We start from the raw sequence: 72,089 nt of genomic DNA on the forward strand, positions 1-72,089 counted from the left end.
GCGCTTCCACGCGTCACCAGTGGCGTCCAACCACAATGAACCCGTCGTTGCAGTTCCAAATGTTGCAGGGGGGAGAGAGAGAGCACGTGTTCTGGAATGCTCGGAACTTTTCAGAGCTCGAGTCGTTGGATGCAGCACTTCTGAAAAGCTCCAAGCTGAGGCCGCCAGCAGCGTTTGCATCCAGTTTTCCCCATCGGCTGGACTGGAATTTGTGACAGGGGGCCATCCTTCCAGCTGAATCTCTGCTGGCTGGGAAGGTGAATTAGGGGCAGCGATAGGAAGCTGTTCCTGCTTTGTCCCTCAAGGGCGTTGAAATATACTCGGAGTCGATAGTGGATTTCATGCTCTTTATTCAGCTCATAGTGGTGAGGAGGAATGAAAGTCCCCCCAAAGTATCTGCTTTATATACATTATTTACACAATGGCCTCACATGATTGGCTAATTCCGGAATTCTCCTGTAGGCCAATCAGGTTGTGGATTCACTTCCATCTGGAGCTGGATTGGGTGGCTCCTGCAGACCAATCATACTGCTGCATTGTTCTAGGACCAATCGGGCTGCTGCATTTTGGATCCTATTGTTCTAGGACCAATCAGACTGCTGCATTCTGAATCTTATTGTTTTAGGACCAATCAGACTGCTGCATTTTGGATCCTATTGTTCTAGGACCAATCAGACTGCTGCATTTTGGATCCTATTCAACTCAGTACATAACAGGCGTTTTTGAGTGTGGGCAGCTCAATAAAGTCAATCAAAGGGAACATTGCAAACCCAAGATCTGCTGGGATGAGCAAGTAAGGAGCCAGCGGATCTCTGACTCAAGTTGCTCATTTGCTCGTTTATTTTTTTATGGCATTTATAGGGACTCAATCATCATTTAATCCTCACCACAGCCCTGTGAGGTAGGCACAGCCGGGCTATGCTGACCTATGCCCTACAGCCAGGCAAAGCTGCAGATATATATGTTGTGATTTTATGTTGTGAACTGCCCTGACATCTACAGGTATAGGGTGTTATACAATTTTAATAATAAATTCATAAATGAAATGTGCCAGTTTAGCACCTTAGTCAGGGCTCAGATGGCTGAACCAAGAGCAAAAGAATCTAGCACCAGTGTAAGACCTGATCACCAAAGAAGAAGAAAGACAAAGGTGTGTGTGAAGTAGTGGGATACCCTTGTAAAGCTAAGTATATACTGCAGCATTTTGTTGCAGGCTCCCACTACTTCACATACACCTTTTTCTTTCTTCTTCTTTGGTGATCACTCGTAGCCAAGTAAGATTGTCTTCCATAAACACAGTTTTAACAGTGTCTGTAAGTGACTGTGGAGGCCAATTCTGGATCCACACGGTGTCGGTGCTTATACAGTGGTACCTCGGGTTACATACGCTTCAGGTTACAGACGCTTCAGGTTACAGACTCCACTAACCCTGAAATAGTACCTCGGGTTAAGAACTTTGCTTCAGGATGAGAACAGAAATCGTGCTCCGGCGGCGCAAGGGCAGCAGGAGGCCCCATTAGCTAAAGTGGTGCTTCAGGTTAAGAACAGTTTCAGGTTAAGAACGGACCTCCGGAACGAATTAAGTACTTAACCCGAGGTACCACTGTACTACATTTTTTTAGATTTACATTGAGAGAGTCTTTTAACCTCTTTTGTTGACCACCAGATCATCAGGCATCCGCACAACATGACAAGTCCAAGATGTTGATGTTGAAGAATCATTGCTTTGACATTGCTTAGTTCACCTGTCTTCCCAAGTGATGTGTATCCAATGCCTCAAGATGTCTTTCACCCAGGTATCTCCAATACAACAGACATGGCTTTCATCCTCACTACAACATTGTAAGGCAGTTTAGACTCAGGGATAGTGACTTGCCCAATGGAAATTTTCAGTGACATTTCAAATTGTCCAACCAGAGCCTTGTGTGTGTGTGTGTGTGTGTGTGTGTGTGTGTGTGTGTGTGTTTGTGTGTCAAGTTAAAAAGATGAATTGATGCCTTTCTTCTCAGTGCAATACAATTTTCAACATAGAAGCATTGCACCCTACAAAACGTCCAAAAATAAATGATGGCCTGTGTGTTCATATTCACAGTGAGCTAGATAACTATTTCTAGCTCCTGATAGGTATCTCTTGCAAACACATGACATTCAGGAAGTTCAGAAACATTCTGAACTGTCAGTCTTTCCTTTGTCTCATGAACATACTGTTGTCATTAGATGAGCAGGGCCAAATAATCTGGTCACATGGAATTGCTCCAAGACACATACCATGGCTTTATGAGACCATTGTGATTCATGGACAGTTTGGCAATTATTAATGCAGCCTGTAGTTCTATTAATAATTATTTTTTTCTGCTACAGTCTTTAGCAGATGTGATAATTCAGTGGTAAGGTTGCTTCCAGAATCCCGCTATTTTGCAGGTGGGATTGAGTTGCTGACTGGCAAACCCAGCTTGTGCAACTTAAGTGGATTTGGTACACAACAAACCAGCTTCCCCACTCCGCCAAAAAAGTATTACAATAAGAAAAGTGGCTGGAAAATGCACTGGAAAGTGTGATGTGATTGATGATTGCTTTGTATGATGTTGTATATAGTCTGCATGCAACAAAGAAGAACGAATGTTCAATAAACAACCAACATCATCTAATCACCCTGAAAACTTTGTGCTAACAAATCAGGTTGCATGGTCAATGAACAGATTGTCTCTGGATGCAACCTACATGAATTGTGGTGTGATCGATACAGCCTGGGCAAAATAGTTGTTGGAAATTGGCCTTCAGAAAGAGTTAAAATTGCAACACTGGTTGGAAGATGTAGGGACACCAGTGTGTACCATAAGCTTCAGTCTATAAATTTCAGTCTTTCGACATCAGGTCTGGAGTCAGATCAAACCATGTCTATCCAAGCTGTGCACTAGAGATGGACAAATCTGTCAATATCCATTTCTCTTGGTTTCTTGCTTTTCCACTCTTTAGTTCTCCACTTTTCTGCATCACTTTGCAATTTTCATTTAAGTCCTCATGAAAATTTGTCAACTTTTTAATGTCAATTTATCCTAAGATACATATTTTATGTGCCACTTTGCCTGATGTACACATTTTTGTAAGCAATTTCCTCTCAATAAGAATGCATTATATATTTTTCACTAACGTACGCATCTCAATTGAATTACAAAGGTAAAAGGTAAAGGTCCCCTAGACGGCTAAGTCCAGTCAAAGGCGACTATGGGGTTGCAGCACTCATCTCACTTTCAGGCCGAGGGAGCTGGCGTTTGTCCACAGTCAGGTTTCCGGGTCATGTGGCCAGCATGACTAAACCGCTTCTGGAGCAACAGAACACCGTGAGGGAAACCAGAGTGCACAGAAACACCGTTTACCTTCCCGCTGCAGTGGTACCTGTTTATCTACTTGCACTGGCATGTTTTCAAACTTCCAGGTTGGCAGAAGCTGGGACAGAGCAATGGGAGCTCACCCCATCACACTGAGTCAAACCGCCGACCTTCTGATTGGCAGGCCCAAGAGTTACAAAGGGTATATGTGCTTTGCATACTTTTTCAGAAATAAACCTACAGCACAAGCAAAAATTAACCAGAAATGTTATTTGATTTGATTTGATCGCCCTTAAAAACTAAGGGGAAAATACAGGCTGTGGTTGAAATATATATCAATTATAACTGGACACAAAGAATGTTACTTGAGCGTAACTAGCTTTGCGCTATGTCTTCCCTTGCTGTGTCTTCCCTTGTTGCAAAACAAATAGGCAAGGGAAGACACAGTGCAAGGCTAGTAGCAAGACAAGTCTTCTCTCCGCGGGCTGGAATTAATGGGGCAATGATCATATATATATATATATATATATATATATATATATATATATATATATGTTCTCATTTTGAACTGCTAACTGAATGGTTCAAGTCATTAAATTGAAATTCCTCTACTTCGAGTGTAGTGTAATTGAAACAAGTCTGGTTTTGTAACCAGCAGGTGGCGCATTTTCTTCAAGATTCTTGCTGTTGTGGCACTTTTTAAAAAAAAAACATTCTCCATCCTTCAAGAAAACTCTTATTCAAGTACAAGTCTGTACACGACGTGTATCTTAAAGTAACCTCGAGAGTCTGACCTTGAACTGCGAAGAGCAGATAATTCTTGCTTGGAGATTAAATGTTCTGCCAGCTGCTTAACTTCCCCCATAAGACTTGGGCATTGCATCACATTTGGTATTTCTGATCACCGAAGGTCAGGAGGCAGAGGCAACCTCTGTTGGATGACCTTTATATGCACTACTCCAAGTATAAGGGACTATATTAAGAGATGACTTCCTCTATGCTTTTCCAGGTTTCAGCTGGAGTCTTAGCATTATATCTGTGATTGTGTCAATGTGCATTTATTTTTACAACTTCAAAAGAAGTCTATCTTTAGTGTCTTGCAAAAACAGGAAGTCTAAGGTGTGTTTAGTAAGTGAACCCAATAATTGTCGTTCGTTTGACGTGTATCACTTTGAGCTCTTGACCCGGAAGTGAAACCTCCATAACCTTTCATGCTGCATTGTGGCTGGCTTCCATTGCTGGCATCCTGGGGACCTGTCAGTCTGAGGGTTAGGACATTGACTCAAGGCTTATATGACAAATGGGAAGGAGAAGAAGCTATAGATATCTTTCGGAGTTCAAGTACTTTGCGAAATATGCAGTCACAGGTTGTACTGAAATGCTAGCCTTTGCAGAAGCCGGAAACATTCCTTTTAGGAATTATAACAAATGACATCCCCAAAGACATGAAGAGAATCTTTTTAGATGCAACAGCCGCCGCAAGGTTATTGATTGCAAAAAATTGGAAATCAGAAGAAGTACCAACATTGAAAGATTGGCAACATACATTTTTTGAAATGATTGCATTAGCAAAAATGATGGCAACAATTAGAATGCAATCTAATCAAAATCTCAAACAGGAATGGAAATGTGTAGAAGAATACATGACCAAAAGATGCTCCAACAAGAATCTATTGATATGTATAGGCTGATTTCACAAAGTTAAGTTAAGCTAAGGAGATATATAAGATTGAATGTTTAATTATTAAGATACAAAAATACAATCTCAATAATAAAGTTACAAAATGGAGGGAAGACACAGGGCAAGAAATAAGAAATGGATAAACGTTGGTACATAATGAAATGTGAAAATGTGAATTTACGAATATAATGTATATGTATCATTATGTAAAAATTTCATATATGTATTGCAACATAATAAATAAATAAATAAATAAAATTAAAAAAAAATGAAATGCTAGCCTTTGCTAAATGAAGCAAGTGTGGGTGGGTGTGAGTGTGGGAGGGTGTTGAGTCTGTGCAGTCCTTCACCATAACAAATATCTGACAATTCTGCTGCATCTGACAAGATGCATCAGGGCTGATATCCAACTAAGATTTCAAAGACTAAGGTTGGATGTCACCCTTGGAATTTTGATTTAAGGCACCAGGCATTGTTCTCCTGCTGCCTTGTAAGTGGCCTGAGTGAAAGACAACCTGCAGACTGCTCTTATGCCTTTAATACTCAAGTGGGGAATCCGTGGTCCTCTACATATTTCTGTGGTCCTCTCATCATCCCTAACCACTGGCTGTGCTGACTGGGGCTGATGGGGATTAGAATCCAGCAACATCGGGAGGGCTACTGGTTCTCTATCTCTTCTTTAGCTGATGAGCAGGACATGAGAGAAAAATGAGTGAAGCCTTCCACCTAGACATGCATTCAATCAAATCAAATGGATGTGATTTCCACATAATGGCCACAATCTGGGGATCTGTATATAGCAGATCTACATGTCCTCTGGGTTGTTCCAGCCATTTCCTTGAGGGCACTCACCTCTACTGAATCATCCAATCATTGCTACGTTTTCTTTCTGACTTCAACTTTCCCCAGAGTCGTTGAGGAGGAAATGACAGTTGGGTACACTTCTACGTGTGTGAGAGAAGGAAGGTGAGTCACAACATCCAGTTTAGGATCAAAGTATAAGAACCGGAAGGTTAAAATGTGAATAATCATTCTGTTGAGACTGGAAAAAATATGTTCACAATTGTCACTTCCAGATGAGTGACTGGGCTCATGTCCCTTATCTAGAACCCAATTGCAAGTCCCACCCTAGCTCGCTTTTACAAAATCTTCTAGGAGGAACCCAATTGCAAGTCCCACCCTAGCTCGCTTTTACAAAATCTTCTAGGAGGAACACTTTGTTCATATTTTCCCACATTATTACCTTGTTTTATTCATATCCATGAAGTATGAACAGGATATATGGATACATCATGCCCAGCTGCCAATCATTGCCTAAGCAGAATGCTTAGAAAGATTCTTCATTTATTTATTACTAGTAGGGAGTTTTTGACACTGCCCTGTAATGCTTAGAAATCAAATATATGTTGTTATTTTTAATTAGATAGTATTAGATAGTCACATTTTAGTCCACCATCTTAATCCAAAAAGGTGCCTTGCATTCAAATATCAACAAAGACTGCCTCACACATCCCAGGAAACCTTGTGCAGTATTTGGCAATGATATATCAAAAGGTGACCAAACTTATGCCAAAAAAGGGCAAAATCATGCAAGTCATGTTTTGTTCCACCATCTTGAATCAAAATGGTGCCTGGTGTCAAAACACCAGCAGACACTGCCATCCCGACCTCTGGAAGCCTCATGCTGAGTTTGAGGACAATATCTCAAGAAATGGCTGAACCTGTGCCAAAAAATGGGCACAGTCATACCAAAGTGAGTCCACCATCTTGATTCAAAATGGCACCCGGCACCCAAACATTGATGTTGACCACCACCACAAAAACCTTTGGAACCCTTGTGCTGAGTTTGGTAATATCATGTGAGGTGGACAAAATTATTGCCCCCCCAAAAAATGGTCAAAGTCACATTTAAGTCCACCATTTTGACTCAAAATAGAGACAGGTGTCCAAACATTGATGAAGGCTGCCACTCCCTTCTTAGGAACCTTCTTGCTGAGTTTGGCAATGGTATTTTGAGAGGTGGTTGAACCTATGCCCCAAAATAGGAGAAGTCAAACCAAAGTGATATTTTGGTCCACCATCTTGGTTGACAGAGGCAGTTGGTGGCCCAACATCAACAAAAATTGCCAGCCCCATGGCAGAAACCTTTTTGATGAGTTTGGCAATGATATCTCACAAGGTTTCAGGACACCGGGAGAACAAACAAACAGGCAGACCACTTTCCAAAATACATAGTTGATGTGTGTATCCCACCCCTCATCTAAGATGAGATGGGAAGCCTTTGACCCTACAGACGTGGCTGGACTACAGCTGCCAGCATCCCTGACCATTGGTAAGGTTGGCTGGTGCCAGTGGAGGTTGGACTACAGCTATACCCAGGGAGCCACTGATACCTGATGCGGGTGGCACTGTGGTCTTGGGCTTGCCGATTGGTTGGCGGTTCAAATCCCTGTGACAGAGTGAGCTCCCATTGCTCTGTCCCAGCTCCTGCCAACCTAGCAGTTTGAAAGCACACCGGTGCAAGTAGATAAATACGTACCACTTCGGCGGGAAGGCAAACGGTGTTTCCGTGCACTCTGGCTTCCGTCACGGTGTCCCATTGAGCCAGAAGCGGTTTAGTCATGCTGACCCGGAAAGCTGTCTATGGACAAACGCCGGCTCCCTCGGTCTGAAAGCGAGATGAGCGCTGCACCCCATAGTCGCCTTTGACTGGACTTAACAGTCCAGGAGTCTTTTCCCTTTTTGCCTTTTTTAGGTTTTTCACAGCTATTGGATTAACCTGGCTGAGTGTTTTTAGAGCTTGAATTTATCCTTGCAACAATCAGAAGGGTTGTAGTACAATTCTGGACATGTCTACACAGAAGTAAGCCTCTCTGAGCCCTGTGAGACTTAGTCCTAAGCAGCTGTGTAGAATTGCACTCCAGGTTTTGATGCCAGATCACACTTCTAACTAATACGATTTTGAAGTCTTACTAATCCTTTAAGCTACAGTATGAAGGTGCTAAGGATTCACTGGCTTGTGTTTATACGGGGAAACTGTGAACAAGTGGCTAACCACATCTACACTAAATTGGGAGTGGGGGACAGGTACTAGATCAGAGGATTACAGAACCAGGCTACAGTTTTGAACGCCTTATCCACTAATGGTTCCTATGCCTTTTAAAGCTATTTGGTAAGCCCAGTCTGTTCCATCACAGCTCAGCAGTGATGAGAGACATTGTGCTGGTCAGATTTCTTCCTGCCTAGCAACTCTGAGTGGCAAAGGAGTCCCAAACTGGGCCAACCATAACCCAGGTTTAAATGTTTTGTTGTTGATGAGAATGATATTGTATACCTGAAGGAGTGTCTCCACCCCCAGTGTCCAGCTCCAAGGGCCTTCTAGTGGTTCCCTCATAGTGAGGGGGCCTCACCTCTTACAGGGAACCGGACAGAGGGCCTTTTTTGGTAGCTGTGTCCACCCCATGGAACGTCCTCCCAGCAGATGTCAAACAATAAACAGCTATGTGATTTTTAAAAGACATCTGAAGGCAGCCCTGTGGGAGGTCCAGAGGGTGGCAACCACGAAAATGGGCCTTCTCTACAGTGGCTCCATGTCTGTGGGATGCTCTCCCCAGAGAAATTCGCCTGGCACCTTCATTACACACCTTTAAGTGCCAGACAAAAACGTTCCTTTTCAACCAGGCCTTTGGTTGATCTGTTTGACATCCTATACCTTTTAAAATGTGGCTCTTTTCCGGGGGGGCTGTGTTATTAAGTTGTTTTTATTCTGGTTTTATATTTTGTGATATTTTCTGTGAACCTCCCTGAAACCTCCGGGTGTACGGCGGTAAAGTAAAGGTAAAGGGACCCCTGACCGTTAGGTCCAGTCGTGGCTGACTCTGGGGTTGTGGTGCTCATCTCGCTTTATTGGCTGAGGGAGCCGGCGTACAGCTTCTGGGTCATGTGGCCAGCATGACTAAGCCTCTTCTGACGAACCAGAGCAGCTCACGGAAATGCCGTTTACCTTCCCGCTGGAGTGGTACCTATTTATCTACTTGTATTTTGACGTGCTTTCAAACTGCTAGGTTGGCAGGACCAGGGACTGAGCAACGGGAGCTCACCCCATCACAGGGATTCAAACCACCAACCTTCTGATCGGCAAGTCCTAGGCTCTGTGGTTTAACCCACAGCGCCACCCGTATCCCTACGTAGGGCAGTATATAAACTAATAACAACAACAACAACATTGTATTGTGCTTTTACCATTTTTTGCTGTGAGCCGTCCAGAGTAGCTGGGGCAACCCAGTTCTATGAGCAGCATATAAATAATAAATTGTTGTCATTGTCATTGTCTTTCCTTACAATATCGAATTTTCCTTATTTATTTATTTATTTATTTATTTATTTTATAAAATATTTATTGAAATTTTACAAAAACAGATTTACAGAATACAAAAACAAAAAAACAAAAAAACCATAAGGAAAGAAAAAGATAAAAAAGGAAACATACAAAAACACATAAAAAAGAGAAAAAAAATAAAAATACAAAGTACAAAAAACGAATAGATACAAAAGTTAAAAACAAATCCATTTTTTGTAACTTTAAACTCATTAGCTTGTTTCCTTGACTTCCTCACACCTCCCCTTTTTGTATTCCCATTTAAATAATCAAATCAGCAAATCCTTACCCTCTTTCGTTTATCTTAACTCTATATCTTAACATATTATAACTCTATATTTTCATCCATTATCAACTCATTTTTGCATATTCTCATTAACTTTGTTGCTAATGCCTCTTATTTTCAATCCAACATCATTTTTAACATTCATTAATTTTACAGTGTTTCTGAAGATAGTCTTTAAATTTCTTCCAATCTTCTTCCACCAACTCTTCTCCCAGGTCTCGGATTCTGCCAGTCATTTCCGCTAATTCCATATAGTCCATCACCTTCATCTGCCACTCTTCCAGGGTGGGTAAATCTTGTGTCTTCCAATACTTTGCAATGAGTATTCTTGCTGCTGTTGTTGCATACATGAAGAAAGCGAATTTTCCTTATTTAGTTCTTAACTACCTTTCATCAAAAGGTCCCAGGACAGTGTATAAAAGCATGAATAAAATTAACTCACACAATATATAAATTTCAAAGTTAAAGTTCAAAACCGACAAATAGTCATTAAAAATGCAATAAGACAAGAATTTAAAACCCAAATGGTAATTCCAAAAAATCATTTGCCTGGGCAAGTGAAGGCAATCAAAGCCAATGAGTGATGTATGTGAACACCTGAACCTGGGCTACTGGTTTGTTGTTGATGATGTTTTGCTAGGAAGGGCAAGATCTCAAGGTGAGAATATTGTGATGAGCTAAAAAGTAGTGCTTCAAACTCTAGATGGTTATGCTAGACAGTTTTGCTATGAGGAGTGAGACAGTCCTCAATCATGGTGAAGTGTGCATTTGCAAGGTGGCGTGTCAGCCCCACTTCTCCATCCTTAATTTAATAATAATAAATTAAATTAAATTGAACATAATTTCATTCAATTTATTACATGCCCTTCACCATCAGATCCCAGGGCAGGTTGCAACAATTTAAAATTAAATATTAAGAATTATCAAAACAAATTACAACCACAGGAACAGGTCCTGAAAACATAATATGCAGGTGTCAAATGCTAGACTAATCAGATTGGCACTGGGGTTGCAAAGACTCCAATTCTCTCTGAAAATATTTTGCAAACCACCTGTACCCTCATTTCAGCAGGTAGCCTGACTTAAGAGTAATTCTCAGTTCAGGACATTTCCCCCCACATTAATTTTATTTAAAGTTTTCAACATATAATGCAGTAAAAACCAAACCAGTCTAAAGAGAAATAATTTAAAGAAATACAGCACACAAAAAAGAAAAAGAAAAGAAAAGAAATATAACTAGTGCAATTATATCTTAATCTTCAATCCACATACAGAGAAGCGTACAGTGGTACCTCAGGTTAAGAACTTAATTCATTCCAGAAGTCCGATCTTAACCTGAAACTGTTCTTAACCTGAAGCACCACTTTAGCTAATGGGGCCTCCTGCTGCCACCGAGCCGCCAGAGCACAATTTCTGTTCTCATCCTGAAGCAAAGTTCTTAAACCGAGGTACTATTTATGGGTTAGTGGAGTTTGTAACCTGAAGTGTCCGTAACCTGAAGTGTATGTAACCCGAGGTACCACTGTATCCCCTCCCAGCTCTCACCTGGGAGCTTAGTTCACAACATTTAGATGACCACTCAAGTTCACAGAAAGATATTTCCAATATGCGTTAATGGTGGTTGCTCTCAACTCTTCCAAGGCAGCAATCCCACTGATCTCCTTCAAAAGAATAAGTCGTTGGACGCTGTTATCTGTTTGGATGCTTAATTACCAGAGTGAAAGACAAGTTTGACCTTGCTGTGTGTGGGGTAGTCTAAACCACTAAGCCTCTTGGGCTTGCTGATCGGAAGGTTGTTGGTTCGAATCCCCATGATGGGGTGAGCCCCTGTCACTCTGTCCCAGCTCCTGCCAGCCTAGCAGTTTGAAAGCATGCCAGTGCAAGTAGATAAATAGGTAGAGCTGCGGCGGAAAGGTAAAAGGCGCTTCCGTGCGCTCTGGCACTCATCACGGTCCTCCGTTGCGCCAGAAGCAGTTTAGTCATGCTGACCACATGACCTGAAAAGCTGTCTGTAGACAAACACCAGCTCCCTCGGCCTGAAAAGCGAGATGAGCACTGCAACCCCATAGTCGCCTTTGACTGGACTGAACCATCCAGGGGTCCTTTATCTCTTTTACCTTTACAATGCTCTGTGCCATTCAAGAATGTTAAAGCTGATGAACAAATTGGTGCAAGTCAAAGGAAGAAGTCCATCTAGATAGTACAGTGGCATGTCAGGTTAAGAACTTAATTCGTTCTGGAGGTCCGTTCTTAACCTGAAACTGTTCTTAACCTGAAGCACCACTTCCGCTAATGGGGCCTCCTGCTGCTGCCGCGCCGCCGGAGCACATTTTCTGTTCTCATCCTGAAGCAAAGTTCTTAACCCGAGGTACTATTTCTGGGTTAGCGGAGTCTGTAACGTGAAGCGTATGTAACCTGAAGCGTATGTAACCCGAGGTACCACTGTATATACCATCAGAGTCCACAACCTATGGCAAGTATAGCCAGTACTTCTGGGAAATTGGGGAAAACATTTCACTGAATTTCTCCCATTGGAGAAGTTCCCCAACAGTTACTTGGTGTGGGTCTTGACATTACCAGTATCGTAGCTTCTTCTTTTTTACCTAAACAGCTTGCATTATGCATAACATACTACAGGGATGTCTCAAGTGCAAAAACTGGAGCACTGGTATAAACATGCTCCCGGTAATCTAGCCCCCCATTGGAGATGGCTCATGATGTTTTGCACCAGCTAAAGCTTCTAGGCGTAAACAAACAAACCCCTGTGTTGCAAAATATGACTCAGCAATATCAAAAGCAACACAATGGCCAGAAACAATTACAGCATTTAAAACTTTATGGAATAATGCAAAACATCAAAACTATCAAACTGAAGTCTCTGAAAGTCCTTGAATAAGTCACAGTGCCAGACTTTGCCCGGCAGACTTGTAAAGCTTTGTATAATCGGCAAATGTCCAATTCTGACGTCCAACTACATAATCGCATGAGTATTTTTCATTCTCATGTATATTACAGTGGTACCTCGGGTTACAGATGCTTCAGGTTACATACGCTTCAGGTTACAGACTCCACTAACCCAGAAATAGTACCTCAGGTTAAGAACTTTGCTTCAGGATGAGAACAGAAATTGTGCTCCGGCAGCGCGGCGGCAGCAGGAGGCCCCATTAGCTAAAGTGGTGCTTCAGGTTAAGAACAGTTTCAGGTTAAGAACGGACCTCCAGAACGAATTAAGTTCTTAACTTAGCCTCTTTTCTCAGCAATAAACCCTAAGAGTTTCAGTAGATATTGCTATAGCTGATGTCTCATAGAATCACAGAATTGGAAGGGAACCGTGCAATGAAAGGAATCTCAACTGAAGCATCCATGACAGATGGCCATCCAACCTCTGCTTAAAAACTTCTAATGAAGAAGAATCCACAACCTCCTGAGTGAGTCCGTTCTACTGTTGAACATATTATGGTCCATCAGGGCAAATGAGGCACTGCTCCATCAACCTCAATCTGCCTTCAGAGAGCCCCCACCTGCCTGTCTGGCTACATACAACCAGCCCAAGAGGGCAACACTGCCTGGCAGCTTCCTCCTCAGTCTTAATGTACCCCTTGTAGAACTCAGCAGGGTGGAAGGTAGAGGCTAAATTGCTTTGGTTCTGCCTACCACTGACTGCTTCCATTTAATGTTGATCACCCTGCCTTCCGTCCTACCAATCTCAGTGAGTTCCAACTACCACCAAGCCCTAGTACAATTCTTGTCACATGCAACTAGTGGGCATGGACAGGGAAGTGTGGCTCTAGTCGCGCATGCGCACACACAGAGTGGAGAGTCCATTTGGTGCATCCAAATTGCCTTGAATACAGGATTCCTACAGATGAATGATGTATTCAAAGCTGGACCATCAAGAAAGCTGATCGCTGAAGAATTGATGCTTTTGAATTATGGTGCTGGAGGAGACTCTTGAGAGTCCCATGGACCGCAAGAAGATCAAACCTATCCATTCTTAAGCAAATCAGCCCTGAGTGCTCACTGGAAGGACAGATCGTGAAGCTGAGACTCCAATACTTTGACCACCTCATGAGAAGAGAAGACTCCCTGGAAAAGACCCTGATGCTGGGAAAGATGGAGGGCACAAGGAGAAGGGGACGACAGAGGATGAGATGGTTGGACAGTGTTCTCGAAGCTACCAGCATGAGTTTAACCAAACTGTGGGAGACAGTGGAAAACAGGAGTGCCTGGCGTGCTCTGGTCCATGGGTCATGAAGAGTTGGACACGACTAAACAACTAAACAACAACATTACTATTACTCGTAGTATTCATACTTGCAACAGCTGTACGTGTGGATATCGGCTTCTGCACATGGCTCTCTTTTCCTGGATCAGGGTATGTGGATTTAGTTTAAGATATTTAGGCTACTATCCTAGAGCTGCTTACCTGGGAGTAAGGCCCACTGAACTCAATGGGACTTGTTTCTGAGCTCTGTTGGGCCCATTTTTAAACCCCGCTGAAAATCAGAGAGATGGTGCTTGAATGATCCATGCATTGAATTCAATGGGATCTTTTTTATTTTTTTAAAAAAGTTTAATTGTGCATTTGATTGCAGCCCTTGCTGTTTGGAAAAGCTGGTATTTGACCAGAGGAGCCACTGAGTCGTTACAATCCATCATGTAAATGACTGTTCAGGGACATCTAAATCCTCAGATTATTTGACTGCTGTACAGGATGCACCAAAGGGGGCTGGAGGAAAGAGACCCAAATCTGCAGGCGAAACAGCTGCAGCCATATAAAACAGCTCATGCATATTCACGCTTATGCACAGCAGTCCGATAACTTGGTCATTTTGATCTCAAATACCCCTGAGATACCCCATTCACATTATGGATGAGTTACTGGCAAGTGATGGGTTTCAGATTTTTATAGAAGCATTAAAAAGTTATCTTTTGCAGACTCACGTTGATTCAGGGAGGGGAGCTCTAGATTCCAAGCAGGCTGTTCAGTTTTTGTCCATTAGTAATTTTTTTCTCCTCTGTGGCTCCTCTTTTTCATATCTCAGGACGAATCTATAAAGCAGAGTGCTGTAAAATAAATGCCACAGCCTTTCTCCAAAGCCCTGCACTGAATTCCTTTTGTTTCACTCTTCTTGTAAAATAAAATTCGATAGATGGCTTCCACTTTCAAATGAAAGAACGAAAGAAAGCTGGAAGGAAGAGTCCTGGGATCTAACAGCAGCCACTAACCCTCACCTAGAGAGAGAGAAATCGGGAGAGAAAAGAAATACTTTTGCACAGCTGACTTCTGTATAAAAGCACGCAGTGAAGACTGCCTTCTACCAGTGATTTCTGATCAGCATTGTTAGTCTGTTGCAGCAGAAAAGAAGTACTGTGGCATCTTAAAGACACATTTGGTATGACATAAGCTTTAATGTCTTATATGTCACAATAAATGTGTTGGTCTTTAAGGTGTCCCAAGACTCTGTGTCCTTCTCTCTCTCTCTCTCTCTCTCTCTCTCTCTCTAATAAAAAATGGTACCCTGGGTTTTGAGGAGGAAAATTAAAATTAAAAAATGGTACCCTAGGTTTCAAGGATGAAACATTTCTCTAAGAACCCTAACTTTAAAGATGATGATGTTGTGAACATCAGTTCCTGTCTGGCCATTTCGTTTTTGTTTTTTTGTTCTTTTGGAGCGAAATAAACAAGCCCCGCCCCCCTTAGGAAAAAGTATCGTTTTCGCAAATATGTCGCGAGTTGTTTGTTGTTGTTTTTCCCCTAGCTTTCCCCGGGAAAGTGTCAGTTGAAACCCGGGACGGTGAGGACGAGACTGGGTGGACGTCATTTCAGATGGATCAGGCGCGTTTTCTGAGCGCGCTGAGAGGACCGCCAGCTGGGAAAGGAAGAGAGGCGTTGGGGAGGAGGATGGTGAAACGCTTGTCCAGATGGAAACGGGCCAGATCCAGAGATCTGGGGTGGACGGGTTTACAGCAAGCCTGTTGCCCTCTGGGCACCTTAAATGTGTCGACGGCCGCCGGCGCTCGCTGGACCCGCCGCGGGAGATGAACAGTGCGCGCATCTGCAACTCTCGCCTTCCTTCGTTTCCTTACTGGGAGAAGTCATTTCCTCCTGGCTCCAGTCCTAGCACCCACTTCCTCAGGCGTAACCCTCCACAACTCACCGTGCCCCAGTCCCAACTGCCGTGACCTCCCTTTGACCAGCGCAGTTTGCGCGGAATGTGCGCTCTGGTGCCCAGAGCATAAGAACCAATTCCTAGGGGCCGAGATCACTTTGCCCTCCCCCAGAAAAATATTTGAGGGATCCAGCCCCGCCGCCCTCACCCCCGGTTGACGGGCATTGCCATTCAAATGTGTGCCGTGTCGTGTGATCAATTATGCGGGGTGGGGCTTGACCCCCATCAATATTCAATATTCACCCCGGGTCCAAAGTCTGGAAGGCTAACCACTAAAGAGGGGCGTAGTGGATATGGCGCATTACTGATGCTGTTGGACTCCCATCAGCCCCAGCCAGGGGTCAAGGAGATGGGGGTTGTAGTAGTCCAACGATATCTGGAGCGCCCCCCTCCCCATTAACGTATCTAAAGACCATTATGTAGGCAACCAATCGACTTGAGGTCAAGCTATGCCCTTGGCCACGGAATGTCCTCTTCTGTGACCAATGTTGTTGTTGTTTAGTCATGTCCGACTCTTCGTGACCCCATGGACCAGAGCACGCCAGGCACTCCTGTCTTCCACTGCCTCCCACAGTTTGGTCAAACTCATGCTGGTAGCTTTGAGAACACTATCCAACCATGTCGTCCCCTTCTCCTTGTGCCCTCCATCTTTTCCAACATCAGGGTCTTTTCCAGCGAGTCTTCTCTTCTCATGAGGTGGCCAAAGTATTGGAGCCTCAGCTTCAATATCTGCCCTTCCAGTGAGCACTCAGGGCTGATTTTCCTTCAGAATGGATAGGTTTGACCTTCTTACGGTCCATGGGACTCTCAAGAGTCTCCTCCAGCACCATAATTCAAAAGCATCAATTCTTCGGCGATCAGCCTTCTTTATGATCCAGCTCTCACGTCCATCCATCACTACTGGGAAAACCATAGCTTTAACTATGTGGCTCTTTGTCGGCAAGGTGAGGTCTCTGCTTTTTAGGATGCTGTCTAGGTTTGTCATTGCTTTCCTCCCAAGAAGCAGGCGTCTTTTAATTTCGTGACTGCTGTCACCATCTGCAGTGATCTGTGACCAATACGATCCTATGAACCTTCTCTAGCATTTGGTTTTCATGGATGTCCCATCCAGTGATACTGAAGCATCCGCCAGACACACACGCCCTGCAAAACACTCTCTCTCTCTCTCTCTCTCTCTCTCTCTCTCTCTCTCTCTCTCTCTCTGTGTGTGTGTGTGTGTGTGTGTGTGTGTCCTGAGAACAACGTTTCCTCCAGCTCCGATCTCTCCACCGCGAATGGATGTTTTCCTAGTCAGACCTGGAGATTCCGGTGTTGAACCTGTGACCATAGAAAGTAGACGCTCTACCCATGGTCCTTCTTCAAAGGCTCCTGTGTCCCACAGTGTTTAACACACTGCGCAGAGGCTCTACGTGAGGAGCAAGATGACGGAATGAGGACTAGTTACTCCTTATTGCACATCAATCCTTTAAAAATAATAAAAATAAATAAATCGCGCAATAAGCATAAGGTGCAGGAAGCGCTGGAAGGGTGAATCTTTCATTCCGCTTCCGTACAATAAGGAAATGATACAGTTTTTCGTCGTCCGCTTTATTGGAGGTCACCTAATGAAAGGGTTCAGCCACTAGAAGTCCCGCTCCTCGCCACTTCTCTAGAGGTCGACTCTTTGCTCTGGTCGTGATCGGAGGTCATACGCAGTGGGAGAGAGCGGACGACGACAAATCGTATCATTTCCTTATTGTACGGAAGCGGAATGAAAGATTCACCCTTCCAGCGCTTCCTGCACCTTATGCTTAAGTTTGATAACATTGTGGGACAAGGGGGCCAACTCCTAGAGACTCCTCGGCCCCCCAATAAAATATTTGAGCCTCTCCTCAAGTTGATGGGCACTATTCAAATAGTGTGCATGTGCCACATCATGTGATCAATTATGCCGGACGGAGCTTGCCTGCCCCCCCCCCATATTGTTGGCACCCCTGCAGTGGGCTTCCTCCCCCCTCCCCTTTTTAAGAAAGCCAAACCAGCAACATCTATGGGGCCGGTTGCAGCGGTCTTTTAATTCCCCTTTGAATAAAACAAATAAAACGGCACTCCGATCCTGCCCTTTGTTTGCTTATCAATATTCGATGGGGATTGCAACAGATTCCCTGCCCCCCCCCAAAAAATGGGGATTTATTCGGGGAGTCGCTTAACACTTTGCGCACGTCTACTCAGAAGCAAGCCCCGCTGTGTTTAATGAGGCTTACTCCCAGGTGTAAGTGGCAACACAGCAGTTAAAATCGGTGGCGCGCTCTGAACGCCGAAGGCAATGTGTGCTCGGATCCAGGATGAGCAAGGAAGAATAGCTCTCCAGGGAGAGCGAAAGGAGGGCAGGAAGCGAGCTTTCATCGCGAGGCAGAGAACCTCGTTAAAAATACTCGCACGCACAGCGAAGCGCGCTTCCTGCAGCAGCGCCCGGAATGCGACCGGCGGAGGCTCAAATCTGGATTTCAGTGCCCACGTTCAATGCCCGGTCAGTTTCTGAACCCGATCGCGTGCTCTTGTCTGACGCCCTTGCCCGGGTCTCCCTTTCCCATCAGCAAGCAGCGAAAGCAAATTGACCCTTAGAGTGGTCTGGGCTGGTCCTCCAGGTGTATCAGTGTGACAGTTATTCTAGGTGTGTGTGAGAGAGAGAAAGAAAGTCAGGTCCTTTATTCATAGCAGTAACCAGAGGAGGAATGACCACTGGGAGGAGGAATGACCACTGGGAGCAGCGCAGAGAGAAGAAACTTGACGCCTTCATCTGCCCCAGCTGCGACAAAACATGTCTCTCCTATATCGGTTGCTACAGCCACAGCAGGCGCTGTAACCTTCCAACCGCTTGACTTCACCCACAAAGGTGCACTCCTCCATGGGGCTCCCAAAACAGACAGGTGCCAACAACAATATAGTCAATATGTATAGCCAATTAGGTTAATCCGAGGCAATGATTATTGCTAATTGTAGACAGATAAATCAGCATGGTGCTGATAACACCAAGGTTGCAGGTTCGATCCCCAAATGCGACAGTTGCATATTCCCAGATGATGCTTCCAACACTAGATAGATTAGATAGATAGATAGATAGATAGATAGATAGATAGATAGATAGATAGATATTATGACGGGGTTCATATGAGGACTACACAGTTAGTTACTGAAGTGGGAGTAAATCGATCTTTCTACTTCACTCCCTCCGGATTCCTGGCACCGTAAACTACGATTTTCAGACCTGCCTTAATCCCTTATTGACCCTGATCTTCTCCCGCCGTTCTAAAAAGGGGTTACACAGCTCAGGTTTTCCGTTTGACTCCGGATATATGGGTTACGGGGAGGGGAAATTCTACATTGTTCAGCTGCGACTGCATAAATCTTTTGGGGAAGGGACTATCTGTGGACGCTGTGTAGTTCAGTGCGATTTCCTTTATCAGCAAACATGCTTTGGATAGCCCTGCGTAAGTGGCACTAGGATTTGAAGTGAATCGGCTGCTGTCCTGCGCACACAAGGATGTTGTAGGCATCACTAAACGGGGCTCGTTCTGGAGTATTTTAGGATCAGGCTGCGAGCACCTCACAAACAAAGCCGCAGACTGCTTAAACAGAAATAATTCAGTTTTCAACATGCAGACCTCTGCTCCACAATTCTGCTAAGTCCGTGATCTGAGCAGATTTATGGCCGAAATAAATTGATCCAGAACTGAGGTCAATCAACTTCCTAATAAATAGGGTCAATTGAAATACAAAGGAATCGGGTGTCTCCCCTGAAAACAGCGACTCATGTTTAGTTAGATAAATACTAGATAGATGGGACACAACGGGACCATCTTAGCTGGGGTCCTGATACGTCTCTGTTGGTTACTATTTTACAGCGTAATCCTAACTATGTCTACTTAGAAGGATGTCCTATTGAAGTCAATGGAGCTTACTCCCAAGTAAGTGGGGTTACCTGCGCAACCGGGTAGCAAGCAACATTGAACTCAGGGGGATTAACTTTAGAGTAGGGTTGTGCTAGCAATCCGTAAATCGGCTGAAACCCGTGTCAGCCCGAGGAACGTGTGAACCATTTTAGACCTTAGAAGCTCTCCTCTCGCCTGTGTGTACAGAAACAGATATCGCTGCTTTTCCACAGGAGAGGCTTCACAGTTCCACTCGCACAGACTCTTTTGGGACGATTCTTATTGACTTCCAAATTTGTAGCGCTTACTATCATTGAAAACTTTTGGGAACTGAGGAGCCCGGATCGGAAGGGGTTAAACAGCAACACAGAGGTCACTATTAAGCTTAAACGACGCGCTTTGAAGTCCCGCTGGTGTCGATGGGGCAGTGCTTAGCTCTTGCCCTGACAGCTGAATAAGAAAACGTGGTTAGGATTGCTTTGCGCACTTAGGATCGCGCGTGCCCAGTTTTCAGGACAGGGGCGCGCGCGGATGCCATCCATACACACTCGTCCCCATTGCAAACCGTGGCAAAACATATATATATCTCCCGTTGACTTCCGTGTTTCTGATTTTGCCCGCAGAGGATCAAAGCTCATTTGGATCGCTTCCTGCGCTCGAGTTAATATGGCCCCGGATTATCCCCGCCTGTCGCTTGAAATAGTTAGATTTTTAAGGGGGAAATTTTCCACTCCGGTATTCTTAATTAATAGCTTTATTGATTTAATCATCATCATCTCGTTCTCCAAGGATGCAATCTAACGCACACTTAGATGGGAATAAATCTCACTTAAATCCGTGGCACTTATTTCTGAGTCGATTTACAGAGATCGTTCTGCATGTTTCCTGACATTTTAGGAAGCGGATGCCTTTTCTTTAAAAGTTTTTATGAGACTCTTTAAATCCGACTCTTCTTTCCTAATCGGGTACAGATCCTCGCTGGGGGGAAAGCAAGGATAGTCTCTCCACGTTTTAGTGGGATTAAAAAAAAAATCCGTTCGCGGTGTTCAAGGGAGAGAGGAAAAGAGGGGCTGTCACCTTTCTGCCTTGAGCGAGCGCGGATTTATTAATAGACGTGAACAGAACAAGGGAGGTAATAAAAACCAAAACTGAACACGCGGGAGAATTGGAGGTTTCTGGAGCGATTATTCAATCAGGAGATAGTAAGCAGGCGGCGTGTCTAAACCTCCCCGCTTCGCTTCGCTTTCAAGCCTCTCCGCCGCGAGACTATTCCAAATATTTCTGTTTTAAACAAACATCGCTGTGCTCCGAGGGAGCTTTGAGCCAGAGGGAAACTCAGCTCAGTTTTTAAAGACTCAATTCCCCGCCGCAATCCGTTTTACAGCATGCCGGGTTAATTCTCTTCCACCACTTCAGTTATAAACTGGGATAAGGAAGCCGGCCATCTGAAATGGAACCAAAACCGCTTTCTGGATTCAAACCGGTTTCCCTCTTGTTGCTTCTCTGAACAACTCCCTTCTTTTCTTCCATTCACTTGGGAAGTAAAATCACCTTCAAATGCACAATGGCTCCAGGTAGGTGCGATTAGGATCGGGATGCGTTATCTATCAACTTAAGTTCAAAGACACCTCCAGTCATAAACGCATTCAGGTAACAGCGCTAACCTGGGCATGTTTACGCAAAAATAAGTCCCCTTCTCTTCAATGGGGTCTACCCCAGACACTCTGCAAATATATACTTTTCGACTCGGAAGTAAATTCCATTGGTTCCATGGATACTAACCCCGCTTATCTAGGGGTAAGCCCCACTGAATGCAATAGGATTTTCTTCTGAGTAGACCTTTCCGGTGGCATTGACTTACATGTAGTTTTAAACGCGCTTACTAAGAAGATAACACGTTCTTTCCAAGTAAAACTGTTTAGAGGGTCAGTGCTCGGAATTTCAGACTTCCCGGGGAGTAAATCACTCCAGAAATTAGCTTAATGACACATAATGTCAGCGTTCTTTTATTTTCACTAGATTGTGGGACCACGCTATAAATCAAAGGCAGGAAGGAATTAGACAGCACCCATGGATCTAAGGTGTCTTTTGTTGTACAGGAGTATTTGGTTGAAATAAAACGCGTTCCTTATTAGTGTGTTTGGAAGAGCAAAGGAAGAAAGCGTGGGACATCCAGAGGTCAGCAGGTGAGAGGAACGCCACATTGCTTTGTGGTTAACCTTCCTTTAAAAAAATAAAAAAAATTGTTTAATTCCATTTTCCTTTTTTTTTTTTTTGACCAGGTGTAGAGTTCAAGGGTTTTTCAAATTCCATGTTTATTTTTAAGTGGGAGGGAAAATAGGGAGAGAAAAAGCTTTGCACTGGGAGCGCAGCGCGCGATCCAATTCAGCATATGGGAACTTTGAAGCGCGCGCGCTTTCGCGCTCCCCCGGCGAAATCATAGCGATGCTTCGAACCGGATAGTGACCCAAATCTGTGCAAACGTGTCGAACGCTTAAAGACCCACCACCACCAATGACCGCTACTAACAGCGGGCCGCGTTGCTTGTTGCGAAGAACAAGCGTTTGTGCTGCTGCTTTGATTTTGGTTTTGCCGAAGTCACGGGAACCGCAGAAGCGTTCCGACGATCACTAGCTGCTCTCGGGGAGCTTTGGTGTCTCCTCCCGTCGCTGTTGGTTCCCGTCGAGGTTCGCTTGTTTGATTTTCTTACCCACTTCCTACGACAGTGACCCGCTAGCCTTCTTGCTTAACAGAAGCGATGAGCCCGATTCTGCGCCTCCTTTTCTGGAGGTAAGTGCCGCGGAATTAAGCGGCGCTTGCCTCGAAGGAGCAGCCGGGAGCCCCAGCTCGGAAAAAAGAAAACCTCAATTTGCTCCTTGGGAACTGACTGCCAAGTTAACAGGGCAAGTGGACCGGGACATCAGCTGGCTCTCTGAGCGCTCCGATTAAGGTGCGCTCCTGTCACTGCGCAAGGAGGAGCAGCCGCGCAATTCTTCCAGTCCTCGCGCCTCGCTTCTGTTCCTCTGACCCCGTCGGTGCCTTTGGAATCAGCCCAGCGCCCCCGCTTGTAAAATGGGCAATTTGAAGCGGTTCTCAAACGGTGGCAGGCACTAGATGACGCTAAGCAGGATCTGCCGGGGCTGAAACCCCAGCTGGTCTTATCGGGACGGATCTGTCTTCACCTCCCTATTAGTTGAGAGACGCTACCTTGTTCGCAAAGGCCGTTTTGCCCTCTGCAGACGCCGAGCTAAATCGAGGCGAAAACCGGGAGCGCGGGGAGGAGGTTCACCGTTCTCCACCCCCCACGCCCGGCTGCCGGGCTTCGCCTGGATTGCCTGAAGCCTTTGCGAGTGTGGACTGAAGCCCAAACCACCGTTTTAGGAATCTGAGGTGGGTAGCTTGATTCACAGGATAGTCAGTTTTCCGAACCGGGCTTGAAATCTATTGATTCTACCCAGAGAGGCAGGGATCTGTTGTGCCCACGCAGACCAGAAGATGCAGGTCGGCGATCCAGGATCAACTCCTGATCAGAATGAGCTCCGACGGTGGGGGTCATTATTATGGGGTGGAATGGGAAGTAAAGATGCCCTCTGGAATGGGATCTGCGGGGAAGAGGAAAGGGTGGGTCCTGAATGCCAGCTAGGATCCGGGGCTACTATGGATGACCCTCTAGGAGATGTGGATCCACCGGATTCCACAGGAGATCTGTAAGTGTGAGGGGGTTTTTTAAAAGCTTACTCCACAAGCATCAGTCGATTTCTGGAGCGGAGACTGGATAAATACCGCACATATCCAGTTTACTCCAAAGTAGTCCGGTTCAAATCGAGAATACAGAAGCACGGAATCTCTGGTGTTTTCACACACACACACACACACACACACCCCAACCAACCAAGCAGTGGATCCTGCTAAGCTTGAGCGCAGCCGCGATCCGTTGGTGAAAGCTCCGCCAAAGCTCTGAGCCTAAGATGGCAGATGGGAGCGACCACTCTCTCCATTCCCGGGAGATCACTTAAGAGCTTAGCGCCCTAGTTGTCTCCCAGACTCGGCTGCCCTGGGGCTCCTCTTGACTCTCTGCCAAGGCTTGTTCGAGGTGCGAGCGTGGTGTGGGGGCAGCGAGGGATGCCACTGGAGCGAAGGCGGAGCGCGTTGGTTGCTCCGTATCCGGGAGCCGAGCGGCCGAAGTAAGAGTTTCCCAGTTAGAAACTTTCCCCCCATTCCAGTGCGCATGCCCAGGGGTGGGGAAGGCGAGGGGGGGCGGGGGAGAGGGGGTTGAAATAAGGAGGCGGCCGAGGGAAGGGATCCGCTCAGTCGGCGTTCGCCTTGCTCCAAGGCGCTTTTGCCTGCAGCCCTTCCAAGCCAGCCGAAAGAAAGAGCGCGGCGCAGAGAAGCTCTCCGCTACCTGGTGCGCTCCTCCGCTCCGCTCGCTCGCTCGCCTCTCCGCCCCTTCCACCGGATCTGCCGCGGGCCAGCGGGAGAGCAGGCGAGCCGAGGGCCTGGCCCGGCGCGGGCAGCACCACTTTGCCCAACTTTGAAGCTGTGCAGTTTCGCCCACGGAGGATCTTGAACCATCTGCCGGCGGTGGAGCGGCGGAGATCGGGATTAGGTAAATATTTAGATTTCCCTGGCACTTCCACCGCCCCCCCCCAAAAAAACCCCTCTTCTCTGGCTGGGTGTCCCGTGCCCTCATTCTCCGGTCGCTTCACGAGATTCAGGTCCTGTTGTGAAGTTCGCGGAGTTCAGTTAGGCCGTCTGGTTCCGCCCCCCAGATAAACTCTTAGCTACCAAGATGCTGGGATCTTCTTGCAGACGCAGAGCACGGTCTGCCTACTTCGGCGCCAGCTGCTAAGCGGTCCGACTAAGGCAGGCGTCCCAGCAGTTAGCAGCCCACCCTGCAGTTCCTATGCCCCTTCTTCCCCTTGGCAGAATTGGTCCTCTCTAACCCCACAAGGCTGCAATCCTAAACCTGGCGGGAAGTTAGCCTCGTTGCGTTCAGAGATAGGAGTTTGTTCCTGAACTATCCACGCTTCTAGGGCGAACTGGGCAATAAAAGTCCCACGGGGCGACGGATGTCACCAGGATGCGATCCTAAACATGTGGATTAAGTGCAAGCGAGTCCCGCCTAGGCGATCGGGCTTGTTATCCGAGTTAGGCGCTCAGACAAGGGCCACGAGGCGACCCGAGTCCTCGTCCTCATCCTAAACGCGCCATATTATCAGAAGTTCCTCCCGTTGCTTCCAGGAGGAACTTACGTCTGCTGAGCCTGGCATACTTTTTGTTTTTTTAAGACCCCGATCCTTAACGTGTTTCCTCAGAAGGCAGGTCGGGAATTCGTCCTTCCAGATCTGTTTCTAGGATCGCAGTGCCAATGCGCTTAAGGGTCGGGCTGCTGATTTTACTAAACCCTGGCAGTTCCACGCGCACCAGAGACCGGTATGTTTTTGCTACCAAGCGTAATTATGCGTGGGTGGGTACGATTTTGTGTGTGTGTTTGCGCGATCACTCGCTCGCGCCTGCTATTCATAGCCCACTGAGGACTATAGCAAAACAACAACAACAAACCATCGTCTTTGGGCGTGATATGGAATGTACCTACTTGCCTGCGCATAGGTGGGGGGGGGGGGAAATGGTTGGGTCCTAAGCAGATAGCATATTTGGAAACGAGTTCAGCCGAAATCAAGGGGGCATACTTCCAAAAGGAATTTAGGACTGGTGTATATATGTGAGAGTACACAGAGATTTCTGAGCCGTTGGATAGTACAAGGGGGAATTTCTATATCCTTCGCTTTGCTTGCTATATAAACCACAGCCACAACTCGTTGGCATTGCTGTAATTTGGGGCGATGTCTCTGCATCAGGTATGTAGTCTCACCCTGGGCATATTTAACTGGGAAGTGTTGAGTCTTTCGGAGAATGTGCACAGGGTTGCACCCTTACTTGAAAATTCTCCACGAGATCACCTTAAAGTAGGTTCTCGTGGAGTTGCGATTTCAGAATCGCGCTCGATCCCCGCCAATTTCAGCGGAGTTTCCTTCCCAGCAAGGCTCCCTTGAAAGGGCGTGCAAGGCTGAACTTTTAAATGCAATGGCGGATCTCGCAATCGACTGGAGAAATGAGTGTGTAAATGTTAGGGGTATAGCGAGGCAAGAAGTTTCGGTTTCACTGGGTTCTCTTCTGATCCATCTCAGATCAGGTCTGTCTCTGTATTAGTATTGCTCTGTGGGCCTGTCTCTTACACCTTACCTGCTTTGAAAACTTCGTAACCTTCCCGTTTTAAAGGCTTTTCATCCGAACCCTCTTGAAGGGAAAGAGACTCCCATTCATTTCGAATGCAGCTCTCTTTCTTTCCAGTTTATTTAACCAGTAGCGAATCGTAAACGGATAGAAACTTCGGGTGTTGCTCTCGTTGCCACGCAAGAGATGGCTGTCCGTGTTATTCACCCGGGGTCGCCAGGCCTGCAGGAGTTTTTCAGCAGCTCTTCGGGTTTACGTGTTTTTCATATCCGTTTTCACTGCCAGATTTAGGAGAGCCGATCTAATCCGAAATACTCTGTGTTGTGAATATCAGCTGGTTAAATAAACAGAAGTACTTCGAGCGAACTGGCTGATTTAAATCGACCCACAGACAGATCTCTCTTTGCGCAACGTTGGCACCGAAAGCGCCCGTCTATGTCTGTCTGCATCTTGAAAGAGGTGCAGGGGTTTTTGTTTTGTTTTGGAGGGGGAAGTAGCTTCCTTTGTGAGAATAATTCAGTCTCTTTTCAGAATTAGTGTGTAAATAATGTGTTTGGGGCTGGGGGAGACAGGCAGAAGTAGTAGATGTCCGAAAATTGTATAGATTCGTTTCCATCTCGATGACCTGAAATGATTATTTCGAGTCAGCGGGATCCACTTCCAGTAGCGCTCAGCTTCCAAGTAATGTGATCGAGGGAGGGAAAGTCAGCATCTTCAGCCTCAGGCATTATCCAGGAACAATGTATATTTTGGATCGAGGAAAGCGAAGACTGTTGAAAGACTTTGGCATTCCTTCTGCTTCCCTGCCCCCAGCCATTATTTATTTCGTCAATCAGCTGCTATTATTATTATTATTATTATTATTATTATTATTATTATTATTATTATTATATTTTATCAGTCGCCATTAGCTGTCCTAGAATGCGGTTCCTTATTGCAATTAGCAAAAGCGCCGTCCAGAACGGGATACTTTTTATTTCGTAGGATTTGATTACAGTTTAGCAGACCATCGGGGTTGCGATGCGCGTTTACTCCAGGGTAAATCCCGTTTAATATCGATGGGGCTTCTCTCTGAGTAAACATGAGCAATCCACAGTGCGTTATATTCCTCCAATGGAAGTTGCTGCAAAGTCATGTGGTTTAGGTCAGGGGTTGTGGTGGTGATGGGGGGGAGGGAGAGAGAATTCCCATGCATGACATCAGCAGCCCGATCCTAACCACGTTTACTCAGAAGTAAATCCAGCTGTGTTTAGGATGGCAGCCTCTAATCCCTGGTCTTCCTTTTCATTCCCCAAACCAGATTCCCCAGTGTGGTAATGCTACTGGCACAGTAATTTAGGACTGACTTGCGCTTTTTTTTATTTGTCTTGTAATCTATGCACTGCGCGCAAACACTATAATGGGATGTCGAAGAGAGGGACAGAGGTGGCTCAAAAAGCAGTTTGTTGGTTTGCTCTTTTGCTTTCCTCCCTCCATTAGCCACAAGGATACCTTTTAACATTTTAGCGCCCCATTATTTCCTCTGTGTAGGAGGGTGTGTGTGTGTGTGTGTGTGTGAGAGAGAGAGAGAGAGAGAGAGAGAGAGAGAGAGAGAGAGAGAGACCACTGTCCCAGAATTGTTTCGCAGCTCATAACTGCCGCCGCTTGACAGTAGGAGCGATTTCAAACGGCTGTTGTGAACACTTGATCCTGGCGATCTGTAGTATTCAAAGCTTAGGTGTGTGTGTGGGGTGCAAGGAGGGGGGAAGGAGAGGGGAAGGGGTTGATTTCTGGTGTGTGAGCAAACAACTGCGAGGGCGTCCGCGGGGCTTGTCAGCACCGATTGCACGATAAAATGTGATTCTTATTTTTTTTTAAAAAAAAGGAAAGCAAGAAATTAACGAAGCCTGTTTAGCTCGGCTCCGCCAGGCAAAGGCGCAGAGGCCGCTGGAGTCCTTCCAGCGCTCATTAAGGGACGCAATTAACTCGTTCACGCTCAATTAGAGCCGTACATAACTCCGTTTGAGGAGATCCCGTCGCACCCTTTGCAGAAAGCGGAATGCTCCGCGCGGCTGGAGCCAGGAGAGTCGCCCGCCCGCCGGCCACGCCAATTCCCCTTTCCTGTTTTGTTTCCTCAACACAGGTAGAGGCCACGCTCGATTTCCTCCTGCGCTGCTCGCAGCAATGGAAGGGGGCGCGGGGGAGAGAACGAACGAACGAGCAGTGTCCCTCCAGCTTCGAGAGTTTAAGGGGAGAAGGTTTATTTTCTAGTTCTGGCCGGGTTGCTGCTCCAGGCACCCTGGCTTGGGGAAGGAAATCCGTGGGATCTCCTTCACGTGTTCGTCTGAAACGACTTTGTTTTTTTTTTTTTTAATTTAGCGCGGTGAGCGCTTTTCGTAGGTGACATAATAGAAAGGCGCACGACGCAGCCCCTGCCCCGAGGATCCTACAAACTGAACGCAAGCGGGCAGGAGGAAATACGAAGGTTTCTCATAACAACCTTGTTAGATAATAAAACGACCCCAATCCTTTATAAAATGAAAAACAAAAATCTTATTTAATAGAGATTGTCTTGTGTTTTGGATGAATGGCGGGTGCTCCCAAGTGTTTGTGCTTGTTTTTAATAAGGTTGCAATCATTCTTGAAGGCATTGCTATCCTAGACATAGCTACCCAGAGACAGATCCCATTAAGATGAATTTCAAGTGGTTATAGGATCGAAGCTTTGGCTCGGTTTCAAGGGCCTAGAGGATCTGGAGCAGGAGGAGCTTTTTATTTTTCGCTTCTTGTAAAACGGTCGAAACAAAACAAAAAACTGAGCATAAATAGATTAACCCCCCGCGCGCACACCCAGACGCAGCGCCTCGGTAGAGTTCTGTCCACTCCCAACGCGTTGAAATCCTATAGCTGAGCTGACCGGGGGCTTTGCTCGCGACGCCCGTGGCATCACGAATGGAGAGGCGAGCGCGAGTTTTGACTGCTTGGATTTTATCATTCGAAAAGCCAGCAACTTAATTTACCTCGGCCATTTCTGCATGTGGAACTAATGGGGGGGGGGGCGAAAAGAGCCCAACACGTTATTTATGAGTCGAGTATTTCATCGAGTATATCCTCTCCCCCCCCCCGCCGTTGGATAAAAAAAAATAGATACGCCAGGCGCGTGGATAATTCAGGCTTAAACTTTAAAAAACAAACTAACCACAAGATGACCATAAAATTAAGGGGAGAGTTTCACTGCAGTCCTGAGACAAGAATGGCAGCGCGAGGTTTTCGCCCTTGGGAAGAGACTTCCTCGCCCCAGCGAGGAAGCTTAGAAAAATGCGATTTCCACTACTATTTCCAAAACATAGTGCCTTAGGCTGATATGGATTGGCAGTTCCAAAAGGCCAAAGTCTTCCCGAGGCCTGAATTGATCTCAGTGCGTAAATCCGTTGAGCAGAGTATAGCTGGAGAGGAGGACACCGCGTGCTGAGATTCCTGCACTGCAGGGGGTTGGACTAGATGACCCCCCGGAACCCCTTCCAACTCTATAATTCTATATGGATAGAGTGAGTTTGGAAAGGCCTTTGATGGATGGCGGCGGAACTTACCGCCACTTGAACTCCCAGCCACCTTCAAACCCTCTTTCTGCTAGGCTTTCCTTCTTTGACAAGACCTCTGGTTTCAAGAGACAGTTTGCTTTGAAAGTCAGCGAGCTTATTGCCTCCAACGAGTAACACTCCATTGCTTGTTGCAGTCTCTCTTATCTTAACTCATAAAGGATGTTACTGGCGCCTTGCGATGCTAGCGAAGAAGTAACTCCTTTTGAATTCAGCGGGGCTTACTCCCAGGTAAGTAGAGTTAGGATGGGCAGCCTTTAAGATGCAAACCTCGGGCCTGATTTGGAACACCTCTTGATAGGACGGTAAGGCTGCAATGCTATGGCTGAACACAACTTCGGAGTCAGCATGCATCATAAGATCGGAGTTGCACGGGAGTAGCGCACTAAGTAAGAACCGTGGCCTGGCAAGCCACAGATAGAGCAGTATGTCGGTGGTGAAGACCGCTTTGGACTCCTCCTCCTCCCTAATATTATTATTATTTATTATATTCTAATTCAATTACTCCTGAAGCTGGCCCTACAATGCCATAAAAATGCCTATGCCTGTGCCTTCTTTTTAAAGAACATTTGGCATTTTTTCCCTGTTTGCTGAAGCCTAAAATTAAGTCCCAGGCAAGCAACGTTCCAGGCAGGTGTTACGTCTGATCACCTGCAAAGCGTATGAAGACTCCAAGGCAGCCTTCGCCAGCTTGGGTGAGAGTTAGCTCCCGCCTGCCTCAGGCCTCTGCTAGCTGCGGAGCGTGGAAATTGCAGCCCAAATCAACAAAGTTACAGCAAAAAGGGTGGCAGGAGTGAAGAAACAGAGCGGCCAGGCCTGCTCGCTCAGCTCCCAGCCCCACAGGAGGAGAGAAGGTATCTATCTATCTCCTACCGTGTGAGGACTAGGGCGCTGAGTCAAAGAGAGATGGCCTCTCTTCTCTCAAATACAGGCAGTTACAGATCGAAGTGACGCCAATTGACAAATGCATCGCAATTACATTTTCATGAAATAAATGGGATCGCTCAGTCGGTAGAGCATGAGACTCCTAATCTTGGGTCGAGTGTTCGAGCCCCACCTTGGACAAAATATTCCTGCATTGCAGGGGGTTGGGCTAGATGACCCTCGGGTCCCTTCCGTCCCTACGATTCTGTGAAGCAGTTTCCAGTCGTTCGAGTGCGCCTTTGCATCCGCCGACGCTCTGGAAGGGAAAAGATGGTTATGTTTTACCGAGTAAAGGGGGCATCTTTCTGCACCAGCGTTTTTCTCAATTCCCCCCTCCCAAACATCCTCGCAATTTTTATTTTTATTTTAAAGCCGGAAAGTGACTTGATTTACAAACGAGAGCTCCCCTAAAACAGCCCCCCCTTGTTAAGTTACACCAGGGACGCTCCTCCGTTCCTCATAAGCTTGAGGCGGACAGAAAGCAACGGCTGAAGGGGGCTTGGGGAGGGGCGAGAAAGGAAACTCTGCGTTTCCACAGGGTTGCAGCGCAGATGTTGCGCAACAGGTTCCACTCGGCCCAAATCCGGGCTAAACTCCGAATGTAGACAAACCTTTCTTGCCTTGGCGCGCAAAGTTCCTTTGGAAGCACAGGGATTTGGTTGCTATTGCGAGGATCAAGATGCGGGTGGACTTACAGCCCGAATTTACAGGGTAAGATTTGCACCCCTCCTTCTCTGTAGATTCCAGTGGGCTTCCTTTCGCATCCCGGTGGTGACATCCGTTTGGAAGCAAGTCCTTTGAGACAAAGCCTGCGTGGATCTGGCTTGGTTTGCAACCTGTTATATACCTATTGGGGTGGGTGTGTTTTAATAACTAAATTTAATTCAAAGGACTTACTTCCAAGTAACCCTGCTTAGGGTCCCAGCTGGAATTGGGTTGTAAGGAGAAACTCAGGCCGGTGGTCAACAAAGGAGCAAACTCCTAGGGGCCGAGGGGTTTTTGGCCTCCCCAATAAAAGATTCGAGGGATATCTCCCCCACGCCAAGCTGATGGGCATTGCTATTCAAATGTGCACTGCATCATGCGATCGATTATGCGGGGCGGGGCTTACCTGGGCCCCCCAATGTTTTATTCGTTGGCCCCCCTGGGGGTCAATTGAGTCTTCATTAATTCCAGAGGGTCTGCTCTGAGTAAGACTTGGTAGAATGTAACACTTCGGACGGACGGCTTCGGCTTTAATCCTATATCCCCTGCGTAGCGGGGGGGGGGGCAGGGGGCAGCTGCCCCCTCAGATCAATAAAACACTAGAAATAACTAACTGACCAATCACGTGGGTCCTCCTCCCCACACACAAAAATTATGGCTACGCCTATGCCTGGGAGTAAGCCTCATTGAACTCAAGGGGCCTCCTTAATTTTGAGCAGATACGTCTGGGATGGTGATGTTAGACCCACTTACCGGAGAGCAAACGAGACTATCGATTCTGAGTGAGCATGCATAGGTTGGATTGCGCTGCGGGACTGCGATCCTAAGCACGCTTATCTAGCAAGGTTGTAGGTGGGGGGAGCTCACGTCTAGCACTTCAGTCCGAAGCGTAGAAACTGGTCGGAAGCGATCCCACACAGAAAGCGATAGGACGGAAGGATTTCACGGAGGAAATCAGCGCTGGGATCAAACTGTAAACGTGTTTAGGATGGAGCCAGTGGGTTTGCCGGTCCAGGGAAGTTTGACCATAGACTTTCGCCTGCGTTGAAATCTATGGGGCCCGTCTTCCCCCTTGGAAGGGGACTCTAGTCAGAAAAGAATATGATGTCTTAACCTCAGTTGAGTCGCCTGAGGCGCATGCAAGGCTTTTCGCTGATTTGGGGCACGGGCCTATACGGCAGGTTACCTAGGAAGTAAGTTTCGCTTGAGTCGGGGGGGGGCTTGTTCCCATGGGCCTAGCGGGGGGGAGGGGCAGTTGCCCCCCCCATAAATAAAAATACCTAACTAACTGAAGTTCTGCCCGCCTAAGATAAATCCTGGCTGCGCCCATTCTTACCCTCCAAGCAAAGCGCCGCAGATGGGATTGCGCGACTGCTTACTCCGCACGCTTCCTCCGGAGTAGTAGTAGTAGTAGTAGTAGTAATAATAATAATAATAATATTTATTATTTATACCCCGCCCATCTGGCTGGGCCTCCCCAGCCACTCTGGGCGGCTTCCAAAAAAATATTAAAATACTGTAATACATCAAGCTTAGTTGTGTCCAAAAGGGCTTGCTTGCTGCTCCCAGGCGTGTTTGAGGTTGCAGTCTCAGTCGTGTGTGTGTGTGTGTGTGTGTGTGTGTGTGTGTGTGTGTGTGTAGCAGGGAAGGTTTTATCTTTGGTTAGCCTACTGCGCATTTATTTGTTTCACAAAACCTACATACCGCTTGATTGAAAACGACCAAGCAACCCCCAAAGCTGTTAGTCCCCGAGTAGCTGCTTCAATTTACCCAACGAGACGTGCCTCCTGAATTTTTTTTTAAAAAGAAAGAAATATTATTTTAAACGGGACTCTGTTTATTGCCACCGAGGGCAGCGGAAAGGTGGTTGAGAACTCCCAGACTCTTCTCATTTAGGGGAAGAGGGGGTGGGGAGCCGATAAAGATCTGTTGACATGAAGCAGAATTGAAAGGTGGAGGTGACACCGAAATAAAAGGATCAACCGGCTCTGCGGTGGGGAGCAAAGTAGAGCGCGGGGGGGGGGGGTGAGTGTCACTGCAGACCTCCAGAGAATCGTTGGCTTTGATGTCCTAAAAGGGTCCCGCTACTCGCTCCCCCCGCCAAGCTGCTAGTCCCCTTCTCTGTCTCTTCCCTCGGTTGTAACAGAGGAAAAGTGTAACTTACAGATCTGGACCAAGGCCAGCAAACTTGTAACAACCCGAATCCTCTCTCTTTCTCTCTCTCCGCACCCCTTTGTTTTTAAGCTAAACTGCTTCTATCGACCAAAATCATTAGCACAATGGATGCTATTATGAATCACGATTTTTCTTTTCTTCCCTCTTCCTTTCAGGAGAACCGGTGAAAGGCCGCTTCTTATTCGATTGGTGTGACTTAAAACTTTGAAAGTTATCTCCCTCTCCACTCTTTCTTTCTCTCTTACACACACACACACACACACACACACACACACATGCCCCAGCGCGACATTCTCTTACAGGGCTAGATTTACGAGTAACAGATCCATCCGGTTAAACCACAGTCCTTGGATTTAAAACGATTAAAAAAAATCAGTTCTGAAAACTGAAGGGTGCATGCTTAAGCACGTTGACAGTTAATAATAATAATAATAATAATAATAATAATAATATGCTGGGAAATCCGTACCTTAAACACACAGACATACGGAAGCAAGGCAACTGTTTTTAGTGGAGCATAATCCTAGGATTGGAGCCTTAATTCTTAGTAAAAGAATCAAGATGAATACACGTGTTTAAATAAAATACAAGGACTTTGCTGGGCTGTGAATCGGATTTTAAATATTTACACATGGCAAGACTTAAAGTACATGGGGATATGCCGTAGCAGAGATTTCTCTCCACCTTCCGAATTAAACTGCATTCCATAAATCGCCCACCACCAAGCCTTCAAAATAAGCCTGTAAACCAAAATACTGAGGCACGATTTCCGATCGCAGTGAATCTTCCCATTGGACCCTGCACGGATTCACATGCTCAGGAGGAGGAACGCGATCGGGTCCAACGTGTTCGTTCCTTAAAGAATATGCCATTTCTGACGCACTTGTTCAGAAGTTGTCCTATTGATTTCACGGGACACGTACTTCCTTGCAAACGGTGCTTAGGAGATCTGCTATTATCGTGTCTCCTGAAAAGGAACAGGATCCACCCGCGTGTCAGCTGCCCGGCTCTATTTCAAAAGTGGCCTAAACATAAGGAGTTTGATCAATATCTCTTGGTAATAAGCGGCTGTGGATGCGAAGAATTTTTTTTAAAAAAAATTGAGGGGGAGACCTTTTAAAAAACACAGCACCCTGGTCCTTAAACAGTTAAATTTAACTGAGGGGGTGGGGTGGGGAGGTTGCAGCGTGTGTGTTTTAATCGACCGGTATACCAAATTTATCCAATTAGAAAAGGCAAATCTTGGCCAAATGTCACACTCGTTTATTCTGGGTCAGTGCGATGGAATTTCTGTAGACTTTCCTTTTCCCTTCTCCCCCCCCCCCCGCCTTTTCGTAAGGCTGATTTATGTAAAGTGGTGTGAAAGGTGGACTCAGGGCAGATATTTAGTGAGAAGATCCGTGAACAGCAGAACCGCCAGACAAACAGCGCGTCGCCCTTTAATCTTCTCGGCTTCGCGTCTGATCCATCCCATCTCAGCTGCTCGTGAACAATCCCTGCGCTTTCGCTTCGCTCCTTTTTTGCAGCAGTTTGGTGCACGCGCGTTCTTGTTTCGTTGTCGCTTTGGGTGTGTTTGTGGGGGGAAGCAAACTTAAACATCAAACTTAGCAACAATAATTTTCGATCGAGAGGCTTCAAAATCCGCCCCCCTCCACATTTCTTTTATTTTGTTTGGCAAGAGCTTTCCAAGCACCCGTGGCAGAGCATGGGCGTGACGCCACGGGGCAAGGCTACGCGTCACCGTTACGTCAAATGCAAAGTATAAAAGGAACTCGTTGAGCGCTGAGCAGAGGCAAATGCTCTCTCTGGTTGCAACTTTGCGCTGCGTCGTGGGCACGCGCAGCGCGATCCCCAGCATGTTTACTCAGAAGTAAAAGGCCGCAGCTTTGCATCAGCCGTTAATCTGCTGCGGGCTCAGAATAAGTAGCAAGGTCTAAACCCAAGCATGTGCAACGATCGTAAATAAGAACCAAGGCCCATGTAAATGCAATTATAACATATTTGGGGGGCTGTTTTATTTCCCCAAGCACGGAAAGTACAGGGACTCCCGCACAATTATCGCCGAAATACGGTACGTTTTCAGCTGCAGCCTTAATGCACGTGTTTTAAATCTCGCAGAAATCTGCAAGACTTTAGAAGGGGTTGATTTTTTCTGGATCAGGCTCCAGATCCTTAAGCATCTGAACTCCGGCATAACTGGTTAAAGGACAGCTTGCCGAGGCCGTCGGCGACCTTTGCAAACCTAACCATTCCGCCGCATGGAGGACGCTTCTTAGGCGCTAGTTGATTGATGGAAATCGAAATCAACCTCTCACTTTGAAAGGGAAGGGCAGCGTTTTGTCCTGCGAGTGCAATTCTGATCCCAGTCCCCGAATCTACCAAAGTCTTTTGCCCCTATCCTAAAACACGCTGCAGGCTTCAATCCGAGGGCCGAGCGCGCCTATTGAATGACAGCCCACAGGTGTGTGTGTCAATCACATCCGTGACCATTGGGCCCCGGATTTCAACAACGTGCATAAAAAGTCCGATTGTTTGCAGGTTTTATTTCGTATCTTAGGAAAGTCATTCTCCCCCACCCCCCCATCTCCTTCCGCTGGAGAAATGAGACTGAAAAGTACAGCCTTGGCTTAAAACTCCTCCTTCCCCCAGAATTGACAGAAACACTCTCTAGCTTTTATAGCTGATCCGAAATCAGGGGTGCCAACTTGAGTAAAAAAAAAAATTGGGGGGGAGGGACAGGTAAGTCCTGCCGGAACAATTGATCGCAAGATGTGGTGCATGCACCCCATTTGAAAAGCAATGCCCATCAACTTTGGGGGGCGGCCCCCTCACATATTTTATTGGGGGGGCGAAGGACCTCGGTTCTGCCCCCCTAACAAAAGTCTGACCCCCCTCAAGAAAATCCTGGCTACGCCCATGGCCTTAGTCCCAGGGAGTTGACTCCTATGTCTCAAACACAAGGGCGCACGGGTCGTTCTCCTCGCTTTGTGCACGTAGCTGGATCCCTAGGGCCGTCCAACAGCCTAGAAAACTCCTCTAAATTTCCTCTCGCTCTGGTCTAAGGCGACAGTTCTTAATTTACCATTGCTATCAGCTGCCATCCCATGGACACTTAACAGGAGGTAAGGAGGCGCCTATCGAAGTAGCGGCAAGGAGCGCTGACTTCCTCCGGGGCGTGCATTAGGGTTGCGAGGTCCCATTCCCTGCTTAGACGGCTCCTGTTCACCCCTAAGGAATGGAGTGCATAAGAGCCAACTCCTAGGGGCCATGGGCGTCTTCGCTCCCCCAGTAAAATATTTGAGGGGTCCGCCCCCCAAGTTGATGGGCATTGCCAATCAAATGGTGTGTACCGCGTGATGTGCAATCTTTAATAAAATACTGCGTGGGGGCCCGATAAATCCCGCCCCGATAATCAATCACATAACGCAACTATTTAAATGGCAATGACCATCAACTCTGGGGAGCGTCGTCCATGGGCGTGGTGCGTGGCCAGCTGCCCCCCTAAATCAAGTAAATAAATAAAAAAACTTAACTAACTGACCAACCGCATCGCAGATAACTCGGTTCTGCCCCCCCCCAACACAATGCCTGCCCCTAAAATAAATCCTGGCTATGGCCCAGCCCCTTCAAATATTTTTTTGGGGGGTCCGGAGCCCCCTCGGCCCATGGCTGTCAACGTTTCCCTTTTTTAAAAGGGAGATTCCCTTATTCCGAGTAGGTTTCCTCGAAAGAAAAGGGAAAAGTTGACAGCTATGCCTCGGCCCCTGGCAGTTGGCTCCTATGTAATCGATTATGCGGGGTGGGGCTTGTCCCCCCCTTTATTCAAATTGGCACCCCTAATGGGGTGTGTGGGATTTTTGTCTCGTTTTGTAGCAATGGACGAGGCGAGGGGAGGAGGGAGGGGCCCCCGACGCAGAGCTTTGAAGTCAGCTATGTTAAATCCTTGTACTCTGCTTTCCGAAGCAAATTGGAGGTCAGAGTTGAAGCGGAGCGGGGAGCAGAGGAGAGGGCAGAGAAGCCGCGAGCAAAGCGGGGAATTTCCTGCCTGAATGAAGGTCCAGGCCTTCCAGGTCTTCTCGCCAGCAGCGACACGGACCTCGCGCTGCCTGATCTCCAAAACCAAACTGGACTCTCACCTTCTTGGGTGGGGCCAAGGGGCGTTGGCGGGTTTGCAGCGCATCTGTTAGGATTGGGTTGCGTCCAAAGGTCCTAGGGCCAATGGGAACACAACCTGCGTGTTGCTATGCGCGGTTTAGGGGATGATACAATAAATAAAAAGCAGTTCCATCAACCCCTGGTATGACCAAGAAACAAGGCATTTTTGTGATGTTGCCTCTGTATCGATGGTGTCCCTTGAGAAGCTGAGTGGCTCTTGTGTTTTTTGGGGAAAATGTTTTTTATTAAAGATTTTACTGAATTACAAAAGAACATGCAGTCCCCCCCAAAATCATAGAGTCTCTTAGTTACATTCAGTATAAGACTCAGCTCTTGTTAAATTATGCAAGAGGAAGCTAATTTTGGTGGCTAAAGAGTAGCAGAAGTTCTACCATCAAGAACTCAGGGGCACACCTATCCATATCAACTTCCAGAAGGGGTTTTCTTCCTATATGTAATTTCTGCCAATTATTACTGTGGCAAAAACATTTGGGGACACCAGTTCTTTGCCTCTCAAATCTCCTGTCTTTCCCTCCCCCTTCCCAATGGGGAGCACAGGGTCTGATGCCCATCATGATACATTTAGTAGCAAACAGCAGCTTCATGTGAATTGGAGTCACAGCTGAGAGTACCAGTGGTTTCTACAAAGATCTCATCTTGTTCATTGCCCACTGTTGAGGACTCCCCCCCCCACCTCTCTTAGTTTCTGCCCATCCTTACTTTCCACTTGGGACAGGAAATATTCTTGCATGCATTTTATACCCCTTTAAATAACTCCTTTAAGAGACCAATAAGAATACAGTGGTACCTCGGGTTAAGAACTTAATTTGTTCCAGAGGTCCGTTCTTAACCTGAAACTGTTCTGAACCTGAGGTACCACTTTAGCTAATGGGACCTCCCGCTGCCGCCGTGCCGCTGGCACGCGGTTTCTGTTCTCATCCTGTTCTTAACGCGAGGTACTATTTCTGGGTTAGCAGAGTCTGTAACCTGAAGCGTCTGTAACCCGAGGTACCATTGTACATAATGCTTGTATAGCACTTACAAATGTTCAGAGCACTTCACATGCATTCATAGAATTGCAAAGTTGGAAGGGACCACGAGAGTCATCTTGTCACAGGAACCAAATCCTAGGGGGCCGAGGTCCCTTCTGCCCTCCCAATAAAATATCTGAGGGGGGCTGCCCTCCCAAAGTTGATGGGCATTGCCATTCAAATGGTGTGAGGGTGCCATGTCATAGAATAATAGAATTGTAGAGTTGGAAGGGACCCTGAGGATCATCTGAAATGCAGGAATATGCATCTGCCCCATACGGGGAACGAATCTGCAACCTTGGCTTTGTCAGCACCTCACTCGAACCCACTGAGCTTTCCAGGCACATGCTCAGTTATGCAGAATGGGGCTTACCTGGGGCCCCCAGTATTTTATTCAAGTTGGCACCCCTGCATCTTGTCGAACCCCTTGCAAGTCAGAAATCTTTTGCCCAACGTGGGGCTCCAACCCACATGACCCTGAGATTTAGAGTCTCATGCTCTACCAACTATGGGCTATCCCACTGGTATCCATGGAATCCTTACTATTACCCCATGTCGTTGCAGATGGGGGTGGGTGGCTGAGTCTGAGAGAGAGGCTTGTCTATGACCCCCTCTGGTGATTTCATGGTGGAGGTGAAATTTGAACAAGGGTCTTTCGGATTCACAGCTTTATTTGTTCCATCCAGTAATCAGACACGTTTGTGTGTGTGTTTCCCCACTCCCTTCTTTCTCTCTTACAGGCACTTGCCTTTGCTGCCAGGCTTCTCTGCTATCATGGGTAGCAAGACTTTGCCAGCTCCAGTGCCCATCCACCCTTCCCTCCAGCTCACCAACTATTCCTTCCTGCAAGCTTTCAATGGCCTGCCCGCCGTGCCTTCGGAACACCTGCCCAACCTTTATGGCTTCAGCGCCCTCCATGCCGTTCATCTTCACCAGTGGACCCTGGGCTACCCGGCCATGCATTTGCCTCGTTCGTCCTTCGCCAAAGTGCCCGGCGTGGCCAGCCTGGTGGACGCCAGGTTCCAGCTGCCCGCCTTCCCTCTCTTCCCGCATGTCATCCATCCCAAACACGAAGCTGCCAACATGCCGCTCAAAGCCAAGCCCCGATTTGACTTTGCCAATCTCGCTGTGGCAGCCACTCAGGAGGACCACTCGAAACTGGGACAGATCGATAGCCAAGGCTCCCCTCCGGGCCTGGGCTCTTTGCTCGAGGTGACCAAGCTTTCACCGGAGAAGAAACCCACGCGGGGGAGGTTACCTTCCAAAACCAAGAAGGAATTTGTGTGCAAATTCTGCGGCAGGCACTTCACCAAGTCGTACAACCTTTTGATCCACGAAAGAACCCACACAGACGAAAGGCCGTACACATGTGACATTTGCCACAAGGCCTTCAGAAGACAAGATCACCTGAGGGATCACAGGTAGGCCTGAGCGTTTAATGGATCTGTCTCCTGAAGCCCATCTTAACTGCCAACAATTACAGTGTCTCATCTAGTAGCTATACCCAGTTATATGTCGTGCATAACTGTTATCTCAGACAAATGAGATGGTGCTACTTCAGTAAAAAATGTCCATTACACATCAGGTAACACTTGAATATGCTTAATAGTGACTGTCCATTGTGACTTTAATGCTGCTGCTGCTAATAGTAATAGTAGTAATAATAATAATAATAATAATAATAATAATACCCTGACCATCTAGCCACTCTGGGCGGCTTCCAACACATATAAAAACATAATAAAACATCAAACATAAAAAACTTCCCAATACAGGGCTGCTTTCAGATGCCTTCTAAAAGTTGTGTAGTTCTTTATCTCCTTGATGGGAGGGCATTCCACAGTGCGGGCGCCACTGCTGAGAAGGCCCTCTGCCTGGTTCCTTGTAGCTTCACTTCTCTCAGAGAGGGAACCACCAGAAGGCCCTTGGAGATGGACCTCAGTTTCAGGGCTGAACAATGGCGGTGGAGACGCTCCTTCAGGCAGAGCTGGAAAATCCAAAAACGTTTCCCAGCTGAAATTTCAGCTAAGTAACAGATCTGTAATGTGACATATTCCATCCTCTACTGCAAGGTTGGAAAGTATTTTTCACCTTGAGGGCTACATTCCATTTGGGGCAACCTATCCAGGGCCACATGCCAGCAGGGAAAAGTTAGGCAGAACAAGTGTAGATACACACACCTCTCTCTACCTCCCGTCCAGGCAAGCAAGAGTTCAATGATACATTCCAGCCAGGCAAAAAACACTTGGGAGATGAAATGAAGCAAGTGAGAGGTGTGACCTGGGAAAAGGGTTCATGGCCTGGAGGACCACAATCAACATCTGCTCTACTATTACACCCTGTTTCCTACTGTCATGCCCAAGCGAGTAATGATCTGTGTGAAGGATCTCATATTCTCTTTCTTATGCAGAAAATGCATTTATTGAGTTTTTTGGGTTTCGTAATTGCATAACATTATTTCACCAAAGTTCACCTGCGTCAGGGTTGTACCATTGATGTTGGCTAGAAGGCTGTTTTCTGAGCAGATGACCAGGGGTTGCATCCACAATCCCCATGGAGAATGTCATGGTGGTCAACAAACATTCATTCCTTAAACTCCTCTTCCTGAGGCTCCCCGCCCTGCACAGCTAACGTTTCACTTCCTGGATCAGATCCCAGGTGAGGGAAACCCTGTCAGGGGCAGGAGGAAAAGAAAGCACCAGGAGATGATTCATTGCCAAAATTTTACTTGATGATTGTTTCCCTTCCCAAGTGTGAGCACTGCTGATGCAGCCTGCAGTCCTATGAATCTGGGAGTAAGCCTCATCTAAATGCAATGGAATTTACCTCTGGGCAGACGTGAATCGGATTGGGCTGTTAAATGACAAGCTAGAGCTGATTCACCAGTGCATCATGCAGATAAGCATACCTCACTGATACGTGTGGATCTTTTGCACCTGAATACATGATTGAATGATGTGGAGCAGGGTTAGCCAACGTTGTGCCCTCCTGATGTCATTGGACTCCAGCTCCCATCAGCCCCAGCCAGCATTGCCAATGACCAGGAATGATAGGAGATATTGAGGGTGCCGCATTGGGTATCCCTGCTGTAGAGTGTGGTAGGGGGACCAATGGAGATGCTAATAGGCTTGATAGGTCCTAGGTCCTGATATCTGATGCCCTTGACATAAGCCTTATTTGGTCATCTCCTTTAGTGACTATCACATGACTTGCCACGCAATCAGGGTTCTAAACCATGTAAGGAGCCAACATGCATATAGCTTCAGACCTTCTCCAATGCATGGAGGGTCCACAAGCACTACCCTATTCTTCCCCACATGAGATGGCAATCTCAAGAAGGGACAATGGCCTTCCCTACGCTTATGCAAGGGAAAACCAACAGAAGTTGATAGCAGTGGCAAAGGTCCTCATGAACATAGGAAGGGCTTTGTGTGTACCAAGTCAGACCAATGGTCTACCTATCACAATATATTGCCTACTTTGGTTGGCAGAAGCCCTCTCCACTGCCTCAGACAGAGGTCTCTCCAAGCACACCAACTTAAGATCCTTCTAACAGCTGCAGATGTTGAGGGTTGAACCTCAATATTATGTGCTCTTCTATTCTCTTAGAGCCCTAACCCTTTCTATCTACTAATTATACGAGATAAAATGAGTGTGCATTTACACTTTTCATGAATAACAAGCTCACTTGGATTCCAAGTCTACCCACCGCCCAAATGAAGCCACGTATTTCAGCTGAAATCCTTTTTAGCCCAGTCCTGAGCACATTTTTGTGGAAGCACATTCCATTGAATTCAATGGGATTTACAGGATTGTGAGTTTAGTCCCATTTAGGATTAAGGAATGAAGGAAGATGCTTAAATACAGATAGACTTAGATAGCTCCTTTGTGGATCAGGGCATTTATTTGTTTAGAACTCTCTGTGATGTATATGCAACGTTCTTTCCCTCTATTTTTGCACAGTGAGAATTTTTTAGGGCAACTCATGAATATTATGTGCATGAAACCCACTGAAGACACGAAACGTTTTAGCAGCCTAATGCCCAGCTAGACTCAGTTCTTGATTGCAAGGACTGCAATCTTAGTCTGCAAATAGTCTTATTTATTCAGATATTATATGTAGGTTTGGCATGCTCATCACTCGAATCAAAGCAGGTAGTGGAGAAAAATAAGCAAAAATCTCATTTATAATAAAATCAGTCCCCACCTGGTACTGATTCCAACACTTCCAGTTGTTTATAATAAAAACATGTCTATGCTACCTATTTAATCTGATTTCATACTGCTGTGTCTCTCAGCCAAGGAACTACGGACACGGTAGGGACATCAGAGAAAGTTTCAGCTGCAGAGGTGTCCCTGACAACTTAAAAGTCTCAAGGCAGATGGCAGCAAGACTTTGTGTATGCTAATTTCTATGCATAGGTGTACTTTGAGGTTTCTGGGCAAATAGAGTGGGTCTCACCAGAACTGAAGTTTGCCACAGCCCTGGAAGTAAAGTGTAAAATAAGGAACAAGAGATCTGGGACCCCAGGGCAAAAGGATCAGGCTCAGGGGGCTTTTGACCTTCCCTAATAACACCTCTGATCTGCACCCTGACAAATTATGCTAACTACAGTTCTCTAGAAGAAGCTGTGTCAGTTAAACTGGTTTCAAGCCAGTTTAAATGAGCAATGTAAATATCTGCCAAGGTACCAACCTAGATTCATGGCAAACTCCTCAATGGGACAGTCCCTCTGTCCTCTGAAAGGATCATATCCCCCTAAACATCATATTCATTCTACTTTCAGTGTTTCAGGACTTTCCCAACAATTGTTTCCCCGCTCTGTTTTATTGCTGACAATTATTTTGTGCAGGGAAGCATGAGTGAACTTCTGAAGAACTTAAAAAAAGAAAGAAACTGCAACACCCAGTAATAGATCCCATAGGATTGAAGCTCTACTTATTTAATTTATAGACTGCCCTGCCACAGAAGCTCTATAACAATGCATTTAGTTAAGGTGAACTGTAAGTTTACGATGGTTCTCATCTTACACCAGGGGCAGATGCCTGTATGTTTTCTGCTGCGGAACTAATAGTGGTTTTCAATCCCTTTCTCTCATCACTGCTGCTTTGATCAAATCCGGAGCTCTGTTTTTGGATAAAAAGAAAAGTATTTGGAGATCTGAACACAGATTTCCCATGGTTCATCTCCCTTTATCCAAGGCTAACTGGATAGTCCATGTACAAACCAGGGATTTCAACTCAAGGGGCACAAACTAAAATATAGTTATAGATTGTGTGCTTTTTTAGGGTTTAACCAGACGTACATTTCCCTGAAAGTAAGCACCACTGAACACAACAGGACTTACTTCAGTTAAATATAGGATGTACATCCCAAGTCCATTGAAATCATTGGAAGCTGTGTGCATTTATTGTGTGCTAAATTGCAGCTGAGCGTTTCAGTCCAATTATCTCCTGTAGGCAAGGGAGCTCTGGTTGTGTTTGATCCCATTCAGTTCAATGGAGAAGATCCTCCAAAAACATCTCCCTTTGAACCTGGAGAACAACTATATATTGATGTGAATGGAAAAACTTCCATGTACTGAAATCTCCATGATATACTGAATTCTCCACGATATACAGAAGCACACAGGAGGCTCAAAGTGGAATTTCCAGATCCATATGCCCTGCTATTAGATTTTTCTTTGCATATCATTGTTCTCCTTTGAGAACTTTCACCAAAACTTTGACCTTCCACCTGTACATTGTAGCAAGCTAAGACAGAAATGTATGTTGGTCATCTGATCAAATCTAAAATCTCTCTCTCTCTTTCTCTCTTATTTTCTCTCCCCAGATATATCCACTCTAAAGAAAAGCCCTTTAAGTGCCAAGAATGTGGGAAAGGATTTTGCCAATCCAGGACTCTAGCTGTTCACAAGACACTTCACACACAAGTAAAGGAACTTAAACCTTCGAAAATGAAATGCTAAAGCTTCTAGCCCCCATGAACTTCACCCCACACCCGGCATTCCGAAATTTAGACCAAATTCTTGACAGAGACGTTGTGGAGCACTGAACACTATTAATTTTAAATTTGTTAAGAAAAGAAAAACTCAACTCCTCTCCGCATACAAACGCAGCCAGCCTTCCCCAAAACCTGGGTGCTTCTGAGTTACACAGAGGAGTGTAAACCTTGCATGACTCTGCTAAACTTTACGTCAAAAGGTGGTGCTCAAGTATTGGAGAGAGGAATTTTCATTGTGTTACGAGGCAAACAACACCCAAAGTAGCTTCCTGAAGTTTTTGCTTTTCTTTAATTTTTAAAATTCCTATCCTTTCTGTATGCTTGTGTGTGACTGTTTAAAAGGCTTATCATTCATCATACTTCCAAAGAGGAAATCCAGAAGATGGTTAAAGAGAAATCAGCTTCATGTTTTAGGCACTGCTGAGATGAGAAGGAAGATCACTGATAAACTCTGTGTTTGAAAGGAAGCAAATGACCCTCCCATGTAATGGATCTTGCTGTCCTCTACAGATTTTTAACACCCAAGTCTTACATCAGTGGGTCTCCTTCCTGCACGCTGTGGCAAACATCCTGGGGTTTCTGTTTGTTTGTTTGTGGTCTAGTGCCTTGGGAGTGGTTTGTAGCTGGTGGATTTATTTAAACAAAGCCAAACACAAAAACACTGAAAGTGGGCAAAAGTTGACAACAATAAATCAAAGTGACTGCTGTGCCCAGTATGGTCTTAGTAGTACTTTCAAGTTAGCATGTGTCTGGATGGGGAGTGAATGGAATTGATGGGGTGGGGTGGGGGGTATTTGACAAATCTCAGCCTGAGAGTTTTATCCCCAGTTGTCTTTCCCACCCTCCTTAGCAGTGTAAATAATAATAAGGAGACATTCCAATATGTTTTTGGTTAAAGTTATTGCTATTTGGCACTTTATGCTGATTCTTGATAATGAACATTTATCACTGGATTTATTTGTGTGCGTGCGTGGTTTTTTTTTTTTTTTAAGTATTAAAATAAATTGGCATTTTACAGGCAAACATGGCTGGGTGACCTTTTCACTCCCTCTGTTAAAAATGCTTTTAGCAAAGCCCGTGATTTCTGTCCAGACCTTACGCGGCTACTATCTGGTATTGTTTTGTAGACACTGAATCTGTTAATGACCTTGGTTTCGAGAAGCACAGCTTTAATTTAAATGTGGTCTTAACTTTAACAGATAAAGGCAACAGTCCTGTACCCACGTCCCAGTAAGCCCCATGGAACTAAGTGGAACTTACTTCAGAGTAGAAATGTAAAGGTCTGTATTGCAAGTTAACAAACGAAGACTGTGATCCTATGCGTACTTGGAGGTGACAGTAAATGCGGGAGACTAAATGCATAGGATCGGGTCCCAACATGCATAGGATTGGGTTGCAAAATCCATAATGCAGGATTAAGATGGAGCATTATAGTATTGCAATGGGGTGTTGCAATACTTGCAGGTGGGCGGATGCAAGCCCCATTCAACTGTACAGATATGCATAAGGCTGCAGTGCAAATCAATTTCAAACTGAGGCTTTTGCTTGAACAGACTTAAGAATTTAGCCATGAAGCATTGACCAGTGTAATCCTATGCATGTTTGCCCAGAAGTAAAATCCCAGTATGTGCAGGGGTAAAGGTAAAGGTAAAGGGACCACTGACTGTTAAGTCCAGTCGAGGACGACTCTGGGGTTGTGGCGCTCATCTCGCTTTAGTGGCTGAGGGAACCAGCATTTGTCCGCAAACAGCTTCCGGGTCATGTGGCCAGCATGACTAAGCTGGTTCTGGTGAAGCAGAGCAGCACATAGAAACACCATTTACCTTCCCACTGGAGCAGTACCTATTTATCTACTTGCACTTGATGTGCTTTTGAACTGCTAGGTTGGCAGGAACAGGGACTGAGCAACGGGAGCTCACCCCATTGCGGGGATTCGAACCACCAACCTTCTGATTGGCGAGCCCTAGGCTCAGTGGTCAGGGGTCCTTTACCTTTACCTTTTAAGCATATACTGGATTGTACTGCCGGGGACCATCCATAAAGCACACAAAACTTTTTAGGACTTGCTTAAGTCTCTTTTGCCCCTTGTCACACTTTGCCTGGTTCTAATAAATTAAAATTCAGGTTGTTACAATATCAGTATCTAGGGTTGCCATACACCTGGAATTTCCTGGACATATCCAGTCAGAAGCAGTCTCCGGGCAGAAATCGCTGAAATGTACGGATTTTCACTGTTTGAAATATGGCAACCCTACACAATCACTTCCAGGCATACCGATAATGTATGGATGGTGTTGTGAGGCTGCACTACTTAAAATGCTCGGCAATTCAGAACTATGTTCAATGTGGCTTACTCCCAGGGAAGTGCGTCCCTGCAGTGGCAAGCACAGTGCCTGTGGAGGATTGCAGCCCTAAGCTACCTATTTAGAAGTTGTTTCCACAAGGGGACCACAGCTCCATCCGTCCACATCCTCAAAACGTGGATGCTCATTGTAACACCAGATCAAAACACTTCAGAATCTGGCCTAGACTGTGGACTTTCCCCTCTCTGGCTTCTCCAAGTGTGAAAAATGAGTCTGGAAAACACCATCCTGAGAGATAAGGCAGAGGAGGGAGAGAGCTTTTTCCTATCAAATTGAAGCCAGAGAGGGGTCAGGCCTGGAGGATGCTCAAATCCCCGTTGTTGTTTGAGCCAGGACCAGCCTACTGTCAGAGTATGCTCAGTAATCACACAGCACATAGCTGGAGTTAACTCTTCATTATCAAAAACACGATCTCCACAGACATGGCTAAGTGTCAGGCCTAATGAGCACATTATTCCTGGTGGTTTTCATAGAATCTTAAGAGTTGGAAGGGACCCTGTGGGTCATCTAGTCCAACCCCTGCAATGCAGGAATCTCAGCTAAAGCACACATGACAGATGGCCACCCAACCTCTGCTTGAAAACCTCCAACGAAGGAGAGCGCATAACATCCTGAGGGAGACTGTTTCACTGTCAAACAGCTCTTGGTGTCAGAAGGGTGTTTTTTTGTATGTTTAGCTGGAACTTACTTTCCTGCAAGGGATGTGGGTGGTGCTGTGGGTTAAACCACTGAGCCTAGGCCTTGTCAATCAGAAGGTCGGTGGTTTGAATCCCTGTGACGGGGTGAGCTCCCGTTGCTCGGTCCCTGCTCCTGTCAACCTAGTAGTTCGAAAGCACATCAAAGTGCAAGTAGATAAATAGGTACCGCTCCGGCAGGAAGGTAAACGACGTTTCCATGCACTGCTCTGGTTTCACCAGAAGTGGCTTAGTCATGCTGGCCACATGACCAGGAAGCTGTACACCGGCTCCCTCAGCCAATAAAGCGAGATGACCGTCGCAACTCCAGAGTCAGCCACAACTGGACCTAATGGTCAGGGGTCCCTTTACCTTTACTTTCCTGCAACTTGAAACCATTGGTTTGAGTCTTGCCCTCCAGAGTAGGAGAAAACAAACTCGCTCCATCCTCCATGTGACAGCCCTTCAGATATTTGAGGAAGGCTACCTCCTCTCAGTTTCCTCTTTCCCAGGCTAAACATACCCAGCTTCTTCAACCGTTCCTTGTAAGGCTTGGCTTTTGCTCCACAAAATCAGTTGCCGAGACTGAAAGTCCCCTCTTCCCACAGCTGTTGAAGTACCCTCCTCTCCAGAGCTTTCCCCAAGCAATCAGAGAGTGCGCCTCCATGAAGCCTGTCACCACTCTGCCCGTTTCAGCCCTCTTCTGGTTCTGGGAAACAAACGGAGAGGGGAGCTTTCTGCTTATGTGTGTGTGTGTGTGGGGGGGTAAACTGCAGTTCCCATGATTCTTTGTGGAGAAATGTACTTTAAATGTTTGGTGTGCATGCAGCCTCTAGTTAGTGTGCAAAACAAGAAGAAAATGCTCCCCTTATGCACTGGACTTCACAAAAACACTACAGTCATACCTTGGGTTGAATGCGCTTCGGGTTGAGTGTGTTCAAGTTGTGCTCTGTGGCAACCTGGAAGTAACAGAGCACGTTACTTCCGGGTTTCGCCACTTGTGCATGCGCAGATGCTCAAAATGACATCACACGCATGTGCAGAAGCGTAAAAAAGCGATGCACACAGACATGATGTTGCTAGTTACGTTTGCTCTGGACTCCGCTAACCCAGAACCAGTACCTTGGGTTAAGAACTTTGCTTCAGAATGAGAACAGAAATCATGCTCTGGCAATGCGGCAGGTTAAGAACGGTTTCAGGTTAAGAACGGACCTCTGGAATGAATTAAGTTCTTAACCCAAGGTACCATTGTACTAATAAATAATATAAGCACAACAGACAAATGTTAAAAGCAACTCAGATGATTAAGGAGATCTTTCTGTGGTCTAGAAAGGACAAGGTAGGCGTAAGATGAGGGTTCCTGGAGAGAGCCGCATAGACTGCATGGTTTAATCAGCTTCCAGAGAACATTTTACCCCTCATGCAATTACAATCCTGTGGAGGAGAGAGAGTCCCTCCACATGTTCCACACCAAGTAAACATGGATAGAATTGCACTGTCAGATTTCCTTTAATCATATACTGACAATTGGATTTTAAAGACAGAACAGCTATTTCATGCTCCCTTCTGTATCTCACAAAGAGTATCTGAATTATTGTTCATCAGATTCTGGAATGCTGTTCCTCAAAGGGTTTGTAGCTGATCATTGAATTGCAGCTGATTGTTGAATTGCTACTGTTTTAAATCTGAAAAACCCCCAATTAGAATTATTTTCTAAAGAGAATGAAAATCAAAGCAGCTTGCAAATCGTTTTGCAAATGCTTGGAAATTTATAACAAATTGATCAGCCATCCATATTTTAATAAATTAATCAACTTATATTCCTTTGAAGCAATTCAAAGAAACACTACTTTGGATCATGGTGTCATGGAGATTCCGTTCTGTTTTAAGCTGCCCATTCATCCCTGGCTGGGGAAGTTCTCAACATTTAACCAAAATGGGATTTCTATCTCTCCCCCCCCCCCACCTTTTATTTTTTGAAGGTGAGGATTAGATTTTCAGTGGGACAGCCCAAGAGCACTAATTTATTTGATCAGATTAAAGCTGCATGCTTTTGTGAAACTCTCTGGGGGAACAGATTAGAGTAAACCTTGTTTGCAAATGCTCCAATACACAAACCGAGGGGAGTCACACTGCTGCCGCCCGGCTCAATCTTGCTGTTTCTGTTGTTAAATGCTTGTTACACTTTTCAAAGGAAGTGCTAGAAAAACCCAGAGATTTTGGTACATAATGCTTTGCATTTTTTCTTGTTGAAACATCCGTTGGTGCTTGTACTCTGAATTTCTGAGAATTCTTTTTCTTGTTTACAGACTAACTGTGAAGTACTTTCAGCACCTTCTCATTCTACCAAGTCTACATGGCATTGTTGTAATGTTAATAAGGATTTACCTTTTTCTGCAGAAAATCTGATGTTAAAAAAGGCTGTTGCCAATGACCCATTGAAATATCCCTACGACTCTTTTGAAAAGGCAAACTCCCTGTCTGGGAGCACCACTGCCTGCTTTCCACTGACTCCACATGTATAGTAAATGAATACATATTACAAGAACCCCAGAAGTCTCCAGTACTCTCCCATAGGCTAATTAGCTTGGAAAAGTTAACCTCCTTCACTGAAACTCTTGTTGCCTTCTGTGAGGTTCACCTGGGCACAAGGCAGGTGAGGTGAAGCACAGCATGCACCACTCCCAGCAGTGTGACTAGGGGGGTGCAGAAGGGGTTGATAGCCCCAGGCAGCACTGGGCCTGCAGGATGCCCGAGCTGGCATGTCCCTCCCAGTGTGGTGTAGTGGTTAAGAGCAGTGGACTTGTAATCTGGTGAACCGGGTTCGCGTTCCCGCTCCTCCACATGCAGCTGCTGGGTGACCTTGGGCTAGTCACACTTCTCTGAAGTCTCTCAGCCTCACTCACCTCACAGAGTGTTTGCTGTGGGGGAGGAAGGGAAAGGAGAATGTTAGCTGCTTTGAGACTCCTGAAGGGGAGTGATAAAGCAGGATATCAAATCCAAACTCTTCTTCTCCTTCTCCCGGGTGTCCACTCAGGAGGAGCATGGCAGCTCGGGCACCCTGCAGGCCCAAGCCCAGTAGCCTAACTTTGCCACTCACGCCTTGCTCTCTGAACCAAAACCCAGACAATGACAACCCACTTCAAGAACAACTCTGCTTATTTGCTTTAGTATCCCTCCCACCGATTACTGTGATTGGAAGGCAATGGAGCAACCACTCACTGTCATCAAAAGTTAGGCCTGTCTGTCAATACAAAATGGCTCCTCCCACCTCTCCTTCCCTCCTTTCTCAGGTCCTCAAATGTTTCTCCAGTTGACTTGGTTTTGTTTCTCAGAAAAGAATAGGGAAGTGGTGGAGAAAGGTTGTTCCTTTTGGGAAAACTGAGGCTTGAAGCATTTAATAAGGGGAAAGGCAAATAGATGTTGCTGCCTTCATGAAGGTATGCAAAGCATCTGGGAGTGCATATTTTATTCCGAAGCTGGGCACCGCAACCTTTATATATAATTCTATGAAAGGAAGGAAGAGCTACAAATTTCAGAGGCGTCAAAAAAAGACAGGTCTGCACACCTCTCTGTGATCGGGGTTCCCCCCGCCCCCAGTCATTGTAGCGAAGGAATACATGAGCAGGAATGTCTCCCTTATAACCCACACATGGTTGGGAGCTGAGGAGAACACAAGTTATCTCCTGGAGCGCTGTCATCTTTTTTATCTGAGTTATAAATAAAAGAGAGTTTTCTGATTTGAGTCCAAAGAGGTGATCGGTCAGGGAGGTAAGATCCCCGAGAGAATCCTGCCCACGAGTTCTTATCAGACAAGATTAGGGTCCCTTGAATTCAAAAGAGGAATTCAAGGCACGGTAAGAAATCTGTCCTGTTTTTTAAAAAAACAGATCCCCCAGAAAGGGCTTTCGCCCTGGAAAAAGGGCAAGCGTTGATAGTGGGGAGAAGGGAGGATTGGAATAAATGGCAGAAACATCACAGGGCGGTCCAAAAGTTTGAGAAGGGTTGCCTGAATGCTTGGCGCTGCCAGGAAACTTTCCGTGCTTTAATGTGCTGCAATTTAAAGAGAAGACAAAAATTGACATCAGAATTAAAGATTAATCAAGAATATACGCCGAGTAAATATTTTCTAAAAGTGCTGGGCCGGTTGCTGTGAAAACAAAACGAAATCGTTTTGGTGCCATTCCTGGTTTTGCTCGTGGGCTGTCCATATTCGGTCAACGTCTATTCTTAAAAATGAGTATTTAGGTTGTTCAGAGAGGGTGCCTCACCCAGGGCTGGAGCACACACTGCACATGGAACGTTCCGGGTCCAATCCTTGGCAAAGGCATCTCTGAGCATAGCCAGGGGGAGAAATCCTCAAAAATTATTGAAAAGCATTAAAAATTAACTGAGGTTCCACCCCCCCAGTAGACATCTGCCCCCCTAGCAAAAGCCTGTTCCCCATAATGTCCTTTTTCTGGGGATTTTTACCTGTGATCTCCCCCAAAAAACTCAGCAACTTTTTGTCCCCCCCCCCCCAAAAAATCCTGACTATGCCCATGGACCCTTCCCCAAGATTTCGGCTGGGGTTGATGGGAATTCAACAACCCCTGAATGGTCATTGGTCCCCCATCCTAGTTTTATAGCATCCTCTCCCATGTGCACAAATGAGGCTAGGTTCACCCTGGAAAAGTCTGACACAACCATTGTTTTTCTGCAGCTTTTTTAAAACAGATTTGTTTATTATTCTTATCACATTGACTCCAGAGTTCTACATGACAGGCAAAAGAAAGGCAATGTTTTGATTTATGAGAGATGGTTTGTATCCATGTGTGCTTGTGACAGCAGGCTCTGATTGACTGTAGGAGAATCTGAGAGGGAAGACTGTATAGCATTGGTTTCTAATCTGTGTCAAGTATTAGGAGATCTTTGTAAATGTGGAATTCCACTCAGACCTGAAGCACAGTATGCCTTTCTGTCTTAACTAAATGTACTGTGGTTATAAATGGATCGAGCACCACGAGTCGAATTCATCCCTGGAGGAACCTAATTGAACTCAATAGTTTTTGCAGGAGTCTTTGTGCTGGAGTCAACTGGCTGACTTTGGGCAAATGTTTGCTGCATTCACTTGTGGATTTGGCTTGCTGCTAAAACAAAGATAGCCTTCCCTTCCTTTCATATGAAAAATGTATCCAAGCGGGGTTGGAGTCAAAGACCTCCTCCACTTGGACATAGATTAAGATGGCTCTAAACTTTTATCCAGTTTAAGTTCCTTTATAAAGATACAACATAAAAAGCACACAAGCGAATTCAGAGCTTCATGCCTTTGACATTCGTAGGATGGGATTTCTGCTGCATGTCGGTTTGAAATCCATAAACTTGTTAAATCCAAATACTATTTGGATTGAATCCAATTTAATCATACAGTGGAATTTGCATTCCAATTCTAAATATTTGACTGGATGATTCTGGCCCAGTGTCCTTGCAGTACTAGCGCCTCATATCATCATGTTCGGTATACTTCATTTTAAGCAATCTAGCAAAGCAGTGAATCTTCTGACCAAAACAAAAATGAGTTAGCTCAGGAATTGGACTACTTAGGACATTTGGAAGAAAGGTATCATTCACATCCTCAGTGTGTCAACCTTATGGCCCCCCACCATTTATATCGTACCCATCTAAGGAGGCTCAGGGCAGTGTACATGCCCCCTACTTTAATCTTGTAACAATTATAGGGGGAAGTTCAGGTTGATAGTCACTGACCTAAGTCTGCCCAGTGAGCTTCCTGACTTAGTATGGACTGGAACCTGGTTCTCCAGGGTTTGGGATTCTTCAGGAGAGGAAGAAAGTCTGCAATAGGGCAACTTCCTGCACCCCTTTGTGTAAATGTTAAGAGAGAATGTGCCAAACAGTTGTATTGTCAATGATGGGGGACCGAGTGTTGAGGCTAAAAGACAGCAGAATGCTGAAAGCAGAGATGGACAACCTGTGGCCTTCCATTTGTTGGACTCCAGTTCCCATCAGCTCCAGCCAATGGTCAGGGGATATGGGGGCAGTAGTCCAACAACATTTGGAGGGCCACAGGTTCCCTACCTCTGGCCTAAAGTCACCTACATTGGTAATTGCAGATGTGGTTCACTATTAATATTGTCAGTCTACTCAACTAGCTTTCGGTAGCCATTCTTGCCTTGTTAGCATCTTCAGTAAGGCAGAAAGTGCTCACATGCATTCCTGGCTGAAATGAAAGGGAGGAAAGGCTTCCAGATACGTGGCTGTGTTATATGAAGAGTCTTCTCCTCCTGGGAATCCATCCTACCTTCCATGTCTGTACCCACCTATGGTGTCATAGATGGGAAGGTAAGGGAGCAGATGGTGCTGAGGTCTAAACCACTGAGCCTCTTTGGCCTGCTGATTGGAAGGTCGGTGGATTGAATCTGTACAACGGGGTGAGCTCCCATTGCTATGTCCCAGTTCTACCAACCTAGCACTTCAAAAGTCCAAGTAGATTAATAGGTACCACTGTGGCGGGAAAGTAAACAGTGTTTCCATGCGCTCTGGCACTCGTTACGGTGTCCCGTTGTGCCAGAAGCGATTTAGTCATGCTGGCCATATGACCCAGAAAGCTGTCTCTGGACAAACACCAGCTCCCATGGCCTGAAGCGAGATGAGTAGGTTATGAGTAAGTGATGGTTTTGCTGTAAATTTCCTGGGCCATCTTCAAGTACCAGAGGTATCTAGTCTGACCTTCTCCAGCATGGATGGTGAAAGTTTCCCTAGGTAGTCATTCACTGGAAGGAATTACTTGTCTTTCTGAGAAGCAAGTGAATACCATTGAGTCCAACAACTCATACTTGAAGTGAAGCATATCTTTCAGAAAGCAATCCAGTCTTAAATTCAAGATTGCAAGCAATGATGAATTTACTATTTCCTTTGGTGGGCTGCTCCAGCAGTGACTTGTTCTTGCTGTCCAGACAGTTTTTGTCCTCTTTCCAGTTTCAATTTTTCTAACTTCAGACTGCAGCCATTATCTATGCGTGTACCTTGTTGCTTTGCCTCGCTCCCAGACTTTTAAATATCAAGACTTCTTTGGCCTTAATTTTTGTCTGGCATCATTTCAGTTTAGTCTTAAATGCTGTTTAGAAGAAGACGAGGATGACAATGAAGAAAGATGGAAGGAAATTGTCTTCTGACTCTGCACGTATCAATCTTGTCCTGCAATTTTTTTCATTGGCTATCTTCACATGAAGATCATTCTTTTTTCACTCCACCTCTTTTTCAAAGGCCTCACCCATCTTTTAGTGCTATCAATTTATAGGCATGCCACTACAGGGTGTGTTGTGTTTTTTTTTTTGGGGGGGGATTTATCAAACTCCAAAGCCCATCCAGCCAAACAACAATGACCTGTAATTTTAAGTGAATTTAAGATTGTTTGCTGGGACGATCAGATGAAGGAGCAAGAAAGATGAGGTTATAATGTCTCGGGACAAAATCTGCTAAAAGAAGTGGATCTTGAGAAAACCCTTAAAAGAGCTAGGTGGCTTTAATTATTAGGTGCATGGAGATAGCTCCAAAGACAGGGAACAATATGGAAGAATATATAGTGACAGTTGTTGGAGGAGACATATTTCTGAAACAATATATTGCTACATACTTAAAATCCTTATGCAGTACAGCTCTCTCTCAGTGTGTGGGGTGTTGCAAATTTATCATTAGCTATAAAACTGTAAAACTTGCATGGATATGAAGATTATCTAGTCAAACCTTCTTGCTCCAGCATGGAGACAAGATTCTCTAAATATTCCCAGTAGATGAGCCTGTGCAACAGAAGGAATGGAATGCAGTCTATTATTAACTTAGATGACAATGTGCTACGAAGACCAAGATTCACCATGCCAGATGGAAAGAAATATTAGGTTCTAACAACAAGCCAGCTTGGCTTCAGTGGAAGTCAAAACCTCACCCCCATGCAACAGAATCTGACTTTGGGGGAAATTCTGTTCCAGCTTACGACTATCAGATAGACCTGCCTGTTGGATTTTTGGAATAAATTCATGTGGAAAAGTTTGCCCCTGCTTCTTTTTCAATCATGCCCATCTTTGAGAGAAAGAAAATCGTTTCCAAATTTTAGTGTTGTGTGGGGGGGGGGGAGAGAACTTTCCCCATCACGAAATATGATCTGTATTCTATTAGGCATTTGTGAACTGTTTCTGCTTTTGGCTTTTTGAGAAAATGTGTGTGAGCTCTAGAGATGAGTTGATATCTTATCTAGGCATGAAAGTATCTCTGAAATAATGTAAACATCAAGGTTTGCACAATAATACACTCATGTTTCTGGACTTAGAACATACTTCCCCAGTATATTAGCTTTCCATGTTAGGTTTAAAGATTTACCTTGCTTTACCTGAGTGTTTCATTCATTAATCCACAAGCAAGCAGGAAAAGGGTAGATTGGAGTGATATATGTGTCTCATTTAAATACATTTCTATACCAGAGCATCAAGGTCTGACCAAAAGAAACAAATGCTTTCTGATAAGTAAATCCCACTGTCTCCTGTGGTGCTTTCTCCCAGGTAAGTGTGCAAAGGATTACAGTCTTTACCAAATAAAGCATTGGAATTGGCTCAAGTGATGACTAGGCTGAGTTGGGGACTAAATTTTGTGTCACCACTTCCTCAAGTGTTCTGAAGTTTTAGGGTACCCTTACTGGTCCAGTGCTCCTGGCAGAGGAGAACACTGGAGACTTCACCTACCTTGCTGTTGGTGTTTAATTATGATAAATGACTTCTTTCTTTGGTGATCCCTCATGGCCGAGTAAGTTTGCCTTCCATGAACATGGTCTTAACAGTGTGTCTGTAAGTGACTGTGGAGGCCAATTCTAGATCCACACAACTTTCCACTGTGGGGACATAAGTTTCCGGGTGGGAGTTGATCACAGTGAGGATTTGCCAAATGAGCCTTCCTCTTACTGTAGCTTGTTTCTTCCTTTCATCCTGAGTTTGTGCTTCTTCAAAGTCCATGACACCTTTGGTAAAGGCTATTCTCCAGTTGGAGTGCTCAATTTTTCCCAATTTTCCATGCTTATACAGCATTTTTTCAGATTTACCTTGAGAATGTCTTTACACCTCTTTTGTTGTCCGCCAGTATTTTGCTTTCCATTCTTAAACTGAGAATAGAGTAGTTGCTTTGGAAGACGATAGTCAGGCATCAGAACCACATGACCAGTCCAACGAAGTTGATGTTGGAGAATTATTGCTTCAACACTGGGGATCTTGGCTTGTTCCAGTACGCTGACATTAGTTTCTATATATATGTAGAGCAGGTGGGAATCAGGCAGGTATACAGAGCGCTGTCTTAATTTGAAAATGAATGAATGAATGAAGTTGCTGAGTTATTGCAGAAGTTGGCCTCTCCAGTTGGGGCCAAGATGCTTCTGCTCCATGATGACACTAGTTCCTTTCTGCTTTTGTCTCTCTCCCCTCCTTGTGCCCCCTCATGCCACTTGAAGCAGATTCCTTCACCTTTCTGCCAGGCACAGCTGCTTTCTATTTGCCTAAATCCAAACTGCTGCAGCTTTTGCCCCTCCATCACCTTAGTGTAAAGTCCAAACCTGGCTTTCAGCTTCCATCTAGCTAAGTAGAAGCTATGTCACCCATTGTTGTTGTTGTTACAGCTTGGGGTTACACTAAGGCCTGAGGAAAGCCATTCTGTGTATTCAGAGAGCTTATCTATTTGCAACCCAACTTAGCTTACAAACCCAGACAAGCTGAGGCTGTGGGTGATGTAAGCAGAGCAGACAGGGCCACTTCTGTTTCCTGTCTAGGGCCTTCTTCCTGGCATTCCAGCCTGTCCTTTGGTATGTGTAGCCATGGCTCCAAAGGGAAGAGAGCACTGCTCATGTCAGAATGCTGGATGGGCTTGAAACAGCACTCGAGCCTTCGTGTCTCCCTAAATATTTCATCCAAACTGAGTTGCGGCTTCAGCCAGATACTGCTAAAAGGATGATTCAGACCATGCTCATTTGCTGAACTCTTCACTAAACGCAGGCAAAGCCTTCTGCTATATAGCACAGAGCCACAGACAGCATCTGGGATCAAGCAGCTTTAGGGAAAGGTTGACTTCCAACTGCTTACTGGCCTCCATGGATTGATAAAACTGTTTTGAGATACTGCTGAAAGGGGAGTGAGGGGACAAAGGGAAGGATCACAAGATGCAAGTGATGGCTTAGAGGATTACTCATTTGACTAGGGGGAGTGCTGCTGCAGGCTTCCCATATGCATCTGGTTGGCCAATGTGGGACCAGAATGGTGGGCGAGATAGGGCTTTGATCTGGCCCTCCAAGACTCTTCTCCTGTTCTTAATGAGCAGCTGGGAATGTTCTTCATTTTTAGACCATAATATGTATGATTGAACACAAATAGGAGCAATTGACTCCCAGGTATTTTGCATTTGGAGAAATGGGGGATGGGGAAAAACCAAATAATGTATTTTTTCAGGTTAGTGAAGCTAATAAACTTCCAACTGAAGTTACAGGGAAGGTCTATTTTCTTGACAAATGTGTCTTCTCAAATCAGTGTTTGCAGAGATAATGTGGGGAGTGTTGGCTGTTTGCAGTTTAGTAGCGCAGAGAGCTTGCTGGGGAGACCATGCATTAAAAAGAAAGGACTCAAAAATAGCTTAAACAAGGTTTTAATAAGAAAAACAAAAACTCCTTTTACACTAAATACATTAACAACCAAACCAGACCCAACCACCAACCCATCCCCCAGGGTAATGGGAGAGCTAGGTGCTGCTCCTTATATACTACACCCAAAAGCTGACACACCTTAATCAAATACAACTCAGCAGCACCTGCTACGTTTCACAGCTGTAAAGCTGGGTCTCGTTATCTTACTCTGGCCCTTGCTCTGGCCCCTTAAAGACATACACATTGGGTGGAACAATGATGAACCTTTACATTTAAAGAAACCATTCAACATTTCCCCTGCGGTTCATCATTGTGGAACAAAAACATAAAGCATACTTTGTACATGTCTTTCATGTGTAACCTTTGGAAGTGCTTTAGTAAAAATGTCCGCAATTTGATTGTCACCTGGAACATATTCAAATACAATCATTTCGTCAGCAATTAGTTTCTTTACAAACTGTAAACGTAACCTTAAGACTCTAGTGCGCTGCGTATTGGTCTCTGAACACAGGATAGCAAGTCCGCTCTGGGAATCAAGGTAAACTTTTACTGGTAGTGTTACTTGCATCTGTAGGTCTGCAAATACTTGCAGATACCATTCTACATCACGAGTGGCCTGAACGCATGCACATAATTCACTCTCTGTTGTGGAGAGACAAATAATGGTTTGTGTCTGGGACTTCCATTCAAATGGACAACCGTTATAACAAAACGCCATACCAGACACACCCCTGCAATTATTTTGTTCCACTGCATGAGATGCATCGCAGAAAATTTCAAAACGTTTGTCAATACTGGTATAAACTGCAACCTATAATGTTTGGTATGTTTAAGGTAATTTCTGAACATCATTGTAGCTTTTTGGCTCAAAAACTGCCTTATTGACATACACAGTATTAAAATGTTCATCTGCAAAACGTTGTGGCTTCTGTCTCTTTCTATCTGAACGTCTCAGTCCGGAAGGAGAGTCAGACTCCTCAGACTTAATGGGATTAAGTGAACCACTAGTTTCAGGTTGTAAATCATTGTCAGATTGAAGAGATGCCTGTAGGCTAAGCTCACGATCAGAAAACTCAAGAGAATCTAACCTCCCCTTGGGTGCCTGTGACTTTAAATCCTCAAACAAATTAGATTCAAAAGACTTTTTGTCTTTTTCCATTAATTCAGAAGCACCATTTCCTGCTGCTGCTGCTTCTTCCTCTTCTTCCTCAGTATTATCTATACCATCAGTATCTTGGAAGACAGCAACTCCATTCCAATTTACAGTTTGTATCATGCTTCTGGTAATATGGAATTTGCCAGTTGCTGGTATGTAAATTCTGTACGCCCCCTGCTGGTAGCCCATTAATTTTCCCTGGACACTACGTTCACCCAATTTCTGCTTAGCGGGATAATGCATAATTACATCTGAACCCCAAATGCGTAGGTATTTCAGATTAGGGCGTTTTTTAAACAGCTTCTCATAGGGGGTGACATCTAAACCAGAATGATAACTGCGATTTCTAACATAACAAAACGCATTAAGCGCTTCAGCCCAAAAGTCTTTGGGCAGATTAGCATCGTGCAGATACGTTTTAACCCCTGCCTGTAGGTCACGCTGCACAACTTCAACAAGCCCATTTTGCCATGGACTTCGGGGGCAAGATAACTCATGAGTAGTCCCCTGTGCTTCCAGGAAATTCTCAAAATCCTCAGAAACAAATTCCCCGCCCCGGTCAGAAAACAGGTTCTTAATTGGTTTGTTAAAGTGCGTTTTTACCCAGTTGCAAAAAACTTTGTACTTCTCAAATGCTTGGGACTTCTCAGCTATTGCATAAGTCCAACAATATCTACTATACTGGTCTATCAGAGTGAGCCAGTACTTAGAACCTCCTAATGATGGTGGGAGTGGCCCAACTAAATCACAATGTACACGCTCAAATGGCTCAGTTACTTTCCTATCTGAGCATCTACCCTTGCGTGCAACCTTAATCTTATTCTTGCAACAGGATAGACATTGCATAAAGAATTTACATGGTTTTAAGTTGAGGCCATTAACAATATTCTTTGTCTTAATTACATCAGCAAAATTCAGGTGTCCCAGAATTCTGTGCGCCTCATGGACACACCCGGAATGTGGCCTTACATTCCTCAACCCCTGGCTTGACTGTGCTGCTCTGCAATTTATAGGCGATTGGGAGTAGGTGCGAAAATACAGTCTATATAAACCATCAGATTCCCGGGCATATAATAGACGTTTGTTCCCATCGAAAAACTCACACATTGACTTTAAGAAACGCACAGTTATGCCTTGACGAGCAAAGCACCTTACTGATAATAAATTGTCGACTGACGGGCAGTAAACGCAGTTCGCTATTGTAATGTTTAAAGAGTCAAGTTTAACAGTACCCCTGCCAAGCGACTGCAAGACTTGTGAATTGGCTAAATGTACATTACCAATTTCCTCTTCGAAAGAAATAAACAAGCTCCGATCATTGCAAACGTGCTGAGATGCTCCTGAGTCAATAATAAAAGACTTCCACTTGGCATCTTTAATTCTTTTACGATCTGTTGTCCTAGCATGGAAAACTCGCGGCTCGTTTCTGTCTCTACTATACGATGTCGGCTGCTGGGCTGACAACCGTGACTGACGAACAGAAACAGGCTTGGGAGTACTTTGCTTTCTTTTGGATCTGCAGTCCTTTGCAAAATGTCCTTGCTTATTGCAGAACCAACAACGCTTGGCAGCTTTAAATACAGTTGTATCACCACAAGTTTGCATATGGCGTTCCTCATTACTTCTGGAAATAGGAGTGCTTATGGCACAAGCCTCCCTTCTGTCCAACTCGCCCATTAATCTTGCCGTCACCCCTTCCACAGTTAATTGTGCTGGTGGAACGGCAGATATCTGGCTAGCTATACCATCGAAGTCCTCATTAAGGGAACAAAGAATGATAAAAACATACTGAATATCAGGTATCTCCATGTCCCTTCGAATTAATTCGCAGCTTATTGCCTCCAGACGTCTCAAGTGTGCTGCCAAATCACCACCAGGCTGCAACTTCGTCTGGTACAACTGCTTGAAAAACGTCAATGCAGACGCTGACTCTTTTCTAACATGCACTGCTGCAAGACTGTCCCACATTTCTTTGGCAGTTTTCTTATTTCTTATATAGACTACTTGCTGGTCACTGACTGCCAAATTAATTATCGCCCTGGCTTTTGCATCTCCTTTCGACCAAGCATTAGTTACAGGGTCAGGAGGGTCATCAGTTACATAGGTCCATACTTCTCTAGAGGTCAAAAGCGCCTCCACCCGAAAAGACCATAAACTATAGTTCTCATCTGTTAGCTGTGGGAAGACCAGAGCCTTCTCAGCTTCAGGAACCCGGTCAACCATTCTGGAACTCTTCCAGACCCACAGAACTACGCTAACAGGAGAAGGAGTTTTCAAACCTTTCTCAGAGTCCAAAAATATGCAGTCATCCACTCAGCAGCTGGGCCCATAACCAAAGATGTTGGCTGTTTGCAGTTTAGTAGCGCAGAGAGCTTGCTGGGGAGACCATGCATTAAAAAGAAAGGACTCAAAAATAGCTTAAACAAGGTTTTAATAAGAAAAACAAAAACTCCTTTTACACTAAATACATTAACAACCAAACCAGACCCAACCACCAACCCATCCCCCAGGGTAATGGGAGAGCTAGGTGCTGCTCCTTATATACTACACCCAAAAGCTGACACACCTTAATCAAATACAACTCAGCAGCACCTGCTACGTTTCACAGCTGTAAAGCTGGGTCTCGTTATCTTACTCTGGCCCTTGCTCTGGCCCCTTAAAGACATACACATTGGGTGGAACAATGATGAACCTTTACATTTAAAGAAACCATTCAACAGGGAGAGCCATATCTCATTGGTAGGACACATGCTTTTCTGGAGAAGGTCCAACGTTCAGTCCCTGGCATCTCCTCACCATCACCACTGCCGCTGTAGGAACCAACTCCTAGGGGCTGAGGTCCCTTCACCCCTCCATAAAATATTTGAGGGTGTCAGCTGCCCCATATTTTATTCAAGTTGGCACCCCTGCCTGCCACAATCCCCCATAGCCTGCTCAGAAGGCTTCTACAAATGACTGGTAGCCTCTGACTTGCCGTAAGAGAATAATTATATTTGGAGACTGTCTTAAAGGTTGGGTATTAAAAGGCCAAGTGTGATGGAATGTAAGCAAATGTGAAGTTTTGCACGTTGGGGAAACAATTCCTAATTTCCCATATATGCTAATCGGACTGAACTGGTGGCGACTAACCAGGAATGGGACCTTGGGGTTGTAGTGGATATCTTGATGAAGATGTTGACCCAACTGTGGAAAAGGCAACTTTTGTATTAGTGATCTTTAAAAAAAGCATTGGAAGTAAAATTGCCAGTGTTATGCACATTTACAGTTGAGACTACGCTTAGAATACGGTGTACAGTTCTGGATGCCACCCCTCAAAAAGGAAACTGTAGAATTCAGAAAGGTTCAGAAAGACAACCAATATGAGCAAGGGAGCAACTCTCCTATGAAAAAGGTTACAGCATTTGGAGTTTTCTAGTTTAGAAAAAGGATGATTAAGGAGGGGCACAACTGAGGTGCATAAAATGAGGCATGGTACAGGGAAAAGGGACAGGCAGAAGTTTCTCCCTCTCTCACACGATACTAAAATGGAGCTAAATGGTAAAAAAGAGAAAAAGGTAAAGGACCCCTGGATGGTTAAGTCCAGTCAAAGGTGATATGGGGTTGCAGCGCTCATCTGGCTTTCAGGCCAAGGGAGCCGCCGTTTGTCGACAGACAGCTTTCCGGGTCATGACTAAACTGCTTCTGGTGCAACGGAACACCATGAAAGAAACCAGAGCGCACGGAAGTGCTGTTTACCTTCCCGCCACAGCGGTACCTATTTATCTACTTGCAGTGGTGTGCTTTTGAACTGCTAGGTTGGCAGGAGCTGGGACAGAGGAACAGGAGCTCACTCTGTTGCGGGGATGTGAACCGCAGACCTTCCAACTGGCAAGCCCAAGAGGCTCAGTGGTTTAGACCACAGCGCCACCTGCATCCCTACAAATCAATGGACGATAAGGTTATCAATTGTTACTAGCCACTGACTGTGTGCCACCTCTAGTGTTGGTAGAAGTATGTGTCTGGATGCCAGTTGTTGGGGATCCCAAGTTGGCAGAGTGATGTGGTTCTTGTGTCTTTCTCATGGAGGTCTGACCGGCATCTAGTTGGTTATTGTCCGAAAAGGTGCTGGATTAAATGGACCTTTGGTCTGCCCCAGCAGTGCTCTTTTTCTAGAAAAAAAAAGAAAGCCAGTGTGGTGTAGTGGTTAAGAGCAGGGGACTCATAATCTGGGGAACCGGGTTCGCTTCCCCGCTCCTCTACATGCAGCTGCTGGGTGACCTTGGGCTAGTCACACTTCTTGGAAGTCTCTCAGCCTCACTCACCTCACAGAGTGTTTGTTGTGGGGGAGGAAGAGAAAGGAGAATGTTAGCCGCTTTGAGACTCCTTCGGGTAGTGATAAAGTGGGATATCAAATCCAAAAAGAAACTCACCATGAATGCCTCCGTTGTTCTCTTACAATGGCAATGGCGGGCACCTGAGAGGTGCCAGAACTGAGTTTTGGCAAGTTCCAGCCAAAAAAAGCCTTGACTCTTATTCCAAGCATCAATATTAGATTATGCTCAAATAATCATGTAATAAGATTGTAGCCATATTTGTCTGGTCAGGACACCCAAAAAGAATTATTTTGCTTCGTATCCATTGCCAATTTTCAGATGTATAATCGCTTATTGCCATTTTTTTGTATATCTAAAAAAAGGGAGAACTCAACACCCTTAAACAACAAGCTACCTTGAGTGGGGTACTTAACTGCAGGCACTGAGATAGCTCATTTATATGTGACTGAACCTGCTGTCTGGAGGTCCCCAGCAAGTTAACTGTAGGTAGATTGAACAGCCTCAGGTCAAACATCTGCAAGGAACAAGTGCCTGATTTCCTCAGCAGCTCCCTTGGGATGGCAGATGGCATACGAGGCACTCCATTGTAACTGCTACTGATGGGATTGAATGCAAATACCAGGCAGCCTCTGGGAGATGTTAGTTAATAGGAAAATGCTCCGAAACAAATTCACTCAGTTAATCTAGGCAATATAAAAAAAAGGAAAGTGAAAGAACAAGGGTCCAATCGTTTTGCGAACCAACATGAAAGCTTTTCAAGGCTGACTTTTTAACGTTCTTTCCAGCTCACGTTATTTTAATGAGTGACTTAGGCTGACTGTAGAATCTCATTGACCCTTTGGGAAGCTGGAACACATTGAACGAGAGAGCAAGAGAGAGAGAGGTGTGCTTTATATCCTTGGGATTAGCCTTCGTTTTGTCCTTGCAATCAGTAATTCATACAGCTGCAAGAATGCAGGTTCTGGGTATGGACTGTTTTGGACTCACAGCTAATTGGGATAATGCATCAATGAATTATGGGCATCCCACCATCACACAGGTATTTGTTCAGCTAAAAAAAGTTTACAAATGACTTTACTGTTGGAAAGAATGAACGTGATGCTATTAAATTATTCCAGAGAAATCCTGTGCATCATTTCTTAATCTTGGGGAAAACACAAGTACCGGTACTCTAGAGCAGCCTTTTCCAACCCTCGGTTAAATGATGATGATGATGATGATGATGATGATGATGATTAACATCTTGCCTTGAGTGAATTTCCTAATAGACTAATATTTGAATTTGACTTAGTACCATATCTGTTTTTAAAAGCTCTCAGATAGAATTTGAATTTTCTGTCCAACAAAACCAATTTTCTGTTTTTGCTTATGAGTTCAAAAATGTGTCGAGCCTTGTTTGTTTCACTGCAGCTTAAAATATTATCCAGACTTGCCATTTAGAAACTCTTAGTGCCATTTGAATTATGTGCCATTTTGAACCTGGATCGAGGAAAGAAAGAAAGAAAAGGCAAAATTAAGTACACTTGTCTGCAATCAGTGGAATGAACAACATGCTATGGTGAAAGCATCTGCCTAACTACTTTGTTTAATAAAGGCATGGATGAGATGATAGCCTCCAAGTAAATAGTTCAGAAGCATCCAAGTTCAAATTTCCAAGAGTCCCTTTTGGAAATGAGATGCAGGTTAAAAAGTCAGCTCTGCAACCAAAAGAAACTTCATCAAGTGCTTTTTGAGTGCCTTCTGTACATTCTGCTTTGTGTGTTCACTTTCTGATGAGATCCCACACACCCTGAACTAATCCACCTCAAGCACCACAAGCTTGTCTTGGGGAGTTTCATCTTCCTGGGCACCCACATGCTTAAAAGTATACTCCACTTCAAATGGGATGCAAATTGGCAGGTACATAATTATAGCGGTAATTAATGTATTTTATGAGGAACAAATTTCGGAGCGTAAGATACACCCCACTACTAATTATCCCCAAATCATATTGCTAACTACCTATTATCCTTTACTGAGACAAACATAAAACTGCAAGGCTGGGTCAACCTTGTTTTATGGGACCAACATTTGGTAAACCCCTGGGTTACAACCATGCATCATCAGAAATGAGGGAGAAACCCATGTGCCATCACTCAATCCTAAAGGCATTAACCCTGATTCAATTGTAGTCATGGGCAGTCAGACATTTAAACAATACATGGCCCCTTGCAGGGATGCACCATGGGAAAAAACAAACAAACAAAATACTACAAAAATACACTGTCACATATAAAAATGTTACATTGGTACAAAGTTGCTAATATATATAAATCAATTAATTCCGCTTCCCCCACTATTGGGAGAAAATGTTTTTATGTGCTGGTTCCCTAGTTCTTTCTCTTTTAAAATCATTTTCTCCCAGTAGTGGGGGAAGTGAAATTAATTGATTTATATATATTAGCAACTTTGTACCAATGTACAAAGCGGGTACACAGCGGGTGGCGCTGTGGGTAAAAGCCTCAGCGCCTAGGGCTTGCCGATCGAAAGGTCGGCGGTTCGAATCCCTGCGGCGGGGTGCGCTCCCGTTGCTCGGTCCCAGCGCCTGCCAACCTAGCAGTTCGAAAGCACCCCCAGGTGCAAGTAGATAAATAGGGACCACTTACTGGCGGGAAGGTAAACGGCATTTCCGTGTGCTGCGCTGGCTCGCCAGATGCAGCTTCGTCACGCTGGCTACGTGACCCGGAAGTGTCTCCGGACAGCGCTGGCCCCTGGCCTCTTAAGTGAGATGGGCGCACAACCCTAGAGTCTGTCAAGACTGGCCTGTACGGCAGGGGTACCTTTACCTTTACCTACCAATGTAACATTTTTATATGTGACAGTGTATTTTTGTAGTATTTTGTTTGAGTGGTCTGTTGTTGCTTCTGTTTTCTGTGCACTGTTTGGAGATGTTTTCTATATATCAAAGCAGCAAGTTTTCCCTGCAAGAGGTAGTGTATGATTAGTGTCACTCACTTGTGAGGAATTGGCCCCACATTTCGAGAAAAAATACTTCTACTCAACCTGCACCCCCTACCCCTCCGGCAGCTGTTTCTTGCAATTTCTCATCTGTTTACCATTTCTGAGTATTTCAGACAGGAAATAGTTTCTTACACTGGAGACTCATAAAAATTTGTGGTGGTGCTGATTTTCTGATTCCCCTCACCTTTTTAATATTCTCTCCCAAAATTAACAGGGTATAGGGATTTGGAAATGGCCCCGAAGGGAAAGGGTTAAGCGTTTCCCCTTTGTGGATCTTCCACTCAGGGCCGCAATCTCTCTCAGCTGCTTTTTGGAAACAGGATAAGAATGTTGCATGTGATACCACATCTAGTTTGGCCTTCTGAGTATCAGGCAGTGCCATTTTTCTAGGGGAAAAAAGAGGTGTCAGAGCTCACCATGAACTTCATCATGGACTTGTTCTCTTAGAATGGCAATGGCGCCCACCTGAGAGGTGCCGGAGCTGAGTTCAAGTGAGCTCCAGCTGAAAAAAAAGCCCCTGCTACCAGACAAAGAAAATATGAAAAAGAATATGAATTGGACAAGGGTGATTTGTATGTTATACATAGAATGTGGAACACAGCTGACGATAAAATATAGGTTAGGAAATACTGAACACTGAAAGTTAAATGCTATTGGATGTTGAGTGTTAGACATTTAGGGTTAACAGCTTTTCAGCTGGCCCTGATCCTGTGGCCTTTTAACAGAAGTTAGTTACCCAGAATTGCAGGAAGAATCCAATAAGGAGCCGCCTAATCTTTAGACTTCAGCAAAGCATTGGTAAGAGAGCTTTTGATTTATATGCCGGGACAACTGAAAATATTTTCCCGATTGAGAAACACGCTTCTCTGTCAGCTATTTTTAGCAGGAATAGTCGCACTAAAGTTGTTGGTTTTTTCCAATTAGTTACACACACATATATTTATTATTGCAACCTAGTGTTCCCAGAAGGGGAATCAATTTCTATAAACATGCTAAAAGTGAACTATTCCCCCCCCCCGAAATGTTACGGACAGCTGAGAAAGGAACTGCAACTGATCTTTATCTCATGTTCAATGTTCCAAAGATCAGCAGTGGGGTGAAAGCTTAGGCCAGCTATCACATGTGTTTTAAACATGAACGTTAGGGTCATTTTAAAACCACTTGCCAAACCCCGCATGACTGCCAGCAAATGCAAAATAATGTTCCATGGCCCTCGTTATATGCTTAATATGAATATGCTTCCTTTTCCATATAAATCATCCTGCATGGAGCAACCAATCATTCACTGGAAACTCACTAAATTTAAGTGCAGATGACAAGTTGGAAGCTCTCAAGATACCATCCTGTGCTGCTGATTTAGATCCTGAAGAAGCAATTTAAAACAAAATAAAAAAGACCTGGGGAATTCTTCCTCTGTGTGGTGGTGGTAGGGCAATATAGTGTTGTTGTTGTTTAGTCAGTTAGGTGTGTCCTACTCTACGTGACCCCATGGACCAGAGCATGCCAGGCACTCTTGTCTTCCACTGCCTCCCGCAGTTTGGTCAAACTCATGTTTGTAGCTTCGAGAACACTGTCCAACCATCTTGTCCTCTGTCATGCCCTTCTCCTTGTGCCCTCCATCTTTCCCAACAGCAGGGTCTTTTCCAGGGAGTCTTCTCTTCTCATGAGGTGGCCCAAGTATTGGAGCCTCAGCTTCACAATCTGTCCTTCCAGTGAGCACTCAGGGCTGATTTCCTTCAGAATGGATAGGTTTGAACTTCTTGCAGTCCATAGGACTCTCAAGAGTCTCCTCCAGCACCATAATTCAAAAGCATCGATTCTTCGGCGATCAGCCTTCTTTATGGTCCAGCTCTCACTTCCATACATCACTACTGGGAAAACCATAGCTTTAACTATACGGACCTTTGTCGGCAAGGTGATGTCTCTGCTTTTTAAGTTGCTGTCTAGGTTTGGGATTGCTTTTCTCCCAAGAAGCAGGCGTCTTTTAATTTCGTGACTGCTGTCACCATCTGCAGTGATCATGGAGCCCAAGAAAGTAAAATCTCTCACTGCCTCTATTTCTTCCCCTTCTATTTGCCAGGAGGTGATGGGACCAGTGGCCATGATCTTCGTTTTTTTGATGTTGAGCTCTCCTCATTCACCCTCATTAAAAGGTTCTTTAATTCCTCCTTACTTTCTGCCATCAAGGTTGTGTCATCTGCATATCTGAGGTTATTGATATTTCTTCTGGAAATCTTAATTCCGGCTAGGGATTCATGCAGCCCAGACTTTCGCATGATGAATTCTGCATATAAGTTTCTCAATGGCCTTGTGAAACTCCTAAAATCTTCAGGAAACCCAAAGTCCACACCAGTTAAAAGGTACAAGCTTCTGGCCACCCTTATCCTATGCCCCAAACTGTGATCAGGAGCTTGAAGTCCTGCACAATGTTTTGCAAAAAGAAAAGTTGGCGTTTAGGATTTTCAAATCTGTTCCTTCTCATTTTCTTGTTCAGCAGAAGAGTGTTTTAACTCCGCCACCCCCATTTTAATCTCCCCCTCCCTCTAGTTTGGATGTCATTTACACCAGTTGTAAATCACTGGAAGATTTGGAGCCAAACACGCAGAGCTGGTGTAAGTGAGATGTGCATAAGAGTAAAAAATCCAGGCTAATTCATTTCTTCCTGTTCCTGGTAATCTGTAAAGAGACAGTATAAATTGACCTCTGGCTACCAACCAAACTGGAGAACACAGAAGAGATCAAAGGATGGCCAGCACATTTCTGTACTTCGCAGAATATTGTGCATTTGGCTCGCAAACCTTTCTGATAAGCATAAAAAACATCCTTTTAATGGATATTTTATTTTCTTGACAAAGGCTGCTTGGGATTTGAAAGTGACACAAACCGAATTTACCCTTGTGTTAAAATATAAGCAGTAGATAGGGAACAAACATTAATTTGATTCATTTGCGTTACACTCTCCAGGCTAATCTTTGCGTCCCACCCTCTTGGAGGTTGTACAAAAATAAAAAAAGAACTGACTTAAAATGAGGTGGGAAAGGAACTGGGAGTTAAATGCTTAGTGCCTGGCCTGGTCTTTTCAGGTTTATCCATTTATCTTGTTTTCAACAAACAGGGGAAATTTCTTTCTTTCTTTCTTTCTTTTAAAAAATAGCCTTTAACATTGCCTTGAAATGATCCTTTAGAAAATTTTTCATAGCAATGAAAGCATACAAGGCTCATGGATGGTAAGTAACCAAGAAACAGCCTTGCAGGGACTGAAGGTTGAAGCAGGAGTCTTTTTTTTACTGCTGGTAAGTTTCAGCATGAAAGGTAAGTGAAGAAGAAAAGAAGAAGAATTTGGATTTGATATCCCGCTTTATCACTACCCTAAGGAGTCTCAAAGCAGCTAACAATCTCCTTTCCCTCCCTCCCTCACAACAAACACTCTGTGAGGTGAGTGGGGCTGAGAGACTTCAGAGAAGTGTGACTAGCCCAAGGTCACCCAGCAGCTGCATGTGGAAGAGCAGAGACGTGAACCCGGTTCACCAGATTACGAGTCCACCGCTCTTAACCACTGCAACACACTGGCACTGCACCACACTTGAGCAGCATGGAGGGCTTGTTGTGGAATCAGGACTAAATGAATTACGGTGAAGATAAAGGTAAAGGGACCCCTGACCGTTAAGTCCAGTTGTGGCCGACTCTAGGGTTGCGGCACTCATCTCGCTTTACTGGCCAAGGGAGCCGGTGTACAGCTTCCAGGTCATGTGGCCAGCATGACTAAGCCACTTCTGGCGAACCAGAGCAGCTTATGGAAACGGCATTTACCTTTTCGCTGGAGTGGTACCTATATATCTACTTGCACTTTGACGTGCTTTCAAACTGCTAGGTTGGCAGGAGCTGGGACTGAGGAAAGGGAGCTTACCCCGTTGCGGGGATTCGAACTGCCGACCTTCTGATCAGCAAGCCCTAGGCTCAGTGGTTTAGACCACAGCGCCACCCACGTCCCTTTAAATGAATTATTAGCGGAGCCAAAATATCAGAGAAGTCTTGATGTTCTGTCCTAGAGTGGCTTACAGTGGTACCTTGGGTTAAGTACTTAATTCGTTCCGGAGGTCCGTTCTTAACCTGGAACTGTTCTTAACCTGAAGCACCACTTTAGCTAATGGGGCCTCCTGCTGCCGCCATGCCGCCGGAGCACGATTTCTGTTCTCATCCTGAAGCAAAGTTCTTAACCAGAGGGTTAGCGGAGTCTGTAACCTGAAGCGTCTGTAACCTGAAGTGTATGTAATCCAAGGTACCACTGTATTTACTTATGTATTTATTAAATTTGTATACTGCTCTTCATTTGAAGCTCACAGGGTGATTCACAACATAAAAAAATGAAAAATGAGAACACAAAATACATTTAAAAAGAAAATGAACAAATAACTCCCCTCTCACAAACACATATTTATGATCTCAGATGTCTGCAGAATTGAACCACAAGACTTGCCCCAAATATCTGTCTGCCCCTTTGAAATGCTATTAAATCGGAAGCAAAGTCTCGGGTGGGTGAGTTTTTGTTACTCGTTCCTCTTGATCTTTCCTACTGAGTTTGCCTCCCTGAGAAACTGTTCCTTCCCCCTCTTTTTCCACTTGCACAAACCTTTCGCCGAAAAGCAGAATCGCAGTATCCGCCTGCGTATGGAAGCAGTGAAACAACCCCATGCTGCAGATTTGGACAGCTGCACAAACAACAATGCCCAAAATTAAAACAGAAAAGAAGGCAGTAAGCAGGTGGATAAACAGGCTCACCTGGGTATGTAGTCACCTATTGTGTGGGATGCAATTGATAATATCACCAGGAAGAAAAACAAAGAGGGAAACCACACAAAGCCAACCTGGTCCATTTGCAGCAAACTGGATTTCTGTCTTTCTTTGTTTGTACTATCTTACTTTTTAATTAGGATCACTTGCCCCTCAGCAAGTGCAAGCTGAACTATGCAGCAGTGACTTCCAGTGAAATCTAAACTGATTCCCAGCATGTTCAGTGTTGATTCTGCTAGTTAAGAATAGCTTAATGAATGTCCCTGATATGTCTAGGAATGGAAATATAGGAAGCTGCCTTTTCTGGTCAGACATTTTGTCTATCTAGTATTGCCTGCTTTAACTAGTGAACTTGCTAGCTGATCCTTTGGTTTAAACTAGAGATGTCAGGGGTTGCACTTGGGATCACCTGCAAACAAGGAATAGTTTTTCATAGCAACAAAAGGTGCGTGTTGTGTTGTAAAATGAACAGATAACCTTTGCCATAATAACGACTTTTGCTTATTTTACAAGATCCTGGAGAATGAAATTCTGTAAAAACCCTCCCACTGACTTGTTATTTA

At 45.2% G+C, this 72,089-nt stretch overlaps 1 protein-coding gene across 3 annotated transcripts; it reads left to right on the forward strand.

Moving 5' to 3' along the window:
- The first annotated feature begins 24,046 nt into the window (after window positions 1–24,046).
- Window positions 24,047–45,516, forward strand: OSR1 (odd-skipped related transcription factor 1). 3 transcript variants are annotated; one of them, XM_053380906.1, is made up of 4 exons: window positions 24,047–24,364; window positions 25,047–25,191; window positions 39,300–39,980; window positions 44,393–45,516. In XM_053380906.1, exons 2-4 carry the CDS (start codon window positions 25,127–25,129, stop codon window positions 44,526–44,528), a joined length of 882 nt encoding a protein of 293 aa, XP_053236881.1. In that variant the 5' UTR covers window positions 24,047–24,364; window positions 25,047–25,126; the 3' UTR covers window positions 44,529–45,516. The 3 variants fall into 3 exon arrangements, with proteins under 3 accessions (XP_053236881.1, XP_053236880.1, XP_053236884.1); XM_053380905.1 differs by having other exon boundaries at window positions 25,074–25,191; XM_053380909.1 differs by lacking the exon at window positions 25,047–25,191 and having other exon boundaries at window positions 24,048–24,364.
- Window positions 45,517–72,089: the final 26,573 nt, after the last annotated feature.

This window comes from Podarcis raffonei, chromosome 3 (assembly GCF_027172205.1).
Source record: "Podarcis raffonei isolate rPodRaf1 chromosome 3, rPodRaf1.pri, whole genome shotgun sequence".
In the NCBI taxonomy this organism is placed as follows: Eukaryota; Metazoa; Chordata; class Lepidosauria; order Squamata; family Lacertidae; genus Podarcis; species Podarcis raffonei.

Coding starts and splice junctions, on each gene's coding strand:
- OSR1 (XM_053380906.1), top strand. CDS start 25,127: ATGCGCTTAAGGGTCGGGCTGCTGATTTTACTAAACCCTGGCAGTTCC. Junction 25,192..39,299: donor TCCACGCGCACCAGAGACCG/GTATGTTTTTGC, acceptor TCTCTCTTACAG/GCACTTGCCTTTGCTGCCAG. Junction 39,981..44,392: donor GATCACCTGAGGGATCACAG/GTAGGCCTGAGC, acceptor TTCTCTCCCCAG/ATATATCCACTCTAAAGAAA.